General features: G+C 31.6%; 5 protein-coding genes across 5 annotated transcripts; 4 read left to right on the top strand and 1 right to left on the bottom strand.

The window, feature by feature from the left end:
• The first annotated feature begins 4,081 nt into the window (after positions 1 to 4,081).
• On the top strand, positions 4,082 to 5,185 carry LOC134718158 (uncharacterized). Its single transcript, XM_063580685.1, has one exon. It carries the CDS (start codon positions 4,082 to 4,084, stop codon positions 5,183 to 5,185), a length of 1,104 nt encoding a protein of 367 aa, XP_063436755.1.
• Positions 5,186 to 13,341: 8,156 nt separating this feature from the next.
• On the top strand, positions 13,342 to 14,444 carry LOC134718064 (uncharacterized). Its single transcript, XM_063580585.1, has 2 exons — positions 13,342 to 13,465; positions 13,837 to 14,444. The coding sequence occupies exons 1-2, from the start codon at positions 13,342 to 13,344 to the stop codon at positions 14,442 to 14,444; spliced, it is 732 nt and encodes a 243-aa protein (XP_063436655.1).
• Positions 14,445 to 34,794: 20,350 nt separating this feature from the next.
• Positions 34,795 to 35,883, top strand: LOC134717967 (uncharacterized). Its single transcript, XM_063580497.1, has one exon. The coding sequence runs from the start codon at positions 34,795 to 34,797 to the stop codon at positions 35,881 to 35,883; it is 1,089 nt and encodes a 362-aa protein (XP_063436567.1).
• A 17,247-nt stretch (positions 35,884 to 53,130) lies between these two features.
• LOC134717875 (uncharacterized) lies at positions 53,131 to 55,908 on the bottom strand. Its single transcript, XM_063580404.1, has 4 exons — positions 55,827 to 55,908; positions 55,192 to 55,235; positions 54,509 to 54,650; positions 53,131 to 53,315 (listed from the first exon to the last, which is right to left on the bottom strand). The coding sequence occupies exons 1-4, from the start codon at positions 55,906 to 55,908 to the stop codon at positions 53,131 to 53,133; spliced, it is 453 nt and encodes a 150-aa protein (XP_063436474.1).
• Positions 55,909 to 66,834: 10,926 nt separating this feature from the next.
• Positions 66,835 to 67,206, top strand: LOC134717779 (uncharacterized). The gene has a single exon (XM_063580303.1). It carries the CDS (start codon positions 66,835 to 66,837, stop codon positions 67,204 to 67,206), a length of 372 nt encoding a protein of 123 aa, XP_063436373.1.
• The last annotated feature ends 4,883 nt before the right edge of the window (positions 67,207 to 72,089 follow it).

Below are 72,089 nucleotides of genomic sequence, written 5' to 3'. Positions count from 1 at the left end.
TACAAAATCTAGGATCGCTATTTCTTGATTTCGCGACATAGAATAGATGTCACATACTTGGATAAAATTCAAAGCATTCATCGAATCTCAGTTGATTATTAATTGCTTTAAACAAAAGGAAAGTCAGAATAATTCCAAGTAGAATAAGACTTCACTGACAGAAAATAAAAACATAATATATACGATACCATCTGATTGAAAAGTAAATTTCGTCAGCTTTTGTTCGCAGTTACAAGATTTTGAGGAAAGATTTACAAGACTGATGTGCTTTAAACCAGATCTTTTTGAATCATTGAGATTAAAATATTTTTTTAACCAAAAATCAAGTGTACGCCCGGGCGTTTTGACGTAAACGTAGCTACGCGCATGAGTGTCCAGTACTGTGCACACACAAAAAACACGCATAGATCAATAATATGTGTGGACGAAACCATGTAACAGTCTGAGCGGACAAAAATATCAAAACTAAATACAGTTCAATAGTAATGTAACACAACTTCCATGAATCTACAAGTTCTCCCAAGATATGCTAAAATCTGTCCAGAATAACAAAATCTTATGGGTCTTTTCTCGCCTTCAATTCTCCTTTACACTTAAACAGAGGGCTTTACCTTTATCTCCAAATATTCCCCAACTGACCTAAATAATCTCCAAATATTCTCCAACTCTTTGTTTACAAAAATAAAACATATAAATCATATATAAGTGAAATAGAGAACATGCTATGTTAATCTTATAGCAGAATAGCCATTTGACTTAATGACTTTAACAGACGATAACCAAAATGTTAAATATGACAAAATTAATTACAGTTGACAAAATAACACTATTACAGCAATAAAAAAAATAGCAATAAAAAAGTCCTTTAATTGAACAAAAGTTTTAGTCACGGCAGATTATATTCTTACTTACTACAACTAATCACCAACCACACTGTTTTTCTTCAACATGATAGTTTTACTATGTGGCCAGGATAGGACAGGAATAAATCAAGATTTCCACTATTTTAATTTTTGCTTTCAACTTTATAAAGTTCTTAACTTGCTTAACGTATGTCAATATCCTAACTTAAAAGAACTAACTCCGCTTTTGAATGTGTGTGGGCAATTCTTTTCTAAATTAATTGTGTTGATTCTAAATGTCTTGAAAAAATTGAACCAATGAATATTTTGTTTACATTGTTTTTTTCAACAAATACTCTTGTTCCTGTTTCTTATTGAATAAAGAAAGAGTTTGTTTTGCATAGGTCAAAAAAGAAAGATAAGAAAACAGATAATTAATAAAAATCCTGTTTAAGAATAGGTTTATAGACTTTTCTAATTTCCCACTTCGAAAAACCATACCATGCTTCATACCATCAAGTTATACCATGGTATAAAAATTTGTACCATGGTATAGTAATTTGTACCATACCATCATACCATACCATGGTACCATTTATGCATACCATGGTATGATGGTATTCGTACCATACCACCATACCATACCACATACCATACCATCGTACCATACCATGTTTTACAGTATGCCTTCAAATACATGCATTCACTATAATAAGATATAACAGATAAGTAGTAGTTAAAATATATAAAATAGATTTATTGGGAGGCGTGGGTGGGATTTTTTGTTATAACGAATTGTTTGTATAAAGCTAAACAGATGCTATGTGAGAAAGTTATAACGTGCTTTACACTCTTAAGAACAAACTGCACGTGATAATTATTAAAACAGAAAGAGGCGTTCAAAAATGTAAGACAGTGTAAGTGGACACTTTTGATTTATAGTTCAAACACATAATCCAAAAACAACATACGCCAGTAGCCTCATTAAATTCAATTATCTGATAAACAATAATTGCTATTATACAGTTTAAAAAAAAAAAAAAAGAACCGAAAATAAGCCAACATCAAAATTAAGAATATGATCTTGACCGTTTTGTTTTGTTTGGAGCAAGGACCTCAAATCAAAACAATCTAGGTCTCTATCTCTTATTGTTTACAAGTTAGAAATGCATTTCAAGTATATCAAATGTATATAGGGACATAACTCTCATATGGAATTTCGAGGATAGTATAGTGCGTGAAACAGGACCAACTGCCGTCAAGTCGAAAATCGGATGCCTTCTGTCCGGATCAATCAATGGATTTCCTACAAATCCAGATCACAAACGTACAACAATGATGAACATGTTAGTATGTCATAAAGTTGCAGAGCTTTACTTGGAGAAATTTTGGGAAGTTGAAGCTGCTTATATAGAGAGTACTGACAACTAATCTAAAAACGGACAATTCCAAGATGTATATGAAGCAAATTGTATAAGTTACCATTGAAACAGATATGTTGCTAATTCTTGCTGGTGTGTTTCTTACGTGTGACTTTTTGTGTGCTACTTTCATTATTAATATAAAACGTTCCCTATAAATCTATGGCGGACTTTATATTGACAGCGTTTCAATTTAGATAAACAGTACCGGACTCTAGATTTACAGTGCTGTAATTTACATTTTTAGCGCTTAACTTTTAATCTCAAGAGCTACATATTACGTCTGTTGTAGTTCTGAAATTTACATCCATGGCCAGCGGTGTACTTTATATCTCCAATGCTTGACTTAAGATATACAATTCAGGACTTTAACTCACAAGAGCTTGTCTTTAAAACTCCAACGTTTTATCTGTAAGAGACGAATATGGCATCGTACATAAGAATCCGGACTTTGATTTGCTCAAAACGAGGCTCGCCAATATGACATTTTATTTGCATATAATATATTTGAGCTATGACTGCACGTGCAGTCCATGACAATATTGAAATGTATTCAATAAAAAACAAAGCAACATTTTGATACAGCTCGTAATTTCGTGGTTGTAGCATAAAAATGTAATTATAAGAATAGAATAAGGATAGCAAAAGCGCTTTAAAAAAATTGCTTCGGTAGACGCCCTCACACCCGAAAAAATATTAGAAAAAAGAAGCATTCATCTTATAGACATAGTTTTTGAACGACATTGAATTTACAATCAATATGCTGATAAAGAAAAGATTACAGAAAAAGGGCATTTAAGTAAATACGTTAGTGTTGAAGACTGTATGCTGCCCTCTAGATTTCTCTTGATTATTGGTGTCGATAGGTTGCCACCTCAATGTTGTATACATCGTGTCATATTTTATTCATTTTGTCAATTGATTTGTACTGTACGCTTCTTTCATGTACCGTTTGTTAGTCATCTTACTTAGATTTAAAAAGGGGGAAAATGGAGATCGTGGAAAACTAGTTTTGCTTGATGTGCGAGTGTTATGTAACACGCAACTTCTTCTCATTTTGGATTTATTGATGTAATTAAGAATAGATTTAAAGATCAGTATATACAAAGCTGGTTAGCATATGTAGACAAGAGCGAAAAACTTTATAAGGATATCAAGTTAGAATTTAGGTTTGAACATTATTTAGATTGCTGTTATAATTCACACTTTTTAACTCAATTGCGACGTGGTACACTAAAACAGAACATTGAAACAGGAAGATATACTGGCATGGCTAGAGAATTATGTAAGTGTTGTTATATGCAGTTTATTGAAAACGAATACCACTTTTTATTAGTATGCCCTGCCTATAGATCAATTAGGCCTAAATATTTGCCAACATTCTATTGTTCTTGGCCAAACCTTACTAAATTACAGTATCTATCTAAATTAAAGTCTGTTTTACATATTAAAAAATTGTGTAACTACATAAAAATCTGCGTGGGTCAATCAGATCACATATTGTTACTTAATGTTATTTGTTTTCTTATTATGATTTATATGTATTGAGCTCTTCTATTTATCATTTGTCATGTTGTAAATATGTTTTTCGTTGCTATAGCATGTATATGCTTTTTGCAATAAAGTATTCATTCATTTATTCATTCATATACACACACACAGAAAATATATTTTTCTTTATGCCGTAAATAGACCGATCTTTAAATGGCTAAATATAGATATTACAATTTGTGAAGTATTTAGCCTTGACAATGTTTATTAAGTGACAATGAACAAGGAAGTGATACACGTGACATTCTTGTATTTGTTACTGTCGAAATGGCGACACCAAGTAAATCCTTAAGTATTAGAAAAGCACAAGTGCCAGTTTCATGTTATTTCTGTAAAGGACAAGAAATCAAATGGAAATGTGAAGATTGCGATGTTCGCATGTGTAGCTCTTGTAAAGTTTCTATTCACCAGGGACTTAAATCTGCACAAGATCATGACGTTGTTTCTATTCAGGATATCAGCAAGTCATCACCAGGATTACAGGAGATAAAGTCTGTAGTTATTTCATCAGTTTTCAATTCATACACAACTACTCTACCTGCTGTTCATACTTTACTTTGCTCGGATGACGATTTGCTTTACTTTTGCTCTAACTTGAAACAGTTCGAGGACAATCAATTTGTGAAAGGAAAACTTTTAAAATCATCAATTAAGATAATGCAAACGTTAAACAGAAAAATATTTGACTTTGCAATAAACAAAGACAATGTAATACTTTTAGTTGAATTTCATGACCATAAGATTCAAGTTTTATCACCTTCAGGTGAAGTAAGGACTGTGCTGGATACTTCACCAATGACTTTATTGGCCATACATGTAAACAAAGATAATGAAGTAATAGTTGGATTTAGAGAACCAGGGCCACCGTTTCCCGTCCGCGATTTTTCAGTCAGACAAGTTATAATTTTCGGTCGAGATTATCAACGAAAAATTACATTAGAATTTGACAAACAGGGGAATAAATTGTTCAGTTACGCAGCTCGCATTCGTACTGATTCTAGAAATATTGTTTATGTCATTGATCGTACGGTAAGTCATTTAAATGGAAGAATTGTAGCTGTAGATAGAAATGGCCGTTTGAAGTTTATCTACGACGGTCAAATGGATTTAGGAACCTTTCAACCAAAGGGAATTGCTATTACATCAAGTGATAACATTGTAGTTGTAGATGCAGTAAACGCTGCACTACATGTTATTAATTCGAAAGGAGATTTACTTGGGTTGCAGTTTATTTTCAAAGATTTAGGCATCAATAATCCCTATACTTTATGCTTTGACACTGAAGGTTATCTATTAATCGGATGCGCTTATGGCGAAAATGAGGACTTCGGTAAAATCCATGTCGTTAAAATGGTAGACAGTCTTATGTAATTTGTAGTGGGATAAAAACTCTGTTGCAGATGTTGTACAAGACTAGATTTATAAATTATGTTTAAAATAGAACTTAGCTTGTTTCCACTCATGTGTGATAAATTTATTTACACATATAAGAACACATAATATATGTCATACGTGTATTTGTGAAGTTACTAAAAACAGCACTAAAATAATCATATTTTCTTTTCGATGATTTTTTTTAACATCTTGTTTGCCATAAAAAATGCATACTAGTATTTTAATTTTCGATCAAGACAACAGAGGTAGAAGTGGTTTTTATACAACGAAATTTGATTTTCAATACAATACTTTCCATGTAGTTTTCATTGTCAAGGCAAAACATGTATCTAAGACACCAATAGAAGATCTGAATCCTTAAAGGATATCTTTTTTTACTTTTTACTTATATTTGACCCCCGGTATAGGTCTGCAATTTCATGTTCTATTTACTTAAAGGTAATCGGGAATGACTAAGTAATAGAAAATGAAAATTAGAGGTTATACCAGGATTTGTACAGGTTAAACATCCCACTTCTTTGACAGTTAGTTCCGTTATATTGCAAAAACTTTATAAACATACAACACATACATACAACACAACTGACAAAAAAGTTATACAAACAATAAAACAAATCTGAGGACGACTACAAAAAACCCTACCTGTAATAGTTGGTAGAAAATTTGACAAAGTAGCCTTTACAAAGTAATTGTAGTTGAAAGCACATATCGTATAAAGTAAACACCTTCCCGATACAGTATGACTTAAAATACAAATACAAGGGTGAACAGATAGACACAACACGGTCAAAACCTATTGCGTCGAAATTAAACCAATGGAACAAGAGTAGGAGTTTGAAAAAGCCAAGCATAATACCATCATTTACAATTTTGACGAAGAATAGCGCATTTGATGTAGCATCTCCAGTTTAAAATCGAACGGTTTTGAAAGGAAATTTAAACTGGCGGGAACTTAAAACATGCCTGTAATAGGAAATGATGTACACAATAATGTTGAATGTTGAAGGGTTAAAAAGCGTCAGGCTACAGAATATGGAACTGATTTATTATCAAGTGTTTGATGTTTAGTAATGATGTCATAGCAAAAATGATTAACAAGAAGTAGTTTCATTTCATTCTGCTAGTTAAAAGTTAAATTTTCTTTTCTCATCGTCTTTTCTTTTTGTATTTGTTTAACGTTGTAAACAATCTTACACATGACTAAATGCGTTAAACAGATTAATAAAAATTATAGATAGGTAGTTTTTTCAACAGTAAAAATTATTTAAAAGTGGTTTTCGTACATATAATTGAGAAAATACACATTCATTCACTACGAACAAACATGGCACACTTGACCCCTTTGTTGCAGTAATGGGTGTGTTAAATACACCAATAAACACAAGAACATATTCTGGACTATAACCTTTTAGTAATGAATGAATTATGTTGGTTATACAAAATGGGAATACAGGAATGAAGGGTGGTTAATTGCATGACTGCATGCACACGGACAAATGACATATTGGAAAGGTAGACATGTTACCTTGAATACTGCCACGTACGACTATCTGTCCCTATGATATCTTAAAGAGAAAAGCACATGATACTCTTGCGACACGAGGCATCGGTGTAACTGTCACATTTTAACCGAATGTGACTGCATATTGAAACATTTCGCATGGCAAAACTGAACACAAACTTCAGCACGTTTTTTTTCAGGAGAAATCGAGAGTTGACAATATATTTGTTCTTAACCGTAGCCAGTTTTTTTGTGTATTGACGTAATATATAATTTGTTCAAATAGCCGAGCAACGAAACGGAATATCAAGACATTAAGAGTACACATACACAAATTTGTGTTGGACAGACACACCTAATCAAAATGTCAAATTCAAAACCGAATTATTATGTCGAAAAAGTAAGAAATTAATTTGATATCTTTTTAGAATTTTAGTTGAAAATTTATTCCTTTCCTTTTAAATCTCGACCATTGGATTGAAACATTGTATATAAAAGTAGGAACAATCAGAATTAACATATTGAAGACTCTTTGATAAATATTAGTAATAATATAATAGAATACACACAATAAATGTAAAACAATGGGAAGGACAATGTCATAGAATTCTAGAAGTTACTAAAGAAAACTAAAAGTATGATGGTAACCTAATGATATCACGAGGAACTGCTAAATAAAGTATTCTATACAAACAGTGACGTTCTTCAATGCAAATTAAAAAATAAAACTATCAACAGTGGTATCTGTAAATACCAAAACACATTCAAAAGCTACATGTAAGATTTTTTTTATAAAATTATGTATGGGCTATACTAAAAATATGAATAATATTCTTACTTAGTAATCTTTAGTTGAAAAAATCTCAGATTTTTTTTATAATGGCAGTGTATTTTGCTGAGCATACAAAAAAGAGAAAATTCAGATGCTTGTCAATTTTACTCAGACAGTTTTCTGGCATTGGAGCCGGGAATAAAGTATTGTGTGCACTGCCAAAAAAGCTCAGTAAGCTGTAATTTTTCAAATGTCTTTGTAAATGTCTTAATTTTCTTAAGTAAAGTGAGAAAAATGATATTCAAAGTCTAAGATATTCATTTTATTTTGTTCAATTCAAAATATACCACATTAACAATACTAAACCATCAACACCATGCACACATATTACATACCTTAATATTGGATAGAGCGAATAGGTCCACAGCATTTTAGAAAGCTCAAACTTATGTATTTTGTTTTACTATGGTTCTTCATATTTTGATCTGAACATCACTGATAAGTCTTATGTAGACGCAACGCACCTGTCGTATCAAATTATAATAATTACTTTAATAACTATTTTTCTATCTTCTTATTTCGGTCATGTTCAGGTACGTATATAAAAATAGGAAAAAATAGAGAATGTTTAATTAAGTGTGTTTGGTTAATTATAACTAAAATTGAATTGTTTTCATATAGTTCATTATCATAAAATTAGAAGCCAAAAACGATTTGATCTTAGAGATGATGCATTTAAAGCTGTATAAAACGATTACATGAATGACGCTGTTGGAAAAGGTAAATTACTTTTGTCTTATATATTCTGGTCCATGAGAATTCTATTCCCTGATTTATGTCAGATTAAAAAAACATAAGATTATGTAATGCCCACTTTGAATACAGAGATATTTTTTTTAGCTCGAAATAACTTGTAGCAAATCTTAAGTTGGTCGTAAAATTAGGTGAATTTATCTGATTTGAAAGGACTCGTTTGAACAGTCTGTGGATGTGAAGGGGTCATTATTAAATAACAAAGAAAATTTAAATGAAACAAAATGGATCTTAACATCTTTAGCGCTTGATTTCAAATCTTCAGCACTTTACATTTAGATATTCAGCGCTTGACTTTTCAAGCACTATTCTTGGCATATATATTTAATCGATATACAGAGCTATAATTTACCTTCTTAGTGCTAGTCTTTGGATCTTTGGTGATAATCTTCACTACTACAACGCTATACTTTACCTCTTCAACGTCTGACTCTTAAACTACAGCGCTGGACTTAATATATATGGCGCTTGAATGTAGATTGCTCACGCTGGATTTTGCATCTCAAGTGCATGACTTTAAATCTACCACGCTAAGCTTGATATCTCCAGCATTTGACTTAAAAAAAACTAACTAAGAATCTGTATAAGACCAATAAGCCTCGTACAATAAAAAAGTGCAACACTCTTAGAATGTTTCATGAGGTTTCATCGTATTTTTTGTCACATCGGCAGTTTTTGTTAAAGGACAGTTCATATTAGTATAAAATATCCACAGATCGTAGAGGGATAAAATCAACTTGCAAGAATTGACAAGTTACATATATGTCACGTGTGTTGAAGAAAGATATAAATATGTTTACGAGTTTAAATACACCGTTATAATTGTTTTTATTCTATTGATGAGAGTTTAAAGAAGATAAGATAGGAAGTACCGTCTTATATTGTTTTTGACGACAAATTTTTATGCCCCACCTACGATAGTAGAGGACATTATGTTTTCTGGTCTGTGCCTCCGTTCGTTCGTCCGTTCGTCCGTCCGTCTGTGCGTCCGTTCGTCCCGCTTCAGGTTTAAGTTTTTGGTCGAGGTAGTTTATGATGAAGTTGAAGTCCGATCAATTTGAAACTTAGTACACATGTTCCCCATGATATGATCTTTCTAATTTTCATGCCAAATTATAGTTTTGACCCCAATTACATTGTCCACTGAACATAGAAAATGATAGTGCGAAGTTCAGGTTAAAGTTTTTTGGTCAAGGTAGTTTTTGATGAAGTTAAAGTTACATCAACTTGAAACTTAGTACACATGTTTCCTATGACATGATTTTTCTAATTTTAATTCCAAATTAAAGTTCTGACCCCAATTTTTACGGTTCACTGAACACAGAAAATGATTGTGCGAGTGGGGCATCCGTGTACAATGGACACATTCTTGTTTTTACATCAAAAATGCTGTTTACCAACAAATTGTGGTTAGGGCTATATTAGAACTCTACATAATTTATTTAAAACTGTTTGTTGTTGAAGACGCGTGGTACCCTCTAGAGTCTTAGATGTCAATTGGTTATTGGATTTGTTTTATACCTCGTGTTTAATTTTATTCTTATTGCGTAGATTCTTTTTGTAACAATAACAAAGGAGGTAAAACACATGACATTCGTCTGTTTAAACTGTAGAAATATATTCATTGAGTAAATCCACAAGTATAAGAAAACAAAATTTTCAGTTTCAAACATGTACTATTTGAAAAAAATGATTTTCTTTTTGTTCAATTATTAATAAAAGTGGAAAGTGAAATAATAATTCGCTTTTATCAGCAGTTAGTTCATTTTTGTCAAAATAAGCTTATACCCATCGCAGATTAATTGTTCAATTGCGAGTGAATGATTCGACCTCGTTAAATCCGTATGCATGTGCACTTCAATTTAAACCATTAGCTAGAGATTGGTTGCGCATGTATTAGTCGTGTTCAACCTTTAGAAGGAAACTAATGTCATCATTAAAGGCGAAACAACGGTTAACCATTCGATCTACAAAAAACTCATTCTTATACAGGTTAAAATTATGATTAATTAATTTTTATAAATCAAACAGACCTAGAAAAGTCTAATTACCCGAGGACTCTATCTATATTAATGTTTATGTATATATCGGGTTATGTGACCATTAGCAGTCTTCATGGTTATCTTGATGATTAATTAGATGTCATCTATACTGAAAAACACACGAAATACTGATATATATTATCGATTCCATGATTATTATAGATCATCCCAAAATTTGAATACAATCAGAATGTACTGCTAATGAATTATTGTCATCCCATACTCTAATTCGCACAACGCAAGTGTGAGAGAAAACAACAATTAGAGAAAATGGAAAAAACGCGGAAAGAAGATAGTAATAATCGATTCTGAAATTAAAAAATATAAGATTTATATTATGTCGGAAAATATTGATAGATTTATCCCGAAGAAAAAAAGACTGAGCGTAAATTTATAAGCCCACCGCTGTGCATTGATAGAACTACTAAGTCTGCAATTGTCATAAACGTAAATCATGGAAAAAATATAAATATTTAAGAAATAATTTGTCATATGCTAAATATATGAAGGATCGTAATGAATGTGCTAATGCTGTTAGAAATGCCAAACTTAGTTTTGAACAAAAAGTGGCCTTACAATCAAAGATTAAATTAAGTCGTTTTGGACTTATGTCAACAGTAAACTCAAGACTAGATCGGGAATAGGCACTCTTGATAAACCGGATGGTACTTTAGTATCTAGTACTGCTGATAAAGTGGAAGTTTTAAATCAGTTTTTTACTAGTGTGTTTACTCAAACAGAAGACTTGAATGATAAGGATACTAATTTAGAGTCGAACAATATATTAGATGATATTAATATTTGTCAGGAAGATGTGATAAACAAAACTTAATAAATTAAAGACAGATAAGTTTGAAGAACCTGATAGTCTTCATCCGAAGTAAGACATGCAATTTTTTATCCCTTGTTTAAATTTTTTAATAAGTCTACCCAAGAGGGTAAAGTTCCAGACGATTGGAAAAAAGCCATCGTGTCACCAATATTTAAGAATGGAAAAAAGCTGATACCTGGTAATTACAGACCTGTAAGTGTAACATCAGTAGTATGCAAGATTGTGAATCCATTATTAGAGACAATATTATGAAGTATATTCTCACGAACAATCGTTTTACAAGTAGTCAATATAGATTCCGTCCCGGGAGATCATGTATAACTTAAGTCTTGTAGGTTTTGGACATGTTGGATGAGTGGTAAAAATTAATTGATAGTGGTTTTTAACTAGACTCAATTTTCTTGATTTTTCCAAGGCATTTGATACCGTGCAACATCAACGTTTACTTTTGAAACTTGAAAAACTTGGAATACAGGGCTGTATTTTGAATATTGGATAAAACGTTTTCTATCTGGGCGTAAGCAATGTGTTTGTATAAATAACTCACATTCAACATGGTCAGACGTGGTCAGAAATGAACCACAAGGAAGAGTTTAAGGACCTGTTCTTTTTTTTCTTCACATTTATAAGTGACCTTCCTGATGTAGTAGAGGGAATAGTGAAAATGTTTGCTGATGATTGTAAAGTTTATTTTAAAGTCTCGTCAGATTATGAGCGATGTAGGTAACAGGAACATTTGGACAGTTTATGTGTATGGTCAGAAATGTGGAAATAAAAACTTAATGCTGCTAAATGTAAAGTATTTCCATATTAATCCTGACAATGACCTGCAATATCGTTATACCATGTTGGATGAATCTTGAAATTTTATTGCGTTATCTACAATGAACGAAGAAAAAGATAGGGGAGTAACTTTCGAGTCTAATTTAAAATTTGAAAAACATATAAGTGATATAAATTTATAATAAAGCGCAGAGAGTGGTATGTCCTATGCATCATTCTTTTGATTACATGGATCAGGATATGTTTCTCACTATTTATTAATCAATAGTTCGTCCACTATAAGAATATGCGACATATGTCTGGTCACTGTACCTTAAAAAAGACATCCGCAAACTGGAATCGGTACAAAGAAGGGCCACTAAACTGTTAAAAAGCGTTCATTAGGTTTGCCAACCTTGGAATATCGTTGGGATATGAATGATATCATACAAGTCTACAAAGCGTTGTATTGTATAGATGATATAAACTGGATGACCCTTTGTACTTTAGCACCATCTAATAATACTAGAGGTCATTCCTAAATGTTTTTTTTAAACAGTGCAAGACGACACATAGACTAAAAATATTTTTGAATTAGAGTAGTGGATCAGTAGAATAACCTGTCAGATTTAACTGTGACGGCAAAGACTTTGAATAATTTTAAGTCTGTATTGAATGGCGAAAATTGGAACCCGTATAAATTCATATGTTCGTGTTAAGTGTTTAGCTGCGCACACCTAAATAAGTTTTATTTTTAATAAGTTTAAAATATATAAATATATTATTATGAGACGAGAAATTGCATTACGACATTACAAGATGAGGGGTCAGTAGAAACCGTTGGCTTATTTAATGACCCTAAAATAAAGGTATAATAGTACAAAGGTAAAGCGGTATAATGTTCTAAATCAATAATTAACTGTTATGACAAAACTTAGTTAACAATTGGGTATGTATGAAAAACATAAAAAAAAACACATATATACATGCACCACTCTATCGTCGCACTTATTGTCCACTTGTTGATTGATTCTATGTTCTTTATTATTCAAACGGTAACGATCCGTTAACATCAACGCCAATAAACCAAAGTTTACTTGCAGGTAAAACTTTTCATCAGCAATACTTAATGTCGACTATACTGCATGGATTCTTAATAATGTAAAAAAAAAACTGGGCGTAGATGACTAAGCTAGATGTATATATATGCATACACTAGACTAAGTTCAATTATTTCCTCAACTTAATAATTACCAGAAACTCTTTTCATATGACTTTAAGTCCTAAAGATCAAACTATAAATACATTGTTCATCGAGGTATATTAAGTATGAAACTTTGACACGGTTTGCTTAATAACAATAAACAGGACGTAGTTTTACAATAGTATTAAGTTTTAAAACAGTAAGAAATGGCGACATCATTAGAATCCACAAGTAGAAGAAAAGCCCAAGTGCCAGTGCCATGCTACTTCTGTAAAGGACCAGAAATTAAATGGGAATGCAAAGACTGCGATGTTCGCATGTGTAACTCCTGTAAAGTCACTTTTCACCAAGGACTTCATTCTGCACAAGATTATGACGTTGTTTCCATTCAGGAAATGAGCAGATTATCAATTGGTTCCCAGGAGGTAACGTTTGCAATTATTTTGTCAATTTTAAATTCATTCTCAACTCCTTTGCTAGCTGTTCATACTTTACTCAGGTCGGATGACAACTTGCTTTACTTTAGCTCAAACATTAAAAATTGTAAAGACAATCAATTAGTGAAAGGGAAACTTTTAAAACCAGCAATGCTAATTTTGCAGACGTTAAAGAGAAAGGTGTGTGATATTGCAATAAACAAAGGCGGTGAAATACTTTTTATTGAAACCATGACAACAAAATTCAAATGTTATCACCTGTAGGTGAAGTAAAAACTGTTTTAGATACTTCTCCGATGATATCTGTGGCCATACATGTAAACAAGGAGAATGAAGTAATAGTTGGAATTGGAGAACAAGGACCACCGTTTGCAGTCAAGGATTGTTCTGTCAGACAAGTGATAATTTTCGACAGTGATTATAAACGGAAAGTAACATCAGAATTCGACAAAAAGGGGATCAAATTGGACAGTTATGCATTACGAATTCGCACTGATTTTAGAAATGTTGTCTATGTAAATGACCGCTTTGACAATGACAACAACGGTAGAATAGTAGCTATACATAGAAATGGTCACTTGCAGTTTACCTTTGACGGACAAACGTATTTAGAAACATTTAAACCACAAGGAATTACTATTACGCCAAGTAATAACATTGTAGTTTCTGATCCAAGTAGCAATGCACTACATGTTTTAAATTCGAATGGAGATTTACTTGCTCTGCAGTTAGTTAAGAACGATCTTGGAATCCAATCTCCACTTAGTTTATTCTTTGATGTTGAAGGATATTTATTAATTGGATGTCACAAAGGAAATAATGAAGACTACGGAAAATTTCATGCCGTTAAAATGGTAGACAGTCTTATGTAATATGAAAACTAAATAATGCTACCCGTTTTCTATGGCTTATAATGCAATTGTTCTATTCTAAAGAATACAGCTTGTCTAATTTCTCTGTTAAGTGAACCACACCACAGAACTTGATGCATGTACCCTTTTTTATGTGTTAATTTTTAAATGTGTTCTTGACACAGCTGAATCAATCATATAATTGGAGCATATCACCCCTGTAATAGTTTTAACCAGACTTGAGTTATTTTAGTGAAGTGGAGTAGTGTACATCAACTACTATCAATGTAATATTTTGTTAGAAAAATAAACAGAAAGAACAAATAACATAAATTAGCTGATATAATTAAGAAGTTTTTTTAAAATTACATGTACAAATGTAACACAAAAAAAGCGATTCACACCGTACGCTCTCGAATAAGGAGATGTAGTATGATTGATCAATGAAACAACTATCCAACATAAGTCATGAATGTAAAGAACCAACGGTAACCGTACGGCCTTCAACAAGGTGAAACATCCATATCATAAAGTCACCTACAAAATGCAAGGGATGACTAATTGTGGCATTTGGAACGACAAATCAACGGCCAGTTTATTAGTAAAACAATAAACGAATAACAAATATGAATCAAAATTTTAATATTCCACAGTCGGAAGAGGATTATATTCTATTCTGACGTCTGACGCAACAGATAAAATTAAAAAAAAAAGATTTGTTTGTGTCTGTGTATCTGTAATATTAAAAAAATAGTCGAAAACAAACTAACAATGCCATGGCAAAAAACAACAAAAAAAAACCCACGAAAAGACAAACCAAAAATGAATACTAAAGACTGAGAAACTCGGGGCGATCTCAAGTGTTCCGGAAGGGAAAGCAAATCATGCTCCACATGTGTCACCCGTCGTGTTGCCCATGTAAGTACAAAGTGCCTATCTGTCACAGTCAACTGAAGAACAGACTATAATTTTACATCAAAATGAGAACTTTTAATGTATAATAATAGCTTGTTAGGGCTATGTTTAAATTTTTATTTATTCTTTTTTAATTGATGCAGATATAATGTGAAAAAAGAAATTAAATCATAGCAATGTGCAGCAATTTTTTTTCTAAATAGTAACATTTTATTTAATCTTCCAGTTTAGGATGATATTTTAAAGGCTTTACAGCTTTCGTCTGAGATATTATAAGTATATTTGTCATGAGAGATTTTGAATATTTCAACTTATTCAGGATATATTTTAATAAATATTAAACAAAAAAAGTCTTCTAGTTACATTACATTTGACAAATTTTCCGGTTTCCTTTTTTCGGCGATTTGTGATAAAAATCTTCTAGTTTTTCCTAAACAGACTTGTTCCTGGTTACGAGGTTTTGTCAGTTTCCCATTATATTTGTGATGATTTAAATATAGTTACATTTGACAAAATTTCGGGTTTCTTGTTCCCTGAGATCTGATGATAAAAGTCTTTGTTTTTGTCAAATTATACTTGTTTCTTGTAATCAACATTTATCAATTTCCTTATAAATTCATGTTTGTGAAGATTCAAGTGAAGTTACATTTGACAATTGTTCCTGTTTCGTTTGATGATAAAATCTTAGTTTTTGCGTCAAAATACTAGTAACTGGTCATTTTATTTAAAATTTGTCATATTCCTCAAACAATCATATTTTTAGCTGATTCAAAAAAAGGTAAATTCTAATTTAAGATGTTGCCCTATTAAAATGACACAAATATAATTTTTTTTGTTTTTATTGATTAAAAAAAAAACAAATTCCCAATGTCCACCTATTTACTCTTAATCCACCTATTATAAGAAATATGATGACACTCAAAACTATCTGATCACAAATCCTGTGTCCAACTTTTGCTTACAAGGATATGAAAACGTTTAATCGTATCTGTTTTAAAGAACTTTTGGGATCCTCTGGTTTTGTCGGTAGTACACATTGTGAAAAATTTGAAGGCTGAAATACCAGAACAGAAAGTTAAATGGAGTGTTGTCAGATACTTGTAGGTAAAGCTTGGACAGTCATATTATCTGTATTACAGCAAAATGAGAAGTTAATGCTACTAGTAATATCAATATAACGGGTAAACATATACCAACTTGGAGCCAAATTTCATTTGCACAATGTCCATAGAATTCCTAGAAACTTTCTTCCGTTTTCCAACTTCCATGTTAACTTTGTAGTCATATCGCGCTTTATCTTTGAATAAGAAAGTATTCAAACAACGTACAAATTCTCAATATTACATTTTCATACATATTCAGAAAGTTTTAGTTCAAATGACTCTCTATTTGCTCAAGATCATTTGAACAAACGCGAAGTCGAACAATTGCTAAAACGTCTCCAAGTTCGTTTAAAAAATTATTATGCTTATAGTCTTTCAAAACAATAACTTCTGAAATAAACAGACATTTAAATTTTTGCTCAAGCGGGATAAAACAGCCCTTAATTTCCGTTTAGGATTTGTTGGCGTTCAAAATAATTTATTCTTTTACAGTTGGATCCTGTTATATATTTCTCGCTTGAACTAATGACCGAAGTTGTAAAGGACGATACGGAAAAAACGTTAATTTGGCCGGCCTATCCTGCAATATTTTTTGCGAAATTTACATGTATGGACCACTCCCACAATATATGCACCAATATCTCAATGCTAGCAGAAGAACATCTAGGGTACATTGCTTTATTTTTGAAATGATGGTATTTGAAAACCCTTCTGCTTATTGACTGGCCTTTTCTGCAATATTTTACGAAATTTACTATTTGTAAGGACAATGAAGACTTTGATGGGTCACAATGGACTATCAACCACTCCCCACCCCACCCAACCACGGGTAATTGTGATTTCTTCAACAGTATATAAAACACTTGTATGTTTCACTCTAAGGTATTCTTTTTGTTCAATATGATTCCATTATAAAGCGTAAAAGAAGATCGAAAAAAATCTTATATTGGTAATTGAAACCAGAATCAGTCTTACGACGTCTTACTGTTAAGGTGCAAATGACAAGAACAGTGTTTCGCGGTATGTTTTTTCAAACAAAGATTATTTGACCTTAATAGAAGAAGTGTGGACACAAATCAGTGTGGACAGTAATTGTGTAATTAGTGTAAGTATGTCTGACAGTGTTTCTCTATATAGTTTATGCATGGTCGTGCCCATCATATCTTTTCTGAGCTTTTCTATGCCTTTCTCGATTGTTCCTATTTTTCGTGTTGAACGATGACAACAACCTTTATTTATAATTAGTAGCAAAACCTCAAAATTAACCAATATCATTTAATCAATATCTGGTTAGCATGGCTTTGTTTTTATGAGTAAGATTTTCTCCGAAGCCTTATGCATATGTTCTCGTATGTTATATTATATTCTACCGTGTTGGTGATTTCTGATTTCGGTTCGGTAAGTACATTATATGATCATTCCAGTATCATTAGTGCAAAATTTCGTTTAACTGTGAGATATTTTTTTCTCATAGTTGTATGTTAATTTTGTTCAATGGTGGTTGTCATCTGAAATTTGGATTGAAAGGAATATTAATAACTCTTAATTATAAAATAAATCTATAGATCATTCCCACAATATTTTATATCAGTATGACAAGAGCCTCTTAGAAGACCCTTGTAATTCAAGTAATCAGAATACATCTTTTGCCCATGTAGCCATTTTAAAATTCAGATTTACGAAAAAAAAAAAGATATAAAACTTTGTAAAGTACCTGAAAATATGAAGATCCCTGCTACGTATGGTTCTATTTGGCAAGAACAGTTTTGCAAAAGATTCAAATGTGAAAAGTGTACATTCGATGAAAGAAAAGTGATGACAATACCTTGCATGACCCGTCGGGCTAGTTCAGCTAATATATGCATACAGTCTTCTTTCCTTTGCAGTTTGGATTCTTTCTTTGGAATTGTTTCTGTCTAAACACCTACGGCCAGGTTGATGGTATATAAGAGAAAAAACAATAAATTCAAAATTAAATTTTAATAAAATGGTAGATCCAATTTATTTGTTCATGATTTTTTATTTCTAGGAGAAGTCAATTACGATAAATTGTTAAGATAAAAAGAAATAAGAAACATGAGACTATAGTAGATCATAGTAGTTGCCTAAATTTGAAATGAAAGTATTGCAGATATATTTTTGTTCTAAATTGTTATGATGTCGGGAAAGTTATAAATAATGAACTAAGGTGCTAATGAAAAAGGGTTTTTAAAATGTGGTATAAAAACAGCATTAATGTCATTACCATTAACACAAATTTAGTTTTAACAAAAAAGATAAAAGTGAAACAATGTAAGATAGTTTAAGAAGTCTGTTATGCCTTGTGTGTTCCGTCCCTTTACATAAATACATGTATAAATGGTCCGAGACCACAATTGTCGTCCCTTGATTTTCGTTGTTCACGAATATAGTCCCTAGTGTTAACAGTGGGATACCATTAATTTTTATACCCCTTCCAAATTTATTTCTCCATGTTTAATGCCTAAAATTGTAAGTAGGGGGGTGAAATAACACTGTAAAAGATTTTGGGTCCAGAATTTTACAGGAAAGTAGTGATTTGGTCCAGCTGAAAAAGGTTAAAAATTAGCACTTCGGAAGCTGTCAAAAGATTTCAAGAAACCCTAAATACAAAATTGTCCATATTTTGAGTTAGAGACGATGAAGTTTTCTATAATTTTGGTTGTCTTGATATAACTTGTCCCAAAAGTAGTACAACACACTGTAAAAATTTCATTGAGAAAGCGCAAGTGGGAATTTTTTAATTTTCATTTATGTTCTAATAGAAATGCACTGCGAATTAATTGTGGTCTCGGACCAAATGAATGACCAATTGTATTTTGTACAATTCAGTATGCAGTATAGATGGTTTAAATGTGTTTCAAAAATAACTGGGATCATATTGTAGGTATCAGCTGTTTGGTCTATTTAATGTTTTCTTTTATTTGGTTGTCTTGAACATGTTGGAAAACACGTTCAATGGAATAAAACTTTAATAATCATTAACAGACATTAAATGAGATTTGTATTCCAATTTTCAACCACCTGACCTACCAATTAATATGCAATTATGGATTGTATGTTTTCAAATCTTAATTTCACACAGAATGCATTTGACTGAAAATGAACTGAGCTCAATGAAGTGGACTTTTATACTACATTCTCTAGTGAAATTATTCGTAAAACTGGCCAAATCCTGAATTCGTACTTAACTGCTAATAAAAAGGACTAAATTTAAAAAAAAGTTCTTGAAATTTGTTGAATGGGATAATCCGCTTCATGTCAACATGTTATACCGTGTAATTCGTCTTTAGATTCGTCGCTCGTTCACTTCCTGATGAAGATATATTAAATAATTGTCTCATTTTTCAAGGGAACTACAACTTAGGATCTACTTGAAATTCGGTATCAGGCGTTTTCCGATTCATCATTTATCAACAGCTTAACCGAATACCTGCATGTCGCATATTTCCAACGGACTACAAATAAGAGCTCTCTTAGAAATTTGTAATGAGGCCAAACCGCTACAACTTGTTGTTAAAGCTAAATACAAAAACATTCTGTTTACCTCAATAAAGGCAATTTTGTTTTTTCTTGCAGTTCTGTATATGATACATTATAATCATTACATATAAATCTTATTAGTCGTTCTTGTATTTTCTCTGTCCCAGCTGAATTATTTTACACTGTAGAAGTCCCATGAAATTGGACAATAATTTAAATTGGATAATACAAATGAGTTTCATCATGATTATATAGTTAATATATATATATTTTTTAAGGTATTATTCAATCCTTTTTAGTAAATTAAGCTGTCTTGATGTTTTTTTTAACAAATTTCTGACAGGCGTTCATCAAAAGTTTATTTATAGTCTACTTTCACACCAAGTAATTTCACATCTTTTTCATATTCTACCTTACTTCCATACAATAACATGATTAAAAGTTTGATTTTCGGAAGCCAAAGTCTTGAATTTATCTGCATTAAATTGTTTTCAAACCAATCCAGCATTTTATATCCCTCTTCAAATGTCTAACTACATTAAATTTTTCAATATCATGGAATAAGAGTACTATCATCTTCATATTTTTGCATAGTACTATTGTGTACAAAATAAACGTATCGTTGACAAAAAGTACAGGATGTAATATTGATCCTTGTGGCACTCCTTCATACAAAGTTTCCAATATACTTCAGATATTATTACTTTTGAAACACTATGTTCTGCTAGATAACTATATTATTTTTTATAAAGAAATAGATTTTTGTGACAGACCATTATTAAGCTTGCTATTTCGATAAAAGTAAATTATATGGCACAGTACGATAGCTTTTGATCAATCAATTAAAATAAAAAATACACATTTATTTTCATCCAATGTCTTTTTCAAGTCTCCACTTATTTTCAGTTATCCAGTTTGACATCCGAAACCAGCTCTAAATGGCGTAAAAAAGGATTAAAATGGTACACCACAACTCAGTTAACTGAACAAAAATTATCGATTGACTAGATTTGAAAAATAAATTAAATAGAAGGCGGTTCACTGGTTCACTTCTCCAGTATATTATTTTTCTTCAAAATAGTGTTTGACCTATGCACCTTTTTAGCTTTCAAGAAACATTGCCAACTCAATAAATTTATTAATTATTTCTTTATTGGTGTTACAATCATAGGCTTTGCCAGCTTGATAAATCATCATATCCTGTAGTCTTTTCAGTCTTTACCTTGTTTATTTGTTTTAATTACAAATTCTTCACTGGCAGGTTTGAATATGAGATCTTCCGTTTATAAATTCTTTTTATTTATCATACATATACATGGATGTTGTTCATCCACTACAACTGCATCATTACCAATATTACTGTCTATATGTATAAATAAATATCATACCTTGGGTGGAACATTTAGTATCTATCCATCTTCACACAGTGTTATATAGTTATAATAATAATAATTAAATTGTTAGATTTCACACTTTTATTCGACAAAAATGGATTGATAATAGGCAAATTATCAAAATGTTTGGTCTTTCAATACATCTTTCAGAAAAATTATTTTGAAAATATTTTAAATTTAGTTTTGTGAAATAGTTTCTTGAATCCTGTATTTGTCCGAATTTGTTTTTGGTCTATTATTTTTAGAAACACATTATGTTACATACTGTTCTTGTTGATTTCTTTACATTTGGGTTAGTCATGATAGGGGTGAAGAAATGTACTGGTTTCCTTTTTTTCAAAGGAATATGTTAGTTTATAATAATCAAAAAATATGTTTCAACATGTTCATTAGTTCTATATTTTCATTATTTGAGGCTCTAAAAATGCTAGTTTCATGCTTAAACATTTTTCCTGTTTAGGCATTTTGAAACTTCTTTAAGTTATAAAACCAGTATTAAATTAAACTATATTACCTTAAATCTGTACAGACATTATATTGTAAATATACGAACTACAATGGTAAAATGTTATATTTTTGTAGGTTTTTTATCAGTATCTTTAGACATATGTAAATCTAAAATTAAAGCTTAACATTAGGAGTCCAGACAGGATGAAATAAAATACCAAATAAAAGGCCTGCAAATGAGGTCCATTGCAAATGATCGCTTTTTTAAACAGTGAAAATTGTGTTAAACTCGCAAGACCAAAGATACGCTAAAGTCATTCAATGCATTTTCAGTATCACTATTAAAAAAAATCTATGATAATCTGAAGTATTGACACTCTTGCATTAAATTCATATTTTCAGAAATCGTTCATTTTTTTTTTTATTTCAATCCGTTAAATTTCAGTTTGGTCTTGGGAATATACAACATACTTGCAGAACCACATCAGTCATGGTTAATTTCAAGTGGTTCTCGGGAGAGTTTTCCTTCATTGATAATGTTTTGTGACTTCCTGAAGTTTCTGTATTACTATTTCAAGTTCCAAAAATAGTTGTGACGTCATTCTATTGTTGTACTCGGCTTTTATTTTAGTGATTGGACTATCATTACCTGTAAGAAACCATTATGTTACCTTTAACTGTCCAATATTTATAACCCTCCTATTTCTTAAAAATATTGGACAGCTGAAGGTAGCATAATTGATTCTTACAAGTGAATGATAGTCCAAGGAATGAAAAATCCATTAATTTACACAATTAGTTTCTGCATTTTCAAAAATATTTACAACGATAGAACAGATGATATTTTCACAAAAACAACTTTTATTGAGTCACCTTCCAATAAAATAATTTCGTCACTCAAAACGGTTTCCGGGAGAAAACCTCTCAAATCGATACTAACACTGCCAGTTTCTATGCTTTTTTGACAACCACTTCCCTCATGTTTTAGGTTGTCTCCTTAGGCCGCACTATATCGGTTGACAATGATCATTGTAAGTTTTTTTTTGCTGCGTTTAGGTATGTCTATTTTGACATGATTTTTGATATCCTTGTCCGTCTTCTGGATATAAAAACAGACCATTGTGTTGCTCTCATTCTTCCGAACAACATTTAAAACTTCAATGAAAACGAAAAAATAAAAGAATGCTTCTAACGCTTAAGAGACCTGTGTACAAAGTGCAAATCGATAAATTGATTCATGAACTAGGGGGGCTACAACAGTTTTTATAATTTTCAGGTGTCGGCGTTAATTTGAAAGTCTTTTGTTTCAAAAAACTGATTTTATTGTCTGTATAGGAATATAATGCAAAACTTCACAAATCAACTACGATGTTTATAAGAAACAGAAAAAAAGAACACATTACAAATGGTTGAGGAAACCAATCAATTTTACGATTCGCACTTTATTCGTAGTTATCCTTTTTTATTGAACCGATGTTATCAGTATCTTGAAATAAGATAATGTAGGTGCTAGATTTAATAGGCGAGTGACATTTTCAGAAAAGACGCTTAGTTAGTGACTTTAATGCACCCACCTAACACACAGCTGAATTTTTTATATGTTATAGTATAATATCTGAACTTCCTTTTTTGGTCGGTCGTAAAAAAAATCGTACGGTGCAATTTTTGTAAAAAATGAATTAAAATCGAGAAATACTTCCAATTTAAAAATGACCAACAGTGTTGAAGCGTGAAAAATTAACATGTAGCTTTATATTTTCTGTTGTCACAATCGAAAAATATTTACGTTTAACATGTCAATGTATAAAAAAAAATACTTTTCAAAAATACAAGAAGTAATTTTTGCGAAAAAAACAGATTTTTGTAACATTTTTTGATTTTTTAAAATAAAAATCGTGCCAATTTTCATATTTTTGTTCATTTCTTAGATATTTTCGGCTTGAAACCCAATTTAATGAAGTTCGTATTATTCAAAAGTTCATTACTTGTTTAAAACATATCGTTATCACTATTATTCTGGATTTTATACACTATTACACACTCCCCCTTTTTAATCAAGTTTCCGAAATCGCTTTCTCTGTAAATTTCCCTCAAGTTAACGGACCTAAACGCTTCGAAAAGAGTATGAATAACCATAAAGGCAATTTTGTTGGTACAAATATTACGCAAAGTATAAAAAAAAATCAAAAATCAAAGGACCATAGAAGCTGAGATGTCAACGTTTTTTCTTGGTAGAAAACCAATATCTTATTATTCTTAGTCAATTTACACTTACAAAAGGCAGATATTATGAATAACTTTTTAAACATACTTCTTTATCAATTGGATCAATGCACATTTTAGTTTTGCCACTAAAAGTACGCAAAAATGTGTCAAATCTGATATTTTCCCCCATGAACTTAAACGTGAGATATGTCCACCTTTTAAATTTCCTACCGTTTTAACCATCGCATACGGTAGACTTATTGATGGGGCAAATTTGATCAGTATTTTAGAGGAAGCATGGTGTATGTGCTAAGGCCACGTCAAGAGCCTGTATGTTTACATGCTATAAAAACTTTAATATGTGGGGATATCTATTCATTCAGTTGACAAATTTTGAATTCTTCGTAGATATTTGAAATACAATAAATGTTCTACCTCAGGCGTATATATTACCTAAGCCGTATTTTAAATAAGATTACGTGTTTTTAAATTTTCTTCGAAGTTTAATTTTGTTCGAGCGTCACTGATGAGTCTTATGTAGACGAAACGCGTGTCTAACGTAAACAATCGATCACATGCCTGATTTCTTTCAAATTCATTTGTTATTCATTATGGTTGTCGTTAGTTGCTTTTTATGATTTTTGCTTTTGTTTGTAGTTTTGAGCATGAATCAAGCTTTTGGGTATCTAAACAAAATTGTTTTAGAACCTTTATAGCTTATTATACAGTGTTGGCTATTGCTTCTTATTTTAGGCCATACGATAAGATACATGTATAGTTGTTTACCTCAAAGCATTAAGTCCCTGGTATACAGAGATCAAAGTGTCCTTTTAATCATACTTATCAAAGGTACCGGGCTTATAATATGATATAGCTTCAGGCTTCTTATTCTACATACGGATTAACAATTTAAGAGGAGTAATTTCAGAGGGTCGACGATGACCTGACACTTCGTTGTATTCTAGACATGGAACAACTGTGTGCCGTTTACGAGTTCTATAACCAGTGGGAATTATGGTTGGCGATGCACCATGTTTATTGTGCGTGTATAGTTTTTTTTTTTTATTAAATATATGTACCTTTACCAGCAGTTCATGCTCTTACAGTTTCTAACAGCTCATCATCTATCTTTGTTCCTAAGAAAACTCTTTTAACGCTTTCGAAATCATCGATAGATGGTGGGTCTATCACAAATTGCAAGAAAACTGTAAAGTGTCCGAAACCCAAAATAAGTATGTATAAGTCTAATCAAGACGATTTGAGCAAGCTACATATCAGACTTCCAACCAAAAAGATTGCCATCGTGTCACGCCTACCACCAAGTGCATCATCATTCAAACTACATGTTCTGAAAGCTAGCAAACAAAGACATAGCGTCATAACAAACAAATACGGCAGTAGGTTTACCCAAGTATGAGTACGGATGACAAAAGTGGTATTAATACGTCATACTCAGGATTTGATAAATTTGTTCTTGTGAAGGAAAAATATATGCATTTGGGAACTTGTGCATGTACTGAAATCATTTTATGCCTCTGTTACACAGAATTATGTCAATAACAGCGAAGTATCAGGAATTGTTCCAGTAAAACAAAAGCTTCACAAGCTCAGTTTTAAAATATGAATTTCGACTGTCTTATATTGTTAAAAATCACAAAATTGAAAATTGCATTATTTGTAATAAATTAGATTTATTTCGTTTCTTGTAAAGAAATAGATAATTCACAGAAACTCCTCCAGAATGACAAAAAACTGTATATAGGTTTAGCCGAACTAAATCCCGCAAATTCATATTAGTTGATAAATATCTATATATCTAAGTTTTGAATACTGGTAAGAAATTAATGCTTGCATTTTTAACTGCAAACCTTTTGACTGCACAAATGTGAGTGAAAATAAATGTAGTCGTAATAAAAAAAATACGTTAAGAGGTGTTTGTAAAGTATATAACCCCAAATGTCAAAATAAAGGTCACCGTGGGACCTAACTTTAGTTTGTAAATCACCGCATTCTAATTTTGCATCTGGGGTCAGACAGTTTCACAACACATCTTACGACTAAAGCTGGTCGTAAGTCATGAACAGTTCAGTTTACTGACGATTAATCTTGTCTTAAGTTTTTCTGTGAAACCGACTTCTGTATCTGAAGTTTGGTAAACCTTAGTTTTGCAGCTATATATGTCGCGGGCAGGATTCCATTATGATTTAATCCATATCACAGTGACCTGATTTTAGTTTATGACCATCCCCTATTATATGATGTATTTAAAATTAAGAATGGAAATGGGGAATGTGTCAAAGAGACAACAACCCGACCAAATAAAAAACAACAGCAGAAGGTCACCAACAGGTCTTCAATGTAGCGAGAAATTACCGCACCCGGAGGCGTCCTTCAGCTGGCCCCTAAACAAATATATACTAGTCCAGTGATAATGAACGCCATACTAATATCCAAATTGTACACAAGAAACTAAAATTAAAATAATACAAGACTAACAAAGGCCAGAGGCTCCTGACTTGGGACAGGCGCAAAAGTGCGGCGGGGTTAAACATGTTTGTGAGATCTCAACCCTCCCCCTATATATACCTCTAACCAATGTAGAAAAGTAAACACATAACAATAGTTTGGAAATTCAAGGTTCAGCGGTTCAAAGGATATGGACCGGACTCAAACCAGACAGCACGAATCAAACAATGTTTGAAAACTTGACGGCTCAAATGTCAATGTCAAAGTCAAAATGAACTGATTTGATTTATGAAGAACCACGTGCCATCCCATAATACATCTCTGAACTTAGTGTGTTTAACATCAGCTCTATAGTTCAAAGCAATGCATTTTATATTTGAAATCATTGGTTTTGAATGAACTGTATATATGTATACATGTATATGTTACCTGATTTAATTCGACACGGACCGCAAACAAGTGGGGACTGACGGACGGACAGACTTAAAATGTAATTCATATATCCTCTTTAACTTTGCTTGTGGTTGTATTAAACATTTAAGATCATAGTGATTTCCGATCTTGACACGGTTTGTAGGCTGTTAACAAACAGGAGACTATTGTCACTGTTGATGGGACAACGACGTCTACTTTTTACTCTCTTTATTGCATTGTTTTCTCTCCCTTTTACTCGTCCAACGTACAAATATTTCATCATATTTTTTTATGTTGAATGACACACCATCAATTAAAGTAAATTTTAACACATTTAAGATCAAATATTTGTTATTATACGTCGTTTTTGTAGAAAGTACCGTTTTACCTATAGCAGAGTGAAAACGTCAAAATGACGTCAATTATCGCCAAATCATGAACTATACAACTAAGAATCAGAGAGACGTTATCATAGTATCGTGTAAAGGAAAATTTGAATTATATATATTACCAGCTGCTTCAAATAAGACAATAATACTACAAAAGTGTTATTCTTTCATTTTTTTCTGAATGACCTTTGATCCCAATTTAAAAAAAAATGCACCATATTTCACTTTTACGACCGGGAAAAATGAAATCTACACATGTTTTCCTTTCGAATGATAAATAATATAGCTGTGTGTTAGATAGGTGCATTAAACATATTTTTTAGGTCTGAATGTCACTCGCCTATAATCATATGTTTGTTAAATAAGTTTTTAAACAGTTTGTAGTTGTGTTATAAAATTTGAACATAAAACCCTTTCCTGCATTGAATTGATTAAAATTTGGAGTTTGTAATAAAAGCATTTTTACTATATATAACGTCAAAATACGAATTATTTTTGTTTCTATTTATAAACAGTTTCAAACACTTCACTTTAGTAAAGATCTCAAAAGTAAAATTGATGGCATACAATAGTTATACATCAAGCACAGAGACAAGGATATGTACACTTACACCGACTCGTTTTGAAAGAAAGAAAAAGAAAGCATTATAATTTGCAAAGGGATATCGAGGGACATTTTTTCTAATTCGCATAAAAAGAAAAAGAACACAAAAAGGAATGAGGAAGTAATAGGACAGGACTATTTCTTTTAAATATCATATATAAAACTTGCAAGTATTAGCTGCTATAACTAAATCCTACTCGTTATCCCTACTGAAATCTGATATATCTGAACACCGATTTGATTTTAATCCAAATTTTGACACAACACAATACCATTTTCGACATCGCTATCTTCTTGTCGGAAAAAATTTGCATGAAGGAATTTTCTTTCATCGTCTTTATCCATTTTGAGACACCGATTGCATGTGAAAGTATTCGTGGAAAATATATAATATAGCCATAGCAAACACGAAAAGCATGATGCAGATGCATTGTTTTCAATTACATGTAGTTGTACATACTGTTTACCTTCAACCGTACTTTATTTGTTTCTATTGTTTTACATGTTTAAGTCAGAGTCGTTACTAAAACAAGTGTTTTTAGTTACTTACCTAGGTAACTTTTGTTTTTAAAAATGAAAGAGTTATCTTGAATTTCAATAGAAGCATTGACTAATTGTATTTTATATCAAATTGTACATAATTTTATCGCATAAAATTAAGAATTTGTCAAATTTGAAAGGAGTATAGACATACAAGGTTACTTTAAAAAATAATTAGACAAATATTACTGGTTTAAGTTATTTTCTACATCTTTGAAAGAATGAGTAATTACAATTATTTAAGCAACATCAGTTATTGTTTTGGGTTACAAAATATAAGTAACTTCAAGTCTTAATTTGATCACAAGTTTCTATCTATTTATATTTGTCTACCTAAAGAGTTTCAAGAAAATTGATATTTTAATATTCCCAAGAGACTAATATTTGATCCAGAAGCGTCGATATGAAAGATAAGTGCGTCAGAAATTAGTTTTTCAGGAAGATGAGATTTTGTATTTCATGGGAAATATAACCAGATGTCTGTGAAAATTTGTTACAGCTAGTAAAACATGTTTGAATGGACACCTACAAATTATATATACAATATTTACAAAAGTTACTTATAAAAGTAATAATTTACACACTTGATGGAAATAAATATTTACAAAAGTTTGTGTTTGTTTGCTTTGTCATCTTCTTTGACATGTTAAACAATTTTTTAAGTAAGATATAAGCCTCTGTCCAATATTTTACAGAATGAACTGTTATCGGCTTATATCCTTTACGTAAAACAGTATTCACATTCGCAAACCAGACAACACTGCACAGTTTTAGATTTTGCAGTGTCAAAGATGCCTGCTTGTTGCACTAAAATCCGGCTACGCACAAGTCATTAACAAAATTCGCCCCTCAGACAACACAAGTCTGTGTCCACCCATGTGTATATCTATATGTATATCTATATGAATATATCTTTACGCCGTGAAAGGAAATTCTATTACAAGTTACTCAAGTACTAACCTTTGACACAACTTACCGAGAAACAACGTACAAGAAAGTAATACACGTGATCAATGTGTTTTTCACTTGTATACAGTAATGGCGACATCAATGAAATCATCAAGTATTAAACAAGTTGATTTCTTTAAAAAAAAGAAAAACAATACATGAACCTAAGACCGATGACTGCCGGGTAACCAAAAGATGCTTGCTGAATTTGTGTTTGCTTTTGAATTGAAATAATTGATTGTGAATAGAAAAAGCCAGTTGAAAGTATATATTTACAGCTTCTATTTGAATAGTGATTTTAAAGCTCGACTATTTTATTTATTACTTGGTAATGTACATAATTTTCCCGATTATAACCCTTTGGCAAATCCTAATTTCTACTAACCGGATGACTTATGCAAATTGCACAAACCTATCGCAATATGAATTTATGCACTCAGTTTGCTTTATAATCTGGAATGCTGGATGCATTTATTTTATCTATCATATCTTTATATTTTGTTTCCTACATGAATGCCTTTATATTCTCAACTCGTATTTGAAGCTGTCTTTACTCATGGTAGATGTTGTATGCGGTGAAACCTGTGGCTTGCAATTAGTTGGGACATCTTATGGGTGCTTGAAAGTCACATGTAAAGCTCTTTCTGTCGTGTCCTGAATTTAGATAACAAAAACGAAAATAAGCTTTCACGAGTGAATTTGATATAGTATTGCATGCAAGTAGTATTTCAGCGCACGAAATAGTAAATAGAAAGCATCTCACTGATACTCAGGAAAAGAATACGCATTCGCGTCATCACATATCTTAATCTAATAGTTGAATTCGAATGTCAAACGGCCTACATTAAATGTTTTGACTCCGGATTCATTGACATTCTATCAGGAATTTTTTTGAGAACGCAAACCGATAGTGTGTTTTTGAAATGTGATCTATAATAGGAATGAATCAAGACGTGTATGATAGTAGGTCAACACAATGAATACTATTTTCAAAACCGTATCATAGTACAAATATGTAGATGCTATAAGGTTAAACTATTAAAACAAACAAACAAAAATTGAATTAAAATTTTATAATAATCTAACGTTCCTGTTATTTTTTTTTTCAAATTCTTTTGAATATATATAATATCAATAAACACGAACGTCGAGTATTTATGGATGGACATTTTATTTATCGAATGAATCTTTTTTTAAATTCTAACATTCCACTATGTGAATATATTACAATACAAAATATAAGCAAAGACTTCTAAATCCATACTAAAACAGTATAAAATAATCAACATTATGGTTGTAATTAAATTTTGTTGTGATTATTGTAAATTATTTTTACGGTTGTTGTGAGCTGCAAGGATTCAAAATCATGCTTTATGAATTGAAAACACACAAATATTTTTATTCACGACCGTTTAAAATTTAATTATTTAATTTGATCTTACTTTCCGTTTTATGGATATATTACAATACAAACATAATAAATAATAATTACTCATAAAACCTAATTACTAAAATGGTACGAAATAATTAACGTAGAAATATAATGATTATTGTTTATAAACATTGTTTGTAGGATGCAAGAATTTATTTAGATTTAATTTTTATGTTTCCTTTACAATGAATATTTAAAAATACCAAAGCAGAGTATCTTGTCATATAAAATACTTATTTCTTAATTGCAACTCTGAAAATAGCCTGATTTCAATCATTGTTAGTTTCTTCAGGAACATAAATACAGTATAGTTTTTGTTTATGTTTCTTTAATTCCGATTGAATTAAATACTTTTGATAAGAATGTTATCTTTCTGTTTTCCGATCTAATATTTTAAAATATTTTAACCAGAATGTTCTCTCCCGTAAGTCTATGATGAAATAAACAGTATCCCGTGGTTAAATCTTCAAACATAATTAGTTTACATGTTATCGAGACAACAGACAATACCACGTTATAATTGACCCAGATACACACAGTGTACAGTGGTCGTTTTAAAACATATATAATTGTGTCGTCAAGGGCCATCAAGGGACCACATCGAAGACGTAGATAACAACCTGTTTAGACTTAACTCGAATGATTCAGCGCCCTCTATCGCTCAGTGTGATCGATAGTGAGTCGGAATATAACGACTGGATTATTCGGGTTAGTTAAGAACTGTATAAATGACCGAAAACTTTCGAGACGTTCCGAGAATTTTATTCTGACTTCCGGCCGAGAGATATCGAGTGGCCCATAGACACATCCAAAACTCGCCAATATATAAGCACAAGTACCAGTTTCATGCTACTTTTGCAAAGGACAAGAGATTAAATGGAAATGTGTAGATTGCAATGTTCGTATGTGTAACTCCTGTAAAGTTACCGTTCACCAAGGACTTAAGTCAACACAAGATCATGACGTTGTTTCTATTCAGGATATCAATCAGTCACCAGGTTCCCTGGAGGTAACGTCTGTAGTAATCTCGTCTGTTTTCAATTCATACACAACTAATCTTCCTGCTGTTCATACGTTACTTTGCTCGGATGACGATTTACTTTACTTCGGGTATTGTCCTAAACCATTTGAGGATGAAAATCAATTGGTGAAAGGAAAACTTTTGAAATCTTCAATACAGAATTTGCAGACGTATAAAAGAAATGTATTTGACACTGCGATTAACCAAAACAATGACATACTTATAAAAGACATTGATCTCAGTCTAATTCAAATTTTATCATCTGCCGGTGGGGAAAAGACTGTTTTAGATACTTCTCCAATGATGTTATTAGCCATACATGTTAATAAAGATAACGAAGTAATAGTTGGGATAAGAGAAAAAGGACCACCGTTTCCGGTCCAGGATTTTTCCGTCAGACAAGTTATGATTTTTGGTAGTAATTATCAACGGAAAGTTACATTAGAATTCGACAAAAAAGGGAATATTTTTTTCAATTATGCAGCACGCATTTGCACTGATTCTTGAAACGTTATCTATGTTCTTGATTGAATGGATAATGAACATAACGGAGGAGTAGTAGCTTTAGATAGAAATGCCCGCTAAAAGTTTACCTACGGCGGACAAATGGATTCAGGAACATTTACACCAGAGGCAATTACTGTTACGCCAAGCGATAACATTGTAGTTGTAGATTACGGTAACGATGCACTACATGTTATAAATTCGAAAGGAGATGTACTTGGTCTATAGTTCATTTTCAAAGACTTGGGCATCAATGATTCATTTAGTTTATGCATTGACACAGAAGGATATTTATTAATTGGATGTGGTAAAGGCAACAATTAATGAAGCATACGGAAAAATTTATGTCGTAAAATTGAAGATAGTGTTATGTAGTACGTAGTCAAAAGTTTGAGGGTAGGACATAGAAATTTTCAAATAGATAAAGATTAATAAACATATTGATAGTAATATTAATTAGAAAATAGCAATTAGGTCCGAAATATTGGTATGATTGGTCCGATATTTTCTTTGATTGCGATTTTGTCTACGACCATGAGAACGTTTTTTTCGAACAGTTTAAGAAACTATATCCAAAATGTTAACAGAATCGGTTCTTGATATATTGCCAATTCCCATGATATTATCATTAAGACCGAGAGGGTAGACTGTCTGTAATTTTTTAATCCAATTTAATTCAATTATTTTCCGTGATCGTACAAACTTCGAATAAGATTCACCAGGCTGCTTATTTACTACTTCCAAAGGTTGAACTGTTAAATATTTAATAGGATGATTGTGTTTCTTAAGGTGTTGATAAATGATACTTATGAATTTATTGGGTCTTATAAAACGATATAGAATATAAAAAAAAATGGTGAAAAAATCCTCAAACGAAATAATGAAATACACGATAATTGGTATTCTTTTTACAAATAATTCGTTTAAGTGATTGTCAGTTGGATTGAATTATGCAAGAATGAAATGTTAAAAAAACCCACAAAAAACATGTTGTACTGTTGTATTTTTTTCAATTAAAAACTTTAAAATTGCGATAGATTTACGATTGTTAGCATTTAAACAACGCCATATTTAAGTACAAGTTAAAGAATTCCAGTAAAGTAAATTAAACAGATGTTCAATTATTATTAATTGGGAAATGATACTTTTAATTTCATATTTTAATTTTATGCTAATTGCATAGAACGTTATCGAATTTTTTTCCATTTAATATTGCATACACTTCCGGAATTAAAAAAATGAATGTTTATTTTCAATTAATTTATACAATTTAATAATTGTTTCTCTATTGTCATCGGGTATTTCATCTTGGTATATTAAACACGCTATACTCTTTCTGTTAATCCATTCCAAATGACAACATTCACACCTGTGTACGCCTGAGGCTAAATTGCTGCAAGGTAAAGTTTAAACGAATTCTCCTCAAAATGAGGAATAAACAATGACTTTACAAAATAATATACACACTCTGTTCACACATATTTTGCATTGAAAATTGTTTATCAAAGTTATAACTGTAAATAAAACGTTAAATATTTTAAGTTGAAAATCAGTAAAAATTTTCAATAGATATTTTATTAACAAATCTTCAATAGATATTTTATTAACAAATCTTCAATAGATATTTTATAAAAAAATCTCAACAATAATTTATGAATTAATTCGAAAATATTTATATTTAGATAATTTCATATAGAAAGTTTTATTCAATCAATACAAAACGGTACACGTGACGATTCTTATATTGTGGTTATTAACGACGACCAACGACCATCTGTGCGCTTTGAAGAACGTTAAATTTCGATAAGCAATTAAGACTTTAACACATTTTATTTTTTCCCAGGATTCAACAAATCGGGTTAAAACGTCACAACCCACTCACGTACAAAATGTACGTCAACCAAAAAGTAACAAATACTTGATTTTCTCCGTTTTTAGAAGGAATATAAATTTAAAACTTTGTGAATGTGTTTTTTATGTTAAGATGAACATATTTAAATGAAAGTAAAAAATCGCGGACTTTCCCTGTTAAAAAGAAATCATACTATTTGACAGTTAAGCATGTAGTTAGACCTTCTGCTGTCCATTTCCATACGCGTAGTAAAATTGAGTGAGTGCTCTATCGCATGGTAAAAGAAAGAACATAAATTCAACACAATTGTTTGTTTTAAAATGCATTTTGAGCATCATATAATACAGCTCCTTCGTTTATGAAAAAAGTTATTTCAAATATGACAATAGCAATTCTTCAAACAATACCTTGTTGTGTTAAAGCCAAAAAATACGATTTAAAACGTAGTCTTTATATTCTATAATGTATTTATCTTTAAACTTTATACAAATACTTTTCTTCATGTTTAGATCATGAGAAGACAAACTTTAAATGGGATAACATTACACATTTCTATAGTATTCAACTTGTTTTACCTACTTACAACGAAGTAGAAAGTGAAACACGTGACGTTTTGATGTTTATTTTACTGTAAAAATGGCGACATCAGGGAATACAAGTATAAGAAAAGCACAAGTGCCAATTTCATGCTATTTTTGCAAAGGTCAAGAAATACTGTGGAAATGTGAAGATTGCAATGTTCGCATGTGTAACTCCTGTAAAGAAAGTGTCCACCAAGGACTTCAATCTGCACAAGATCATGACGTTGTGTCTATTCAGGATATCAGCAAATCATCACCAGTATCGTCTGTAGTTATTTCATCCGTTTTCAATTCATACACAACTTCTCTGCCTGCTGTTCATACTTTACTTTGTTCGGATGACGATTTGCTATACTTCAAATTTAACCAGAAAACGTCTGACAAACATCAATTTGTGAAAGGGAAACGTTTAGAATCATCAATAAAGACATTACAGACGTTGAAGAGAAAAATATTTGACTTTGCAATAAAAAAAGACGGTGAAATACTTTTGATTGAACATCGTGACCACAAAATACAAATTTTATCACCTGCGGGTGAAGTCAAGACTGTTTTAGACACTTTTCCGATGCTGCCTTTGGCGATACATGTAAACAAAGACAATGAAGTAATAGTTGGATTACGAGAACAAGGACCACCTCATCCAGCCCAGGATTTTTCGGTCAGACAGGTAATAATTTTCGGTAGTGATTATCAGCGGAGAGTAACATTAGAAGTTGACAAAGAAGGAAATAAATTGTTCAGTTATGTAGCACGCATCCGCACTGATTCTAGAAATATTGTGTATGTCATTGATCGTTTTGACACTGACCACAATGGTAGAATAGTAGCTGTGGATAGACATGGTCGCTTAAGATTTACCTACGACGGGCAAGACGATTTAGAAACATTTCAACCAGAGGGATTTACTATTACGGCAAGTGATAACGTTGTAGTTGCAGACAGGGGAAACGATGCTCTACATGTTATAAACTTGAAAGGAGATCTACTTGGGTTGCAATTAATTTTCAAAGACTTGGGCATAACCAGGCCATATTGTGTATGCTTTGACACAGAAGGATATTTATTAATTGGAAGTGGTAAAGGAAAAAATGAGGACTACGGAAAAATTCATGTCGCTAAAATGACAGACAGTCTGATCTAATACGTTCGGTTGTAAATAGAAATTCTTCAAATGATTGAAGTGAATTAAGAAATAATTCATGGGGGCTTGAATATATCGTGATTTTACCACGGGTTGGCCCTTTACATGCTTTATGCGTGCTAGATAGACAATCACATAATTAAAATATTATGATATACATTATCAAGGATCAAGATATGAATATGCGTTGGTACAAGATACGATACTCCAAATAAATAGTATCAAAATATGTTTAGCAGATTATTTTATCTGACAAAAGATGAGTTTAAGATCGTCATCCCCCGCCGTCCGTCCGTTATACACGTCGTAAGGGTTTGCTTCTCTAATTATTAATTTTATACTAGCATTGTTATAAATGGCATTTCTTCCCTGTTCTAAAAGTTGTTTTGTAGTACATTGAATATATTTTGTATAATCTTAATTTCTAGGCACTTGTCTCTATTTACTGTTGAATGGGCATTAGCTGCGATTTAGACTAATAACCAAAATATTTTTGTGTTTGATTAAAATATCCATATAAGTTGAACATGGAAATTATGTTTCGTCATCAGTAATCAGCTCGGTTTTTGGTCAAACAAAAATCGCCAATGTATTATTGGCTTGAAATCCAACAATTCATTTTGATATGAAATCGTGTTCATATAATCATAACATAACCTTTTGGCTGTTGATTGCCTACCAATGCCTTAAGTTATTAAAAAGAAAATAATGTCCACATTGAAATGTTAAACAAGAGAGCAACCAGAAAGAACAACAGTATTTCTTTGACTGATTCGCCTCACCAGAAATCATTTATATACAGGTACATGTTTCAATCTATGACATAAAGTCAAACAGACCTGTGCAAATCGTATTTACAAAGCTCCACGTGTTTGTCCGTCTATTTATATTGATATTTATGTTTATATCAATACGAATGACTAGTAGGAGTGTTCGATGGTAATCTCGATGGTTATTATATGAGGTAACAAGAGCGCAATTATTTGTTTACATTTTACCGGCAAGATGGTACTCAGAAAAGAATCCTATACTGCTTCTGATTGGATTATACAGGATTAGAATTACATTTAAACGAAAGCTTATCCAATTAGGTTTAAAAATTGCAGAAAATCATATTCACATTTTACGAAGTATAGAAAATATCTTCCATTTCTGCACGTCGGAGCCATTAAAAATATGCCTTTTTCATTAACCGAAAAAAAAACACCATTATTTTCAACTGCATTTTAAGTCAGTTTCTGTCGCATGACCCTATATATGTTTTTGGTTGTAATGCAACACTGGCATTTCTAGTAACAGAAACTGCTACCAGTTTTTCACTAGTTTGTGTATTCTTTGAGAAAAAAAAATACGGAACACCAGTGGTACCCTATGGAAAATGCATTACGAATAATTGCGCTCTTGTAACCATGACGTCTTGTCTAAATCACTCAATAATGTATTATAACAAGACTATGCATGGTTGTTTATTTATCTTTTTTAGTAATTTGAAACCATGTTTAAGTATGCAATATATCAAATATGATAATCTAAGTCAAAGCAGTTATCATCAATTTGACAGCCGCCTAGACTGAACTATATATTATATATTATATATAATTATATATATTTGTTATAGATAAATGCGTGTGCTCAATTGTCAGACTTTTGACGTCAAGTTTCGGCATTTAAACATGATAAAAAAGAAAGATCGAGACAATTGTTGTTTTAAAAGTATGCTCCCATTTGAAGGTGTCGGATATCTTGTTTTAAAGGATAATACATGTTAAGATTCTATTGAAAATATATAAAGTCATAAATAATTTCCATACAGCCTTCAAATAATTGAAACGTAATAAAAGCAATCCGTTTGCTTTCACTTAAAATAATAAATAATTATTATATCAAATTTATGGAATGGAAACCGTGAATTGATGTATTGAAATGTGAATAATTCAAAAGAATATACAGTTAATTTCTATCTTTGGATAAAATCAAAGCAATTTTCCGGTTAATGTAGTGTCTGTTTTCATCGTGTATTTTTCTCGAGTGAACTGAACTTTTGTTTCGAATGTGACCAGGTTTTTTCTTTGAATATATTGGTTAATGTAACAAACCGGTTTCACTGGTAAGAATTGAAACCGGAGGTTCACAATAAACCTAAGAGGTATATGATATATGTGATTAACATAATTACATCCCAGCTCCTTTGTTCTACCAGGGGTGATCTGAGCCTGATCATCCCTTTCAGATCATCCCAGCTTGAGTTTCTTTGTTTTGCATGCTTTCCTTTGTTTTGTAACATTTTGGCGTGAATGCCTAATCCACAATAAAACTTAAAATTATTTATTGAGAAAAGACACACTTTCAAAATTTATGTAGAAAAACACCATTGTCTATGCTGGGGTTCGAACTCAAGACCTTTACCATATTAACCCACGACACATACCCCTACACCAAAACGACTGGATACCAACTATCAGTAATTTAACATATTTAAAGTGGGGCGAGTTGGCAGACCTTTAATCAGGGGGATTTTAACCGTTTTCATAAATAAGGCGAGTTGTCAGACTGATTGTTCATTGGGATTTTACCCTTTTCATAAGTTGGGCTAGTCGGTAAAAAAGAGCAGGGCGATGTTTTAGAAAGTAGCGACTTAGTGTGGGCCGATTGGCCAGTGGGCCGAGTTAATGGTTTCATATTTAAACATCGTGTTCGGGTGTCATAAAGGGTATATATTATATAGTAATATATAAAGTAAAACTATATTATAATGGTTGTGTGGCGTTCTAAACTAGATTTTATGAATTGTAAATGATTGTTCGTCCAATCTAAAACAGCTAGGATGTAAAATATTTATCCCATTCGGACGTGGTGTGTCAGTGTAAGATCACCCTCTGGCATCCGGCCATCGGGGTGATCTTACACTGACACACCGCGTCCTCATGGGATAACTATTACCTATCAACAACAAAATATTTGTAGTAACACAACTTATATATATATATATTCTTAGAAATGTTAAATAGAACTACTTTTTTCCACATACGAATGTACAAATCAACGATAATGCGTTCATAGAATCTACATCTACTTTCATTTACAGAATTTTAGCGAAAGACTTGTAGTTTGGATGAATAAGCTCGCATTTAGTTTAAATATCAGATGTCCGTTTTTTTCGAGGACATTCCGGATTTTTTCAAGTAGCGTCAAAGTTTTATTGACTGAATCAACAATATTTTATAATGTGAATGCGATCTTATTATTTAACTTGCAGCTGCTACTCATATTTTATGACACGTTACCAGTGTCTGAGCATAAAAGTAATTAACCAGAGTTATGCCAAAGAACGCATCTTTCTTTTCCAAAAAAAAATCATCGAAAAATACCAAGACCTTGTTCATAAATATTCCATATCAACTTCACAAAAAATACATGATGGTCTTGATGTATAGAGTCTAATAAAATTGAGAATGGAAATAGGGAATATGTCAAAGAGAAATCAACTTGACCAATGAGCAGATAACAGCTGAATGCCACAAATGGGTCTTCAACGCAGCGAGAAAACCCCGCACCCGGAGGTAGACATCAGCTGACCTCTAATTAAAAAGGTGTACTAGTTCAGTGAAAATGGACGTCATACTAAACTCCAAAACATATAAATGAACTAAAATAAAAAATCATACAAGATTAACAAAGGCCAGAGGCTCCTGACTTGGGACAGCCGCAAAAACGCAACCTATACCTCTAGCCATTGTAGAAAAAAGAAATACCTTTAAATGTTTCGGAGTTGTACACATTTTTGTTTAGTAGCCAGCTAAAACACGCGTTCGGGTGCGGAATTTTCTCGATGTGTTGAAGACCTATTGGTGGCCTTCGATTGTATTTTATTCTCTAGTCGGGTTGTTGTCTCTTTTTCACATTCTCCATTTCCATTCCGATTTTTTTTAACGAAAAATTAACGATATAATAACACAAGTACCATAAAAACAATGACCAAAAATATCAAGCAATGAAAACAACGAAGTCTCGAACAATAAGAAAAAATGCGACTGTCAAAACTTATAAGACTTCCAAAATGTAAATTATAAATAAATACAACAAGAAAAACCGAAGACCTGCTCTATGCAAAAACAATAATTTAAACGAATATGTCAATTGTCTTTTTGTTGGTTTTTTTCTTTTGTACTTTGTACCGATCTAATGAGGATAGCCCTTTTCAACTGATTGTTACAGTTTGTTCTTATGGTTTGCTGTCGCCTGGTATGGAGAGGATTGAGCACTTGCAAAAATAATCAATATTCTTTATGTATTTGCCATATGTGTTTTCAATTTATATTTGTAGCATAGAACAGCCCGTCTGTTTCCTCGTTTACTTGTTTCACATTTCGTCAGTACGTATAGCTTACTACATGATATTGGTCGTGCTCATTTATCAAGACCATTCGGTGACATATATTTGCTAAAATCTACGTCCTTTGGTCTTTGGTTGATATATATTTATATATACTATACCACTGGATTGAGTGTGTTACGATATTTCTCCTATCGAGACAGTAAAAAATTTAGATAAAATGCGAGGCTTAACAAGTTTTTTTAATTTTCAAACTGCAACTGTCTTTGGTGAATACATTTCATATTGTTCGAGATTGTTTCTTGTTAAATAACAAAAGTTTTTTTCCATCAAAATAAAGAGTATATATCAAAACCTTTATTAATAAGGTCATTTTAACAGAAATTCAGGTAATCAAGAAAAAAATATATTCAAACTTTCAGTGCTCAAAACGACACAAGTCACCTTGCATGTTCAAATGTCATATTTAATATTATGAAAAAAGGATTTTGTAAAACAAAATATCTAGATGAGCGTCTAGGCAGCTTTATTGTGATTGACACTACGAAGAGTATGACTTAACAGCGTTTTTATTAATCGTCTTTATATATAAAAAAAATCTTGTTATCCCCCTTGTAACAGTCTATATTTAAACAACAGAAGGTGTGGACAGCCAATAATAGTTCTATGAAAAGGCAACTACTGAAACATCAAATCAAATTTAGAAGTCATGTATACAATGCTAGCAATACATAAAAAGATCTTGTTTGTGTTTTGGTAAAAGTATATAATAACAAGTAACAACAGAACAAGTATAACGACATGTTACCGTTTTGAATAAAATAAAAAAAACATAACCAAACATTAAGGTACATAAATAGATAACACATTATGTTTATTTATAAGGCATTATATTTTTTTGCTCAATACATGGCACCATCATGTAGCCCTAATAAATCAACCCTGTTTGCACTCGAGGAAAGGTAAGCTTGCGTGTATTATTTGTTAAAACTTTATGATAGCTTTTCTACACGTTAAATACATCCATATAGACCTTCATTATGGTCCGTCCGGTCCGTTATATGATATGGGTTTGAGATTGTTACATGAGTTTCTGCGGATGTACATTATTATTTATATGAAATGTATATGAAAATAAAAGATTTTAGGTAATTGAAATAAATACATTTTTTATTAATTTTTATTTAAGAATAAGATGCAAAACATTTATGAAAATGAATTTTCACAGAATGCGTGACCTGTATTAGGGGATTTCACAAACCAGGTTATTTTTAGAAATGTAAACAAGGTACTCGTCGTTGGAACATGGGAAACGATTTATAGTTTGCGTTTTTCTCTCAATTTATATTCTATTTTGATTATAGTATATACAGTTTTCATCATTTAGAAAAATAATCAGAATAAAGATATCTTTATATATAGTTTTTATAGGTTACATGTTTCAGTAACTGAAAGTGAGTTTCAAACCTCTGAAATATCCACTTGGTGTTTGTTAATACTTTGCAATTCAACTGCAGCCAAACAGATTGAAATGAAAACATTTTGTCAAGGTTTTGTCAGTTGTTACGAAAAGAATAATTTACAATACTGTCTGAAGCTTCCTGATTTTGAGTTGTAGTATGAAGCAGTTATTTAGTCTCTCGTATACCCAATATAAATATGAAGGGGATATGGAGTAAATGTACATGAGACAATACATGGTAAAATCCAAATATGAAAAGTTTTTATAGATGTCTTTCATCTTCATGTCACCATCAGGCATTCAACAATGACAAATATTTTTCATAAGTGGTAGTCAGTTCAAGTTGACCCTTCACATTGGTTTGAGTAGAACTCATGGTTAAATATCATACAAAACTACACTTCTATTTGTATGACTGTGTGTTGATACTTATAAATTTCACCTAATGCGAATAGAAATGAAAACATTACATGTATGTCTAGGATTTCTCAACCTTTACTGAGTGGAATAATTTGATATTTATTTGCTTTACGATTTTTTGTCAAACGAAGTTGAGGAAGGGAATTAGTGTTTCATCTGTCCATCATAGAGTTAAAGTCCATCTATCTAGTTTAAACATATTTATTTATAGTGGATTTGGAAACAAGTTATTGCAACTTATATTAATCTCTTTCCACTTTGCGGGTGCGAGTGCTGCCTTTAAGCGGAAGTAGCCTTCTCTCTTACGAAATCTTCATTGGTGTCTTTTACGTGCAAGAGATATGGCTCTCTCTAAACACGGGTCAGCCATTTATCGACCACACTCGCAAACGGTGTCAAGGGAGAGCCATAACGGGGATCGAACCAGGAACATTTGTGTAAGTAGTCCGACGCACTAACCACTACACCGCGATTCCCCATCTATCTGTGTTATAGTTATAGTTCATGAGATTTTGTTCATTCAAGGTGCATCTTGAATAACCAAGGGGTCCTGATAAAAATAAGGTTATCTTGACCTACATTTCACATATAAGTGACTGATTAAAGTTTGCGTTAGAGTCCATTTCTGAGATACAACCCGTGGTTGAATAATATTTTTTCAGTAGATGCGTCTGTGATTGTCAGAATCGAGGGTCCTAAAAAATATGTCATCTTGACATAAAATTCATTGATGAGGAAATGAAGTGAAAGGCTGCGTTTAAGTCCTTATCTGATATTAGGAATGCAAATATTTTGTCAGTAGATGCAACTTTGATAGAGTTTCAAAATCAATTCTTGAAAATGAATTAGATGATATTCCATTTCATCAACTGTAATTATTAAAAAAATATTTGATTTCATCAACTGCACAATTTAGTTATATCTTAAAGCATTATCATAACTAATAGGATTGAACCAGTTCTGTCAATTGAGGATTAAAGTCAACTCAATATAAAGATTGTTTATATAACATTTTGCACTTTTGTTACACCAAAAACATCCATATTTCCGGCCCAAAAATTTGGTGCGTGCACCCATTAACTCTCTTGTGCAATTTGAAATATGATAATCAGCATTGATATTTCACACTATATGTGACATTTTCTGCTACGTACATTGAAACATTTGTTCAACATTTAATATCAATAATAAAGAGTATTACATGCAGTGGACGATAGAATATATCGCAAATATACTTTAATACAATGTAGACCAGATCAAGAGTAAGTTCAACTGAAAATGGTGTTAATCCAAGTTTAACCTATGCAAATCATCTATTTGCTCATGCGTTTCTTTGCATACAATATTAACGATTCGGAAGAAGAGGATTAACACCTACAGACAAGTAGATTAACGCAAACCATAAGTACTATATAATGCTAACTTAAGTTATTGTAAACATGAAAAACAAGTTTCACACGAAAATCAGTTTATATTTCATTATATTTCTTAATAGAAATTAAATGTTAAACTATCCAAACACAAAGTAAAATCACAAAAATACTGAACTCAGAGGAATATTCAAAAAGGAAAGTCCCTAGTAATTTAATTGCAAAATCAAAAGCTCAAACACATCAAACTAATTGATAACAACTGTCATATCCCTGACTTGGTACAGGCATTTTCTTATGTAGAAAATACTTGATTAAACATTTTTTTAAAGCTAGGTTTACCTTTCACTTGTATGACAGTCGCATCAAATTCATATACAAAAAACAACCAGTTTTGTATTCTTTTGGTATCAAGTTCATTTCTCAATGCAGAAACGACCATTTTTTCTGTGTCCAGTAGCATCGTATATTCTTAAAATATTTTCTCGCGCAATGTCTGGACATCGGTGGACATGCACCATTGCAAAACCACACGTTTACAAATGAAAATCAACACTCAGACTATAGTCATAAAGTAGAACAATACATGAACAAAATACAAACCCGGGACACAGAAGTACCATCAACTCTGAAATAGAAATATGGACCACGAAAAACATGCAGGGCGACATCAGAGAGTTAAGAGAATTTCTTGCAAGACACTCTCCGTTTTTTTTTTAAATTTCCAACATCAGGCATTTGCCTCATTTGCCTCAATGTAGTTACGACCCTGAGTTAAAAAAAAAACGTTTAAAGACGATTTCGTGTTCTTAAACGGAAATAATACTTGAATATGACGCTTTTTATAATAAAACAACAAAACAAATTACAATATATTTGTGATCCATTGTCCCACTTTTGACCCCAAAAAAAATTTCCCAACATATTTTGCTCAGCTCAGACACTGTGTGTAGGATTGTAAAAATACTGAAATTAACTGAGAACATTTTCAAAGTTTTCAACCTGTTGAGATGCAAGAACATATGCCACGTAATATTGTCATGAAAAGAATATATGTCAACTTCGAAATCGCCAAAAAATAAACAAAGTTGTCGATGGGATAATTTAAATCATCTAATCATTAAGTGTTTATCCATTCATCTTTCAAACCCGTGTATCTTGAGTATCAAAAATAAAGAAGAAACACAAGTGTATACGTCAATTAACTTAAAACTCTTAATGAATGGTCCAAATAAGGATATAGACTAAAACGATATGTATTTAATTAATTGAAAATGTGTTCAGGGATCCATCATCGCTTTTTAACTGACAAATATAGAAACTGCAAGGTCTTACATACAACATCTTTATTTGAGTGTGTACAAAAATAAATATGCTAACTTTGATTTCGGTGACCATGAAAAAAAGTTCAACATAAAGAATATGGTTAATACTGATGAGTCTTTTGTAGACGAAACGCGCGTCTGGTGCAACTACAAAATGGCAATACTTGTATCTTTGATGGGTTTATTATTTTTTTAAGTATATGTTCAGTGCAAGAATAGTTATATTGCAAAGCAAAATCAGTAAATATAAATCATTTTGAATTAACAATATGAACTTTTGTACTGTCTACAAAATTAACCGGAAATAAATAATCAATGTTCAAATACCAGATTGTGTTTCCCTGTGTATAAAATTACAAAGTGTGATTACCTTATCAAAATAATACATATTTAATGAACTTTCATATTTTTGCATCACGGTAATGTATCAAATAAAAGGAAATATGTACTAAATTTAGATATCCTGTTAACTCGACTCCTATTCAATTTCATTTATGAACCTATTAGGTTGAAGCTACTATACATTAGGTCCGATAACAGCCGTTTTACAGTGTTGAATTTTATTTGACACATCAATGTCCCGTGATATCGCCAGAAATCTATATAGTATTGGGATCAGTACAACAAAATCTGCATAAAACATTACGATCCATCTGGAAGATATCTCCTATCTATACATTTTCATCACGGGAAAAGTCAAACCAATCTTGTGTTATTTAATTTGGTTAATTTGCCTGTGTCAATATCCATGTAAGTGCATAAAAAATGTCGCGTTAAACGGTGTTTTCAATATGCACATTGACATAACAATTTTCCTGGTACTCTCATATAGGTTCTAAAACGAAACTAATTCATAAAAAAACATAATTTAAGGTAACAAAATATAACATGACATAAAACCAATGACAATCCCTTAACTGCAGTTTCCTTGTCTTGGGACAGGCGTCACCCCTCTCCTAATCTGAAGTTGTGTAGTAACAGTAAACACATAAGAACAAACTAAAATAAACAGTACCTCATCAGATCGAAACAAGACATCTAACAAAAACTGACACGACGTTACAGGTATAAATCCTAATAAAAGAAAATAAACACAAAGAACATAAACAATCATGTATTTAAGACCATGTATCAATCAGTAGAAGTCCAACCTCAAATAGATTAAATGTAAAAACGTCATTAAAACTCAGAGAAAAACATGACCTTAATCAAAGCTAATCTATAGGTATCGTCAGATTGTACAATGTAGTACCGTGAATATGCATGCACGTATTTGTATACCATTATTTGTTATATGGTTGTATTTAACTGATATCGAAATCAATATTGATAAAAAAAAAAAAATTGAAAGCACTATCCAAAGATCTTATGGCAGTGTTGTATTGGTAACTAAATAGTTTGCTTTTATATTTTCTTCTATGTAAAAATCAAATTAGAATACATTTTTCAAATGTTTATATACAAATATTATCTTGTACAATATTTAGATTCCCGATCATTTTGATTGCTACGTATGCCTATTTTCAATTAATATAAGCTAACTCGACGACTGCATTTATATTTATTTTAACGGGAAGGGGAAATTGCACGATTGTTTAAAACGTGAAAAAAACCCAATTGATAATCATTGTTCGAAGGTATTGTTAATCCAAAGCTTCATTGAACAGCTCAATTAGTTCTTTTTATAAACCAAAATGCATTTCGATCCTTTTTGCAGTCCTTTTTAAATCAGCTGTACTGCAAGGCATCAGTCTTATAAAACTACAGATAGATTAACCTGTTTTATATCTGCAGTAAAACTGTTGAAGTTAACTATAGTCGGAAAACAACGCCATTCTCAACTTGTCCCATCCATTTTCAATTTCCTGGTCTGACCAATTCACAAGAAAGACATCATCGAGAATACAATCGAGTTCGATTGGGAAGTTTTCTACTTGGACGTTTCTTGTAATGACAATAATACGCTGCAAATGTCCAGTGTACTTTTCATACTTGGCTCTTTGAATCTCAAACTTTCCCCATGTTTTTTCGGTGAATGATTTGGAAATGACAAATACTATATTTCTACTTTCATGAATAGACTGTGAAATGGCATCAGATCGGATAATTCCAGCCAAAATATCCCGATCCTCTATACACATTTTCATATTCCATGTGTTTTCAATTTTCGGTATTAACATTTCTTTAACCCAATCGAAGCAATCATCTGAATATGACAAGTAAATATCGTATTTGAATTTAGACCTTAAATCATTCTCAACAACTCTTTTAAAAACCCGATATACCCAATATGCTATTCGCCACCTGAAATTAACTATGACTGCAATAGGAATTGTAAATGTAATGAATATCACAAGTAAACATATACCTACTCGGAGCCACATTTCATTTGCACAATGACCATACAATTCATGGAAATTTTCTGCCGCTGTTTTTGTATTAGTATATGTTCCATTTTCTAACTGACACGTATAGTTTCTCGCAGGTTTATCAAGTTTTATCCTTGTTTTGGAAATCCATAACACGAAGTCAGAATTCTCACAACTACATCTAAAAACATTTCCAGAAAGTTTCAGTTGAAATGAAGCCCCAATTCGCTCATTTCTCACATCGAAAAATTGCTGAAAGGTCTTATTGATGGTTTGAAGATTATTATGTTTTAGAATAAGAACTTCAAGGTTTGGCAATGTGTGCAACGCTATTGGTACTTCAGAAAATAAGTTGAATCCCATATCAAGATTTCGTAAGTGTTTGTTCGAGTTGAATGCGTCAATTGGCAGAAACCATAAGTGATTATATGATATATCCAATCTTTTTACTGTTGGCACAAGACTAAATATTTTCTTACTTCTGCTAAGTGTCAAATCAAGCCTTGAATGTTTTAATATCAAAGTCTTTGATTCCTTAAACAATGGAATATTCTTCCTTCCTGAATACAGAGTTGAGTCGATACCTGAAAGATCAACATATTCCAAGTAGTTTGTTCCATTGAACACAATATTTGGAAAATACTTCATCTTGAAATAGGATAAATCTAGAACTCGCAAATAGCTTATATTTGATAAGTATATTGTGTGTGGAGTAGTTCCTTGAACTCCAGCAAATTTCGACAAAACAAGTACTTGCAGTGATTGAGGGAACGGGAACGTAATCTGAACATCCGATTTCCTATCATTTGCGACCAAATGATTAAGATTTTCTGCATTTTCCGTAGCGTCCGTTAAACCTGAATTCATTTCGTCAGTTGAAATACTGAGAATCCCGGAATAATTGAAAGTTATAAGACTTGATAACTGCAGTATGAACTTTGTCAGTTCCACTGTTTTAAATCCATTTGTCATTGAAAATCGGTCTCCAGAAAAAATGATTGTAACAAAACATTCAGGATGATTGTAAGAAAGTAAAGAATTTGGCTTGAAATCTACAATACCATTTCTTATCAAAATTAATTTTCTTAAACATACTTTTCGCAAGTATTTTGTCATTTCAGGAGTTATTATAACTGCATAAGGAGCTCTAATAAGTCCGTCACAATAGCCAGGATTGACTTCTGTAAAGTTTAACTCTTCCATTTTAATAAAAGGATATACGATCTTCAGTGCTGACTCAATGTCTATGCAAACATGGAATAGGCGAAGAATCTTCAACGAATGAAAAGGTTTAAGAAAGTTAAGTTCAGCCAACTCACGAACTTTACAGCCAGCGAAGTACACATTTTCTATTGATGGTGGCATAAAAGCGAAGGTCCTATTTGTCATTTTATCTAATAAGCAGAAGTTAAAAGATAGAGTTCGTAACTGTTTCAGTTTTGATAGTCCACATGTATTCCACACTGGCTTTCGAACAAGATCCATTTCTAGAATTGTAAGTTTACGACAATATCCGAAAAAGGGATAATAAACTGGCAAATCTGTTCCTACTTGCATATTTCTTGAAATGTAAAGCCTATCTAGTGATTTCAGAGGTCCGAATATTTCAGAGACATATGATGTATTAAGATCGAGCAAATTGTCAGCCATTGACAAATGTTTCAAATGTTTTAGTCCTTTAAAAGAATCTGATTGCAGAACGGAAATCTTGTTCTTATCTAGAATCAATATCATCAATCTTCCATAAAATTGAAAATCGCCATGTGATAATGTACCTATTAAATTTCGTTTTAAGTCAAGTGTAGTAAGATTCCGAGGTAAATCCTGTGGAACTTTTATAAGCCCTCGTGAAGAACAATCTCCTCTGTTGTCTTGAATCAAACATGGATGGCAAGAAACATATGCAACAAAATATGTTGTCATATAAAAAGTAAAAGCCACCATGTTCTCCCCAAAAAGTCTACTTTAATGTGCACAAGTTTAATCCAGCACTGAATACGATACTCAACTGGATGATGATACAATATATAAATTATCAAAAATTCAAAAGTTTCCTGTTTCACTTCATAGTGATGAAAACAACGCTATATTTAGGTAAAATGGTACAACTGTTGCCTCAAGGAAGTTAAAACTATCATAAAATGAAGTATGACAATATTCAGATTTATTTTCTAATTCACACAATTTAAAAAAAAATGTATTTGTTTCATTTAAGCATATGTGAAGCTTTTCAGTGTTGGCAAATAGTATTGCTATATTCAATAACCAATATAAAAACGTTTATCAAAACCTGACGCAGTCCTACGATACACATTTTCTTTGCTTTATATATGACCTCAACGAATCCGGTTTATCAACAGAGTTCCCTTCTCATTAGCCTCATAAAAGGTGCTGATCAGGTGCAAACAAGTTTACCCAGAGTTTAAATGGCATTATCATATTTATATTCTTTTACTAATGTTAAGAAATAATGTTTTCAAATGATAAATGCGGAAATATATATAGAGGTGTTGACCTTTTGCCGATTAAAAATAACTCTTATCATCCGTTTGGAGTCAAGAGGTGCAATTCGATTTGATTTGTTATACAATATCACAATAATGAGTTAAGGAAAACAGGAAGTATCTAAGAACTGGGAAAAGGGGAATGGTATTTGAGACATTGATACATTTTCAGTTATACAATCAATTAAAATGTTTGCAAAAGATCTTTGAAAATACTTGTAAAAGCATTCTTATAATTTTACATCATACCGTGTTTTTGTTATTGCATCTAATGATAATATTTCATCATAAAGGATTTTTTTTATATTGAGATGCAATTCAATGGATTTTTTGCATACAAAATTCCACAAAACCCCGAAACACTAGAAAATTATATATAATAGATATAATTACATGAACGGTGCAATGGACCGTGTTTTACTTGCGTCGATATGTCGCCTTTTGTTCTATGTACAAAACCTCCATGATTTATGGATGAATAATAGCAATAAAAACACATTTCTATTTGCTTTGCCAGTTTTTATAGACCTTCCCTTTTAAAATTTGCCTTAAAGTTCGATTGTTTTTGCTATACGTTTTCCCTTTGCATTTGTCTTTGTCCAGTGGTTGTTATTTAATGTTATAACATGAATGACTTTTCATTAAACTGTTGTTTTCTTTATATATGGCAATGATTATCAATGTTTATTACTCTCGGTCAAATTATATTGACTGATTACATTTGTTCTTTTCCTATGCGCTTTTACTGTATACGCATTTAAACATGTTAACTAAAACCTTTATGGAACACAAATCGACCGTGGTAGAAAAAAATTTGGAATGCATAAAATATCACAATGATCGGCCTCTGTCAATCAACAACCACTATGCCATCTCATGTAGAACTTAGTTTTACATTAAAAGGGCATAATCTGTCAAATTCATTTTCATCGATTTGACTTCGATTCTCATATGTGATTTTGTAACATACTAAAACGTATATCCAAATTATGACAAGTCTAGAATTAACATTTTAAAATGCATAGGCTCGATAATATGCATCGGAATTTCTTGTATATTTTAGTCTAGACGCTATCTTATTAACTAACGCGATGACCTACGAAGACCACCGACGGTCATATAACCCGATTAAACATAAATGTAGATATGAATAGATAGTGAACTCGTGCAATAGGATTTTTGGTCTAAACATATATTTATCATTGTTTTTACCTGTATAAAAATGAGTTTTTGTGGATCGAATCAGTCAATCAAATGGTTTACCCTTGTTTCACTTTGAATGTTGACATTATTTTCCTTTTAATAACTGAACACGCCTAATTAATACGTAATTCAGTTCTAGCTAAGGGGTTAGATGAAGGTCACATGAATCTGGATTCAATGAGGTCGAATTATTCACTTGCAAGTGAATAATTCATCATCGATGTTAATGTTACTAAGCTTATTTTGACAAAATTGAAACAAACTGATCGTTAAAAGCGATAAATTATTTCACTATTATACCTTCATTTACGATTGAAAAAAATATATAGTTTTTCAATTTCTTTTCGATTTCGCGTACCTAATGCCCGTTAAAAACCGATTAAAAATTAGGTACATTATTGTTAATCGCTATAACAAGTAAACCAAAAATGTTAGACATTGATGTGTGATGTTTCGCAGAAAGAGTTTTGTTTGAATTAAATTTCTGATTGACCGATTAATCTATTCACTGTGAACTTACTTTACATGTCTAATGAAAAAAATTGTAGAAGAATAGTCTTTGATCTGCTGATACAGACACAATATTTGGAATGCCTCTAACGCTGCTGGTAGACTATAAGTTCCGAGAGTATCATCCGCTAGGAAGTCAGTACTTTGTCACTGACATGAATTAAAGCAAATCTTTCTTAAATTGTCCGTTAATAGATTAAGAAATTATAAAGGTTTCAACTCCCTCATTAAGCTTTAGAGGGATTTGGCTATTGTTTATGACCATTCTGGTCATATAGCTCTTCAAATGTTTTGTTTCTTATACATCTCTGGCTTTTCATACTATATTCGGTTTTGGGCGTTGAAGGTAGATCCAGGAAATCGCTTCATCATGGATTTTTTTCTCTATGTCTATTAGTTAAATAAAACAAATCTTGCCTCTAGGAAGCGACTTAGGTAAGATCTTTTGGAAAGAAGGAAAGCTCTTAACATCAATGATGTTGAGGCTTAGAGATCAGTTAGAGGCCACAATTGTTAACCGGTGTTCAAATCTTATAAACCAAACAAAACGATACAAATGAAGGTAAACACAAAAAAAATGAGGGAACCGCATGAACTAAAACCGGGTGAGCAAGTGTTTCCGGGCCTGCATGTATCACCCGGTATGCCAATCCATATTCAGTGTATAGTGATTATCAGGAAGTTGTAACTTAACAGACCAGTCTATCATAATAGTATCTGTATTTATCAGCAGTAGTTTAAATGTTTAAATCTCATAAAGCGGTTTAGAAGAAACAATACAAGGAAACAAAACAAAACCGAAACATCATAGACCGTGAAAATATGTTGTGTAATACCAGTTGATATATGATCCAAATTTGTGTTAGTGGTCCATGAGGTATTTTGTTTTGGTCTTTTAACTTATATTAAACCTTTTAAGTTACAAAAGTAGAAAATATCTATTGGTATCTTTTACAATAAAATCTGTGAGAAGAATATGAAAGTTATGATAAATAATACATTTTTTTTTAATTTCTTATTTATTGATTTTATAATATTTGTAGCAGCTGTTATATAAGTATATAATCTAGAAGATCTGGTGGGCACTCATTGTTTTCAATTATATCATGCAATAATTGATTCATTAAAATTGTATCTTATTTCGAATTGTGTGCGAGATCAGGGTAGAAAGGACTTATGTATATTTCGATGGTCGATGAAACAAAAACAGCCTACAATAAAACAAGATCCGGAAATCACATCATCAACTTCTAATACAAGACTTCAGCAACAAAAGTATTGCGTATGATTCCAACAACTGCGATAGAAAAATAACAGTCAAAGAAGACTTGTACAATATTTATTAAAAGAAGTTTGGTTTAAAAAAAAAGGAACGCAAAATGACTGTCTTCTTTAGTTTCTAAAGATTTGAAAAAAAGTATATCAATTAATGCTGACAAAGATTAGAACCACAATTCTAATATATTTTTGGAATGTTTATACATATAGATATTCATGTATTATATTTAGATTGGATTTTTTTTAGATTTAAATATCAGCCTATTTTCACAATTGAAATAAGTAAACCACCAAACTACCTACTCACATGTTCTCTGTCACTTTCATATGTATAGAAAACAATTTGACGCAGGGTTGAACTAACTTTTTTTTCAGTCTTAATACATTGTACAGGATGAAAAGTGGAATTATTCTTGATCATTATTCAAAAGTCTTTAGTTCAGATCAGAAGCCTCTGCTGTCTAAATGTCGTCCTATTTATTTTTCTGTTGGCTCTTTTCTCTTGACATTTTCTCTTCTTTTCCATTAATCTTTATATAATATTCAAATGACCTGTTTTCACATGAATCATCATCATCTGTTGTTGGTATGTACGATTTTGTAACCATGTTACTTGTAGGATCACATTCACTAAAGGTAACATCAAAACTGCATCCGACTGAAAACATATATGTAATAAATATACTTTTATATTCATCAAGTATAATAAAAAAACATACAAAGGGGATTGTTTAATTCCCGTCTTTAGATATAAGGTATTCCTCCATGCATTCAACGGCAACCAAAAATTAAGAGAAAGTGATGCTAATTAAGATATATTCTGAACTTTCTAAAAATTCGGTATCTAAAATATATTTTTTTATGAATGGAAATCAATAAAACTTGATATCTGTCATCTATAAAGGTTCGTTCAGTTCGTAATACTTTTATGTAATTAAAAATATTATATTTAATTGGACGAAAAACCAGACATGTCTTAAACATAATTTTTTAACTATGCGGTGATCAGTAAGAGCTTTCTATTGTTGAAGATTTTGTGTTGGTATGTCGACGTATCTTGTTTGTTAATCGCATTGCCTCAATGCTCTTCAACTTTGTACTTGTTTGGCTTTATAACTATTTTGATCTGAGCGTCACTGAAAATTTGATGTTGACGAAACGCGCGTCCGGCGTAGTACATTATAATTCTGGTACCTTTGATAACTAATTACACCACTGGGTAGATACAACTGATGGTGGAAGTTTCGTCCCCGAGGGTTTCACCATCCCTGTAGTTAACACTGCGGTGTTGACATGAATATCAATTATATGGTCATTCATATAAATTTCCTGTTTACAAAACATGAGAGTTTTTCGAAAGCTACGGATTTTCTTAACACAGGCATAGATTACCTTATATGTATTTGGCACAACTTTTTGGAATTTAGGGTCCTCAGAGCTCTTCAACTTTGTATTTGGTTGGCTTTATACTTTTTTGATCTGAGTGTCACTGATAAGTCTTATGTAGACGAAACGCGTGGCTGGCGTATTAAATCATAATCCTAGAAACTATTATCATGATTATTGCATATCTATTTTTTAAATCATTACCATAAATATTTTGTATTCTTTGAATCCATTTTTGCTTTTGACAATGGGATGTTGATTGTAACTGAATGTTGCTCATTTTTTAATTTTTATTCTGTCATGTTTTTTTTTTTTTAGTCTGTTCACTTATTAACTTACGTCTTCGTTGTTCTTTTACTTTCATTTTATTTTCTTTCCAAACATTTTTCTGTTTTCTAATAAACATTTTATTTTCCTTCTTTTCATTTTTGCGCTCTATTTTTCTTGCTTTCCACTGTTGAATACGCTCAAACTTTGTACATGCAAGGGTGACAATAATGATTGGTTCCCATTCTTCTTCTTCTCCGTCCCGTAATGTCATAACTGGGTCTAATGTGTTTGTTGTGTCATCACATTCACTCCAGTTTCCCTTGTTGTTTTTTGCATTCTAAAATAAATTGTAATAAAAATATGAATTAGCATATTTTTCAAAGAAGTTTGAATATCAATATTTAGGCCTTATACATGTAGTATATTATTGCTAAAAAAAACAAAACACGAAAAGACAGAAAATCCCTCTCTTAAACTGGCATCCCTCTACCAACAATTATGCGCTCCTCATGAAACATCAAGTGTCTTGAACTTTTTTTTTCATCTGGTACGCTCCTGGCAATTCGAATATGCCATTTTTAGTTCATTTTAATCTTAATTATGTTTACGATTAAAAAACTATTTGTAGACCATCTTAAATTGACAATAGCGAAATAAAAAACAATACTGAATTGAATTAAGTCTTTGTTCTTTCTCAATCTTTCTTTTCTCTTTTCTCTCTTGCTTCATTTGCAATTTTCTTCCTTTCTTTTCTGTTTACAGCCCACTTTCTTTGCTTTCCATGCCTGTATTCTGTTAAGTTTGCCACAAGTTATGGTGATAGTGTGTGATTGTTTACAACCCTGTTCGCCTTTGCTCAACGAAAAATTTCGATTTACTGCTTGATCGCGTTCACTCCACTCACTGTGGTCTAACCGGCATCCTTTATAGAAAAATATTACAACATTATTAAAGATACTACAAATGAAGTAATCACTTGTATTGTCTACATGTATGGCCCAATTCGTATTCAAACCAAAACATTTGACACTCATTCATTAGCCAAAATAAAAGGTTCCCGATTGTTTTCATACAGTCCACGCTCTCAATACATAGTTTTAACCAGCATGCCTGATAAATGTAAATCTAGAGAATCAAAATCCAAAATATATTTGCACCATTTCTTTTGTTGACTTTATACTGAGCAACGAGTAAAAATGGGTTACTTGAGAAGATAATAGGGCTCGAAATTTTATTTTTACATAAATCTTTTGTTTTATTCATTTTTGCAATATATTCAGAATTTATTTGTCTATATACGACACTAACGCTTAACGAAACGAATTTAAAAGCTAATTATTAGAAAGCGATTGTTTTAGTCATCAAAATTTGCATCGCAAACGACCAAATTCATATTAATTGTTTCATTGGCACTCATACCACATCTTCTTGTACATGTCATATTTAAGTTTGTAAATTACAATGCGTTATGTACAAGATAATATTTTACAATCGTTCTTATAAATCAACTTACTTTTAAGTTGCCTTTTTACAAGCTGTTTATTCTCTTTCATCTCTCGTTTTGGTCTTTTCTTTGTTGTTTCTGTTCCTGCCATTTGTGTCTGTTGGCATCCTTCATCGCCGGATTTTAGAGTCAAAACTCGGCTGACGGTATTTGTTGTTGTGTCACAGTCACTCTATGCACTTTTATCATACTGCATCCTGAAAAATTGTTTTGTTCATTTTTAAGGCTTCAAATAAAAACTATAAGTAAACAAAATCATATTTTGTTTAATTACTAATATTTTGACACATTATATGTTCAATGTTTATCCATGATAATAATTTTAACAAGATCTTAAATATATCATTTAAAAAACCGGATATAACATACATTTAACTACATATCTTATTTTTTGGAATTAAATTAAATTTGGAACACAACAAATGGTTTATTGTATCTTAAGTCAATATTGCTGGAGGGATTTGTGTTTCTTAATAGTTTCGAAATTTATTGACGGAAAATTAAAAAAAATAGGTTATACATTATGTCATTGATTGTAAATGCATTTCGTTTTGTTTTTGGCGTTCGTCTACCGTGGAGAAAAAAGGGGGGGGGGAGCTTATAGCTTAACTTACGATTTTGATCATGGTTCAGCTTTATTATATTACGGCATACTTTTTACTTCTAGTCAACGCTCTATCTAATTAAAGTATCGCTCTGAAATTGTTATCATTTGATTTAGGTTGATCCACTTTTACATTCCGTCGTGAATATGCATGACATATTTGCCACTGGAAATTACTAACCACTATTTAGTGATGTATAATAATTAGTCTTCAGTTCATAATTATCTCATGCAGTTTTCCAATTTTTATATATTTGATTTTTATTCATATTTGATTTTTTAAGCGTAAATTTTAGCATTTCTTTCCTCATTTTTCTCTTTTTTAACATTAAATAACCTAGTCAACATCAGGAGTGACATACATATCCTTTCCAACCAAACTAGGGGGAGGGGAGTAGAACAGAAAAAAATCTTCATTGAGTGGCAATATCTCATATATTAAAGCGTACAACGACAAGAGTCTCGTCTAGGTAACAACAATTGCTGTTTCAAGTTAAAAAAGATAAAGTGGATAAATAACTTATTTTGGCCGTTTTGTTTATTTTTAAGATATAGTTTTACTGATCGGTTTTGTTAAATTTTTTTCATCTACGATTGTCTAAGCGAAAGCCGCAAAAAATGTGTTAAAATCAGCAATGCGAAATATTTGAACACTTAGCTGACCTTTGTTGTTATTTACAGAACCCATTAAACTTGTGCGTAGATCGTATTTCCCCCTCAAAGAGTTATTCAAATGGTTCCTTAGCTTATATATAGCGTGAAACTCTTATTACACCATGTACACAAGGCATCGAATATACGACATTTCTTTTCCGACCGTACATCTGAACAGCTAACCTGACGCACCCCTTTAGCAAGGGTTTACTGTCGGACGAAAGAGGGGTGGTCAAGAAAGTCAACATTTCTATACCCACTATACCCAAGTCAATCCTTTGGTTTTGAATCAAAGGAGATAAAGGTATACATTAATGCGGCAGCAATCTAACGACAGAGACAAATCAAAATATTAAGAGTCAACATAGTTTTCTGTTATAGACAGATGCGTATATAAAATAATCTCAAAACCGTTCAATGATTTAGAAAATACGGAGTTAATTTAATAATATTCACCGTCAAAGATATTCCAACAGGGCCATTTGATTTAATAGTATTTACCGTTAATGATATCCCAACAGGCACAAGAGTTTGATTGAAACATATCACCTACCGTTTTTAAATTTCGATCGGTGGAAATTAAAGAAGGTGTAATATAAACAAGTAGAAGAAAAACACTTCACTGTATAGTATAACGGTAAAATAAATGATGACAAAGGATGACGTCCAGCCGCATATTAAATGAATATTCAGGACGATAACATGTACATATTAAAAACCAATTGTTCAGAGAACAATTGAAGGTCTTTCCATTGAAAACAATGTGTTTTAATATGAAAGTTGTAAAATTAAGTTTAAAATGTCATTTCAATCGTCAACTGATAGGTTATTGTACGCTGATTCCAGAAATATATGGTTTCTATACAATATTTTTTTTAATAAGGGAGATAATTTGTTACTTCCGTTTTGAAAAATGTTACTTCCGATAATATTTGAATATTTAATTGACACTGATTCCAAAATGATCTGGTTCTATATACTTTTTTACTAATAAAGTACAAAAAAAAGCTACTTCCGGCTTACACAAGGTCACTTCCGGTTGTTTTTTTCAAGGTTAAATTGTTTTGATACCTTTTGCCAAAAGTCTCATGGCTATATCATGTATACATATGAGCTGAAAGCAAAGGTCAAAAACTAGAACGTCATATTAATCTATGACCTTGAGATCAATTTCAAGGTCATAAACCAAGGACATCAAATCAAAAGACCATAGGTCTTAATAATATTTGGTTAATCAGTTATATCACCATACACGTATTTTTAAATACAAGAGGGGAGAAAACTCACTTTTACGTTTAACGTACCCTTGCAATCAAAATTTATGTGTTACGACATGTCGAAACTAACAATTTATAAAAGATAATATGTCGATATCTTATACGGTTTCTGGAAATTAGTGGAAATAAGCCAAATTCAAAAATTAGAATATGACCTTGACCTTTAACCTTGACCTAATTTTTATATTTTTGGACCAAGGACCTCAAATCAAAAGATCCTTGGTCTCTAGCACTTATGGTTTACAAGATAGAAATGCATATCACTTATATCAAATGCATAAGGGGAAATAACTCTCATATGGAGCGTTCATATCACTTCGGTCAAAATAGGACAAATCATGCGAAGGATATAACGAGCAATTTTGTAAAATAAATTTGTCATAATATTTTACGGTTGCGAAGGAGTTGCGCTAACAAGGTAAACAGTGTTTGGGGAGATAACTCCTACAAAGAAAAGTATTCGTTTACGCAGGGTAAATTTCAAAAGCGCATAAACTGTTCGATATCATATACCAAATATCTAAGCGACGTATTGCGAAATAAATGTTTATCGCAAGAAGAAAATTAGGCGGAAGAAAAAAAAAAAAAAAAAATAATCAGAAGAAAAACAATAGGTCTTTCCACAGAAAAGTGGAAAGACCTAATAATATGAGTATTAACACTGCTTTGTACTAGTCCGATACGCTGAATCGTGTTTTTTCACATAAGTTCACAAGATATCAGTTCTCAGGAATATTAGTCACCCTACTCGGAAATATATCTGACTCCGAGCCGACAAGTCTGTGCTCTAACTCCTAAATGCCGCTAATTAAGCGTTGAAACAATAAATACCAGTGTCAACGTCTTTGTTTGACCCAGTCGTGTTTCGAACCAAGTACATCCCGCTCTCCAGGTGAACCCACACACGAAAAACATACAGGAGGGCGGTAGTACAGAATATCATACCAAAACCTTATGTATGTAATAATTTGTTTCACAAAAACTTCACAGTTACTAAAGCGATCTTAAAGCATCTAACCTAAATTAGATGTGTTAAATTATATTAGAAACTACACGTAAATATGGATGACCGACTTCAGTATAAATTTGATGGATCAACGCTTTCTGCAAACAAGTTACTCTTGCACCAATTATTTAAGGGGTGTGGATGGGGCCGGATGTGGCCGGCTGTTGCAATGCTAAATTTCTGTCCTTATTGAATATTCCCTCAGTTTCTAGTGGTATTCCAATTTCACGGTCCTACCACACTGTCGGCTTCCTACTGCAAGACCTAGATATTGTATTAACAATTAATGTGTTCTCGGCATGAACATGTATGAAATATTTGCCACTTGACGTAAGGCAAACAACAATCAATTAACTCCATAAATTATTCCATGTTTATAGTACACGAAGACAAGATCTTGTAAAATGCTATGATGTAAAATTTCCATTTAAATCACTCAATACTAGTGCACACTTTTTTTTTATGGTTTTGCAATTAACCACATAACTGAACACTTATAAAAAAATATATTTCACTATGGTTCTTATCTACGGTTTTATTGCGATATATGATATATGATTTTGTCAGGCGATAATAAAAAGAAGAAAGGTAAAAGGTTTTTTTCAACGAGTTTGTTTATGCTACACTAAGACGTGAAAAGGGAATGATTGACGACTAAAATACAAGTGTTTGTTTTCATATAATACATTGTATTTCAATTTAAGCATGATGAGATCAACCTTCCGAAAATATCTCATCTATACATGTTTTGATCGAGCCACTCAAACCTACATATAAAAAGAAGATGTAGTGTGATTGCCACTGAGACAACACACCACAATAATCCAAATGACACAGAAACTAACAACTATAGGTCACCGTACGGCCTTTAACAATGAGCAAAATCTAAACTACATAGTCAGCTATAAAGGCCCCGAAATGACAAATTTAAAAAACTAAACAGCCTAATTTCTGTGCAAAATAATGAACGAATAACAAATATGTAACACAGCAACAAATGACAACTACTGAATAGGGACAGGCACATACAGAATGTAGCAGGGTTAAACTAGTAAGATAGCACCAAATCACTAAACCTTTTGGTTTGTTTAATATAGTTTATTTACAAAATACCAGATGTTATATTCTCTAGATCCAAAACAAAATCATCTGGTAATCAAATAAAACTATTCCTAAGAATGTGACGTAAATTTGTGTATTTGAAAGAGATAAAAATCACGAAATGTAGCTTTAGTTTAAATTCCGTTAAACTTTTTTTTTTTTTTTTTTTTTTACCAAAGGCGTAGTAAAAAGGCACCGTTTTACATCCTACTTTAAAACTTTTTTTGCCAGGATCACCTTTACGCTATGGCGTATAATTTACGGACTACTTTTACGAAAAACCGAACGATTGCACAAACTTATCGCTGGGTTTCACGATATCTTATTTCCATGAGGTCAGGATTACTACCAAATGATTGCACTATTGGTAGAGTATGAATTATTGTTAAACAGCAAATACCAATTTTAACGTCTTTGTTTGACCCGGGCGGGGTTTGAACCAACAACCCCCCGCTCTCGAGGTGAACACACACACGAACAAAACCCAGGAAAGCGGTAGTACAGAATATCATACCAAAACCTAATGTACAATTATTAGTTTCACAAAAACTTCACAGTTACTAAAGCGAGTTAAAAGCAACTAACCTAAATTAGATGTGTTAAATTATATTAGAAACTTCACATAAATATGGATGACCGACTTCAGTATAGATTTTATGTATCAACGCTTTCTGCAAACAAGTTACTCTTGCACCAATTATTTAAGGGGTGTGGATGGGGCCGGATGTGGCCAGCTGTTGCAATGCTAAATTTCTGTCCTTATTCAATATTCCCTCAGTTTTTAGTGGTATTCCAATTTCACGGTCCTACCACACTGTCGGCTTCCTATTGCAAGACCTAGATATTGTATTTACAATTAATGTGTTCTCGTCATGAACATGCATGTTATTTGCCACTGGACGTAAGGCAAACAACAATCAATCAACTCCATAAATTATTCCATGTTTATAGTACACGAAGATAAGATCTTGTAAAATGCTATGATGTAAAATTCCCATTTAAATCACTCAATCATAGTGCAAACTTTATTTTATGGTTTTGCAATTAACCACATAACTGAACACTTATAAAAAAAATATTTCACTATTGTTCTTATCTACGGTTTTATTGCGATATATGATATATGATTATGTCAGGCGATAATAAAAATAAAAAAGGTAAAAGTTTTTTTCAACGAGTTTGTTTATGCTACACTAAGACGTGAAAAGGAAATGATTGACGACTAAAATTAAAGTGTCGTTTTTATATAATACATTGTATTTCAATTTAAGAATGATGATCAACCTTGCGAAAATATCTCATCTATACACGTTTTGTTCGAGCCACTCAAACCTACATATACAAAAGAAGATGTTGTATGATTGCCACTGAGACAACACACCACAATAGACTAAATGACACAGAAATTAACAACTATAGGTCACTGTACGGCCTTCAAAAATGAGCAAAATCCATACCGCATAGTCAACTATAAAGGCCCCTAAATGACAAATGTAAAACACTTAACAGCCTAATGTATGTGCAAATAATGAACGAAACACAAATATGTAACACAGCAACAAATGACAACTACTAAGTAGGGACAGGCACATACAGAATGTAGCAGAGTTAAACTAGTAAGATAGCACCAAATCACTAAACCTTTTGGTTTGTTTAATATAGTTTATTTACAAAATACCAGATGTTATATTCTCTAGATCCAACACAAAATCATCTGGGGTGGTGTTCTCGAAAGTATCCTAAGATTCGTCCTAAGTCATAGATAAGACCAATTTTAGGACGGACTTAAGATCAACTTAGGACACTCTTAAGTTGTGTCTCGAAGCTATCTCAGACGAATCTTATGTTAGGACGTCCTAAACATATCCTAAGTCGAAATTTTAAATCTTTAAAGATATTTGTTGATAAAACATTTATTAATGACGAAAACATTTAATAAAATTGTTTACGAATTTTATAATAACATGTACAGAATAAATTGCATAATTACCAATGTAATTATATATAAAAACAATTTGTTTTGAAAAGAGAATTAAATTTTTAGTATATTCGTATCGTGAAACACGAAGTTCAAAGTTTAAAATCATGCACCTTTTCTTTATGTACGAGTTAATAACCGATGGTGCGTTTCATTTCATGTTCATTTTCACGTAAAATAATGAGCAAAAAGCGAAATCCAAACTTTATTACACTAGGATGAAGATAGGATGCTCTTAAGACACCTTGTTGGGTGTCCTAAAGTTAGGACGAAAAATGAGATATATCATAAGTTAAGAGAGCTTCGAGAACACGACTTGGGACAAAGACTTGTCATAAGATAGACTTAGGACACGTCCTAATCCAAAGATAGCTTCGAGAACACCACCCCTGGTAATCAAATAAAACTATTCCTAAGAATGTGACGTAAATTTGTGTATTTGAAAGAGATAAAAATCACGAAATGTAGCTTTAAGGTCAAGTTACAGTAAATGGGCTATGTCTTAGATTTCAGTAAAATTTGGCATACAACTCTGGCTCGATGAACTTCAACTGAAAATCGAAATAATAATGCATTTATCTCAATTATCCTTTGAAATATTACTGATTGAATTCTTACAAAATGGGTGAACATTTGTATAGAAAGCACATAAAATCGGCGAAAACCCTTCTAAAATTTGTCTTAAAATCGTCAAATCTCTAATTCTACTCCATAGATTTTTCTTAAAAAACTATTTGTTGTTGATACATAAATTTCCGTTATAATGATGCAAAATAAAGATAGGGTCACCGACTTCGTTTTAACGGTATACATCATTCAAAGTTGCGTTCTTTGTGAAAAAATCCAACAAAACGTCGAAATAATCGTAACGTTATCGCGTTGCAGGCCGTAAAACGTTAGTTTTTGACGTTTTTCACTCCCAACAAGGTAACAAATTGATTATTAGACAAAAAACGAAGTCGGTGACCCTATGAATATTTTATATCATAAAAACAGAAATTTATGCGTCAACAATATATAGTTTTTTAAGAAATATCTATGGAGTAGAATAAGAGATTTGGCGATTTTAAGACAAATTTTAGAAGGTTTTTCGCCGATTTTTGTGCTTTCTATGCAAATATTCACCCATATTAAAAGAAATCAATCTGCAATTTTTCAGATAATAAAAGAGATAAATGTATTATTTTTTCGATTTTCAGTTGTAAATCAACAAGCTAAGGTTGTATGCAATTTTTTTAGCAAAATCTGCGACATAGCCTATTTACTGTTCCTTGACCTTAAGTTTAAATTCCGTGAAAATATTTTTATTTTTTTACCAAAGGCGTGGTAAAAAGGCACAGTTTTACATCCTACTTTAGAACTCTTTTTGCCAGGATGACCTTTTCGCTATGGCGTATAATTTACGGACTACCTTTACGAAAAACCTAATGCTTGCAAAAACTTATCGCTGGGTTTCACGATATCTTATTTCCATGAGGTCAGGATTACTACCAAATGATTGCACTATTGGTAGAGTATGAATTATTGTTAAATACATCTCAAATTACAGAATAAGCGAAAAATACCAAAAGGATATTCAAACTCATAAGTAAGAAATAAGCTGACCATGCCAAAGCAAAAAAACGAAAAAGACTAAAAGACAAACAAAAATATAAAAAAAACAACATAGAAAACTAAAGACTGAGCAACATGAACCTAACAAAAAACCGGGGGTGATCTCTGGTGCTCCGGAAGGCTAAGCAGATCCTGCTACTCATGTGAAACCCATCGTGTTGCACATGTTAATACAACCTCGGTAATAAGTCTAATTTCGTAGGTCACATTCGGGGATAAGAGGTTACAAACAGTGGAACATATCCGTCGTCATCTGTAAAACAGATATTCCATAATATACAACTCGTGATTGGGTCCGTTAAATTTTCGAAGAGATGATTTCAAATTCACAACTTGCAACTCTTGGTTAAAAAGCTTTTTTGTGAGCAGCAATCCTCTATCAAGGAAATCATGATAGAAAATGCAAGCCCTGGAATATATTTAATTGAAGTAGACGTATAGAACAGCAAAAATGAATGCTCCTTTCCTTAATAGTTTGTTGTCAAATGTTTGTAAAGATTTGTGTATGATAAACCTGACTAGTTACCTGTGCATAGAATATCTATTCGTCATGATATACATGACGTAAGCTATGGTTATTTCAAAATTCTATTTAATATTGATCATGGAACTAAAACTTAAATCCGACAATCTCCGATCATTTCATGGGAACATTATACAACACACGTGTACTTAATTTTCCAATAAGAATGCCGTTATGGAATTATATACGGTCATGTAGATAGCGATATCGACTTTCGCTAAATATTTTATATATCTTGTTGATATTTATATCAGTAAAGAAAAGAACTACTTTCATAATTCTACAATAATTTGGCTTAATGAGTAGAAGATGACATTTGGTCAAAGATTATTCCTCTTAAGTATTGTTGCTGTGAAGACTTTAGGTAAGACTAACATAATATAATTCATTGTATTGCTTGAAGTATAAATGCTACACATACATGTTTTCGCTATTCAGATGTAATTCAACAAGTTTTAAATGCATACAAAATTTCAATCTTTTGTTTTTTAAGTTGTTTTAAATTTCTTAACTAAAAAAAGACATGGTACATGTGATATAGTTTTTCCCTATTTTTCACTCTCAGTTTTTTTGGCCAGCATATTTATTAAAAAATCTACTCTCCCGGTGTTTCTTTTATAATGAAAGTTTTGTCCTCTTATAGAACGGAATCTTTTGTGGTGGAGAAATGTACAGTAGGTAATCATAGCTGAAAATAAAGATTTTAGATGCCTGATTTCAAATCACTCTTTACTTTGAAGCTATCAGTTTTTCTTTTTCTTTTTTGTTTCATCATGAAATTCAAAGGTTTTGTTGAGAACAATAATAATTACATTGTTTATCAACATATGTTGTTCATTGCAATTGAAATGCAATTGGATATGTCTTTTCAACTGAGTACTTAGTAGGAATATTTGTGACGTCATTTTGATTTGATTTTGAGAATGTTCTAGTATTCGGGAAGTTGTTTTAAATAAAATTTGAGAAAGTTTTTACTGCTAGAGAGGTTTCATATGCGAGAACAACCTGTAAAATCTTAACTTTATCTCTATAAGTTTGAACCATTTATTTCCCAGAGAAAAACCCCGAATACTCTTTTAGCTTTGTAGATTATCGACATAAAAGTCAAAGCTACAGATTTTATTGATATTAAATCCAAAATCTGAATTTTCATCTAAAACAGAACAAAATAATTTTTTTTTTATTATTAATAAATTGTATGAACGCGGACTGCGAAGAAGAAACTAAACACGCTAATTTTAATATTGCCGCTCGCTCATAATTAAAGCAGTAAACAGCATTGTATGTTATATGTATATCGCACACTTTTATACGTATAGTAAAACGACCGGTTGCAGGCTAAATTCTGCAAGTCTCATTTCTCTGTCGTAAATTTTAAAATAATTGCATAAATAATCAAGCAACAATAATCATATCAATGTCTCACAACACATGCATCCAATAGGAATAAAATAAATACATGTAGCTTTCATATTCTACGACATTCAAAAATATTTGACCTCAATTTATATAAAAGTTTACAATCAGTAAATTAATAAGATACACCAATTTGAACTACAATATCAACAAATTACATTTTTATCTGATTGGTAGTACGCCGTTTTGTATAGTTTTGTCTTCCTATAATATAAAATGTGTATGAATACGTTTGTAGCGTAGTATTAAGTAAACTTGTTCGTCCTTTCTTTTTCTTTTTTGAGTCAACAAACCAAAGGGGCTTAGTTTCAAATTTTATACAGCGTTGATGACTACGAACAGAAATCAAGACGATGACTTATTAATAAACATTTCCGTAATTTACCTGCTTAACGTGCCCTCCCCTTTTTTAAACTGAATTGTAAAGAGTATGTCATAGCAAATTAATTTAGGAGGAAAATGGAATTTTGCTTCTTCCCCTGTTGTTTCCAATTTTCGTTTTAATGTTTTGTGTACCGTGTGTCTATTCCTTTTTCTTCTTCTAGTCATGGTGCTGTCTGTTTTTCTTTTGTTTTGAATGCCCCTTTAGTACAAGTATCTTATCCCCTCTTGTTTATCATATATTTTCCTGTCTTACTCTGAGTGAACTGGATTGGTTATATATTATTTTATAGGACTGGTGATTGAAAATACATTTACAACACCAAACAATGGACACAAGAGTTTTTTGCAAGTCGCTGATATTTTGCATTACGTTGTTGATATCAACAAAAATGGTCTTGATTTAAGCGGAATTACGACAATAACATTTGAGGTGAAGGCATGTCAAGATGTTGCAATTATTATGTCGAATTCAGACGATGAAGACTCCTCAAAGTCCATGTATAATTTTATTATTGGTGGCTGGACAAATTTAAAATCAGCTATTCAAAGACGGAATGACGATTCACTTACACCGGGTAGCCAGCAAAGCGTCCTTTACGACACTCCTGACGTTTGTAAATGCGATGAATACCGACCATTCTGGATCAGTGCTATACACGGAGTTATAATGATGGGAAAAGGACTTATCGTTGGTAGAAATGTTATAGCTGAGTTGACCGACCCAAATCCTTTTACAGTGAGAAGCATTGGAATATACACAAATTGGGAAAATTTAGGAGAATGGAAGGTACAGATTGAAGGTAAAAATTGTTTCCTTTTCTTAATTTCTTAATCGCTTCAATACAAGTGTTATTGTTTATTTGATAACTTATCCAAATGAACTTTAGAAAAGAATTTGTAAATTTTGTTCTTGAATTCAATTGAGAATGAAATTCATTTTCTGATGAAATGTCCAGCATTTGAGCAACAGCGACAAGTAATGTTAAATGCTTCTTTAAAAATATATGCTATAATTTAAAAAATCTTTATACAGAAAACAGGTTTATTTGGCTTCTGTCTTGTGAACATGACGAAATATGCAACATTGTGGCTTTAATTTGTTATAAATGTTTTACAATAAGAAAACTTTAAGAACTGCTATCGTTAAATCCATATTATCATAAGCATTGTCATTATTGTGTTTTTCTATTTGTAATCATTATATGTAACATGCCCTTTAAGGGCCGATAATTGGTTTAATAAAGTATTGGTATTCGTATTGGACAGACTTTAATTTGAGATGTCCCCGGTAACATTTGCAATATATTTTCCATTAAAAGCGCTTTGAAAATGCTTTTTGTAGTCTTTCATACTAGTTAGAAAATTTCAAACTTTTATTGAACTGTCCGTTTTTAATCTATAAATTTCTGACGTGACACAAGTCCGAGTGGGATATCTATTTTACATCCCAGCTCTTTCTAGAATAACTGTATGAAAAACGTTTACGCTTAAGGGCATACGATATAGTTTTAATCCTGTATTTACAAGTTCATGAACATTTGCATAAAGACTTTTTTTTACCTGATTAAATCAAATATGTTATAAAAAATATACCTTCATCTGCTACTTTTTGAGTGAAATGAGGTCGATATTTTGTATATTTGCTCAAATTCAGATTTGAGGCCGTAATTTCTTTTTCGAAAGAAAGACATAACTTTTTTTGTTAGAAAAGATAAAAACAAATTGTTTTGGTAAAATAATCGGTAATTTCTGTATTTTATAAGTATACGAATAAAAATATGCATTTTTTATTCAGAAATAACTCAAATTTATCAAATGTTCATGAATTGAGGAAAAACGTCATATTTTGCTGCATGTTTATCAAAATTTAAAAAAATCCTCTGTTTACAGTTTTATAAAATTTGGGTCACATAATCTCCATGCAAAATGAAACAAATTGCCGTTTTGAAAAATAGGGGTCCATGAACTCGTTTTCAAATCAAAGCAGTTTGAATGATAAAAATCAGTCGAAAAATGCATCTTTTCCCGATATGTAACAGATTAACGTCGCAAAAATAACATTTTCCGTTAGCAACGTCATTACCTCCGGGAACCCCTGTAACTGTATCGTATGCCCTTAATAACGTCTAGTTGAGAATGCCATACAATAATTATATTTGTATATTACTATATAGTATATACCCTTTACGAGCCCCGTGTGTTAAATCCTGTTGAAGGGGTATGAATCGTGGCGTCCCATGCTTCAGGTCTTGAGGTTGATTCCCCGCATAGTTACTGGTTTAGTGGATATTTTTCTACATAAATTTTGAAAATTAGTCTTTATTCCGCATAAATAATTTATATTTCATTGTGTGTTCGACATTCCCGCCAAATGTTACAGAACAGAAGAAAGCATGTAGAACAAAGAATCTCAAGATAGGGTAATCTGGTAGGGTTGGTCCGACTCAGATCACCCCTGTTAGAATAAAGGAGTTGGGATGTAAATATGGTTATCATCGTATACGAATCATTTTCAATTCTATGAAAGTACTTTTATTCGTTGGGTAAATATTTCCGTGGTTTTCCTGGATGGATCTATCCACGAATTTAAGTGTCCAAATCAAGACATGCAGGTTTGAATACATGGATACGGGCATATAATTTAGAGAATACAACGAATGTCACAAACTAGAATTATGTATACAACTTCCGACAGGATTTTACTCATTTAATTTTTTAATAACCTAAACTAAACGACTTGTTACCTTTTAATTCTAATGAAAAATTAGTTTCAATCGATGAAATTCAGAATATTTGCTTTCACTATATTTTAGAAAGATTGGAACTATTATTTTCAAGTCATTCCTAAGACACTATCCCCCCAAACGAGAAGAAAAAAATGTAGCACAGATTAGCTAATAAATTCCCTAACTGTATACACACTGAAGTATAGTTCCCTTTAAGTCTCATGTCCTTGTACATATGTACATATAAATTGTGAAAAGTTTATATTATATCTTTGGAGAAGTTCATTGAAGTATGTATGTCTCTAAGTATGTCAATTTGCAGGCTTTTTTTTTTCCATTTTAATTAGGTAAGAGTAATGATGCAATACCAGTTTGATTGACAACTGCCATACCCACTAAACAATCAGAGACAGGGTGGGGCTTAATAACAATGTCCCACCTCCTTTAATGCTAATCATATTAACCAAATTACTAATCATCCTCAGTCTTACATAATTAAACAGACCCTTCATTATACATCTCCATACACAAATGTTTGACCTAATTATTGATTACACAAATGTATATTAATAGAAAATGTTCATTGCCCATTTAAATATTTTTGATCTACACTACTTGAAGTGATTCTATAAAGTATGTCTGAAAGATAAATGATTAAAGATTAACAAGATATATATATGTTTCTCAAAAGAAAATACAAAATATGAAATCCAGATATAAAAAAAGGTATTCAAGTAAGGTCTATATTTTATTTGATAAATCTCTGTAATTTTCACCTGTTATTAATCAATAATTTAGGTTACACTAATCAGTGATTGGCTTGAAACAGTAAGTCAAATTTCAACTCTTAACCTGAGTTATCCGACTGAATCCCCATTTCAATAAAAGTTTTTAAATTTGTTTACGTTGAAAAAGTACATAATATTTAGTGCCCTTTCTGTAAAATATTAAATGAATATACTCTTCAACTTTAAATTTCATTGTCATATAATCATAATAATTGTTTTCAAAATCAATAAGCAATTAATATTAATAATTATATACCTATGTTTCAACTTAAAAAAATGCCCCTCCCCCCAAAAAAACATTTTTTTTAAATTAGCTACAGGTCTATCTGTTGGTTCATGTCCTACAAGGATAATTGATAAACTTAATTAGATGTATTTTTATTTGGTAATTTCTTCTGTTTCTAAAGATAAATCGTAAAAGGTGAAGCATGTAACAGGGATAGTTATTTGGTTTATATATGAAATTACAATTTACACGAACGTTTTATTCAAATAAAGGGACCTGCCGCTATCATTGATTCACATTTAGCTTATTTCATCTATTGAATAAGGGATTATCCGTCTAACGACCTGCAGTTTTTGCAATGATCAGCAATATTGCTATTTTAATGTCCTTTCTCCTCCCACACCATTTGTAGATTCTTCAAACTACTCTTCCAATCTTTCTATGAGTGATTTTCATCTCTTTGATTACTTCGAAACAACTGCTAACGGCCGGTTGAATATTGAATTTTTAATAGCGAATTTCAAACCGGCCGCTAACCAGTCGCAAAACTAATGACCGAAAACATTGGAAAATTCACTTTCGATCAACCGAAAGTGACCAATTATCATTACCCTTGACCTCATAGAAAAAATAGAAAAAGCCAATAGTAAAACAATGCCGGTGACGATACTGATCAAAAGTTATTTCTAAACAATTGAACAATTTAAAAACATATGTATCAAACTATGTATGTGCAAATACACGATGTTTATGTTCATTATTAATCGAGATAATTGCATTAGAAGTTTGTGAAAGTGAAATTCAAAATATGTTAATCTTTGCTGCATATTTATAAAAAAAAATGGAAAAAAATCATATGCATACAAAATCTAGAGATATTTCGTGTCACCTTTTTTCGGAGTGTTCCACATAGTCCCTAGCATGTTACCATTTCCCAGAATATACATATTTTTCACATTTCAAGTTTTCGAGAACAGCTGTTTCCTCTTGTCACGTGAACTTTCAATATAAAAATATTCTTTTCATGAATATGACAATTCAAAAGTCGTTCAAAAGTTAAAGACAAGTATTTTTATAAAGTAGGTTATCCGTTAAAAGATTTTGAATTTTTTTATACAATTTTATACAACGATTTCTGTTCGTGTATTTGCAGTCTTCTCGATCTATTTACATTCAATGTTTTAAATTAAATCGGTATTAGGTCCTTTTGAATTTGCTTAGTAACTTAATTTCAAACGTGTAAAATCTTTGCTGCACATCAATCGATTCTTAAGGATTATTCCCACTGACTTCTCTGATCTAGCTGCATACATCTACGGATAATTGATATGTTCCAGAGAGGTATACAGCCAATAGAAAAATAAATTGAAGTTGGTACTCCAGAAATTAATTCGCATAGCAATATTTTAAACCAATTTAACACAAAGTTCCTAGAGCCTGCAGTACTCATCGTTTGTTATTTTCGGAGGGAAATTATAACAATATATGGAAATTTTGTTTTCATTTCAATTCATTTTTAGTGTTACTATTAACAAGAACGTTTACTTGTGAAGTTTAAATTAAAAGCGTCTTTGATAAAACGGAATAAACAATAAAAAGATCATGTTTTTAGTCTTTACAGGGGAGGTATTATTTTGTCACAAGATTTCCCACTGTCTCTGCATTTACATTTTATGCAAAGAAAAAAATATATAATTAAGGTATACCAATAAAGGTTGTAACATTTCTCGGGACAAGCGAAAGTCATTCCCGGGCAACAGTAAACTGAAGTTTGTATTATAGTGTACTAGTCCGATTGTCGAGTAAATATAAAAGTTGAAAACATTGAATAAAAACACAGAACTAGCCTATTATCAATAATTAATCATTATCTTAATCAGCCCTAACAATATCGTAAATTATAGTAGATTCCCTTTCAAATAAAAATAGCTAATTCAATAATATTAGCCAATCATAATACGCACATGTAAAAGAT

Source organism: Mytilus trossulus, chromosome 1, assembly GCF_036588685.1.
Source record: "Mytilus trossulus isolate FHL-02 chromosome 1, PNRI_Mtr1.1.1.hap1, whole genome shotgun sequence".
In the NCBI taxonomy this organism is placed as follows: domain Eukaryota; kingdom Metazoa; phylum Mollusca; class Bivalvia; order Mytilida; family Mytilidae; genus Mytilus; species Mytilus trossulus.
Note: the sequence above shows the minus strand (reverse complement) of the source record. Positions and strands in the feature narration are given on the sequence as shown.

Coding starts and splice junctions, on each gene's coding strand:
- LOC134717967 (XM_063580497.1), top strand. CDS start 34,795: ATGGCGACATCAGGGAATACAAGTATAAGAAAAGCACAAGTGCCAATT.
- LOC134717779 (XM_063580303.1), top strand. CDS start 66,835: ATGTCGAATTCAGACGATGAAGACTCCTCAAAGTCCATGTATAATTTT.
- LOC134718064 (XM_063580585.1), top strand. CDS start 13,342: ATGGCGACATCATTAGAATCCACAAGTAGAAGAAAAGCCCAAGTGCCA. Junction 13,466..13,836: donor TGTTCGCATGTGTAACTCCT/GTAAAGTCACTT, acceptor TATCACCTGTAG/GTGAAGTAAAAACTGTTTTA.
- LOC134718158 (XM_063580685.1), top strand. CDS start 4,082: ATGGCGACACCAAGTAAATCCTTAAGTATTAGAAAAGCACAAGTGCCA.
- LOC134717875 (XM_063580404.1), bottom strand. CDS start 55,908: ATGGCAGGAACAGAAACAACAAAGAAAAGACCAAAACGAGAGATGAAA. Junction 54,651..55,191: donor GGAGTGAACGCGATCAAGCA/GTAAATCGAAAT, acceptor AATTTATTTTAG/AATGCAAAAAACAACAAGGG. Junction 53,316..54,508: donor TGCATGTACAAAGTTTGAGC/GTATTCAACAGT, acceptor ATATGTTTTCAG/TCGGATGCAGTTTTGATGTT.